Source organism: Rana temporaria, chromosome 1 (genome assembly GCF_905171775.1).
Source record: "Rana temporaria chromosome 1, aRanTem1.1, whole genome shotgun sequence".
Taxonomy (NCBI): Eukaryota; Metazoa; Chordata; class Amphibia; order Anura; family Ranidae; genus Rana; species Rana temporaria.
In genome coordinates, this window is record NC_053489.1 from 246260145 (window position 1) to 246332233 (window position 72089).

A 72089-nucleotide genomic window follows, 5' to 3' on the forward strand; every position below is an offset into this window, starting at 1 on the left:
TGGATCCAGCGAAAGGTAAGCCCGTCCAGCCCGAGCGTGACTCGGGTTTGCCGATCCTAACATGTAAAACCAACCCCGAGTCGCGCTCGGGTTTACCGTCAGGGGGGTTAAACTTTAGTTTCACTTTTTGAACTCGGCTGCACCATAATCTCACAATATCTCACGAGATTACAGGCAGCCCACCCACTTTTACACAGATCTCGGCTGTTTTCAGAGAAAAAACTTCATCTCTGTTCACCATCTGAAAACTGAAGTTCTCAGTTTATTAAACCGGCTGCAGAGGAGATAATTTTCCTCCTGAGAACTGCCGTGAACTGAACTGAGAAAAAACTTTACAGTTTATTAAACGGACACCTATGAGAGTGAATCTCCCTAAAAGGGACACAGACAGCAATAAAAACCTGACAAATGTGATAATCCCTCCCCTCTCCATCCAAAACTAACAAAAAAGATTTGCCTTTAGTTACACTTTAAGCTGTATGATAGGTAGATGTCAGCCTTATTTCAATTTTTTTTAATCTACATTCAGTGATAGGAATACAGTATTTTTTCTCAATGAAGGAGGTGCACAACAAGTGACCTGCTATGATCATTGTACTACAGCTAGAACTACAAGTCCCAGAACTGGATATTATAATATTGACAGTGACGACTGAATGAAAGTGACCAACTTTCCAACTTTAATTATTTTTACACAAGACTATAAATCAAAGGAATTAATAAAATATATACAATACAGCATTCACATATTAGCCTTAACAAAAGCGAGAAAGAAGTATAACTATGGTAAGCAGGGGGAGGAATTATTCTGTAGCCAATTAGAGTTAATATGGGGTTAATTAGAAGGTTAATTACCCAAAAGAGTATTTATTTAAAAGCAAAAAATGAAAAGCAAATAAATATTTCTTTTACTTTACAGGTTTGCTGCAGCCCAGGTTAAGATTATATCAGAGAACAAGCCTGTGATCTGCACTAAAAGGGCTGCATATTTGTAACAAAGTTAGGCCTCAGTCACACGGACATACTATAGCAGAACACCTGTGCATACTCGTGCATACAGTCCCATTCATGTCAATTGGAATGCAGCAGCTGCATAGATACAGCAATTTCTCCCAATTTTACAGCTGTGCGGGCAAACACAGCTCTTCGCTCATTCGCTAAAATACTACCATGTGAATGAGTCCTCACTCTAATGATCACTGCACAAGGCTTATGCAAGGACCATGGAGGCCCCATCTGCTCTGACTGGCTCCTTAAGGACTTGTTTACATGTGCGATGACTTGCATTTCTCCACAATGGATAAATGCAGGTCATCCCTAGAAGACATAGAAAACAATTGTTTTTTTATGTGCCTCATTCAAGCCATGATGCTGATTTGATGTGCAGTGAGGTGCACTGTGGAGAAATACAACATGTCACTGCACTGCAGCACAACACATATGACACTGGGGGGTTTATTTACTAAAGGCAAATCCACTTTGCACTGCAAGTGCACTTGGAAGTGCTGTCGCTGTAGACCTGAGGGGGACATTCAAGTAAAATAATAAACAGCATCTTTGCTTGTACATGATTGGATGATAAAATCAGCAGTTTCCTCTCATTTCAAATCTTCCCTCAGATCTAAAGTGACTGCACATCCAAGTGCACTTGCAGTGCACTTGTAGTGCAAAGTGAATTTGCCTTTAGTAAATCAACCCCTATGTGACATCTCAAATAAAGTTAAAAAGAAAAAAAGTAAGTGTGATGTGCGAAATGCCTACTAGAGCTCATATTGACAGCTGTCAGCATGGTAAAATATTGCGTTTTACCGTGAGGGGTGTTGTGAACCAAGCGTTACAGATTAGGAATCCAGTTGTCATTTACAGATGTTCTGGAGTTTTAAGTGAAATTATTCAGGATCATTGTGTAACATGCAAGGTTTATATGTGGTTACAATGTAATAAATGTACCCAATAAAATGCTTCAATATAAACCTATTATAAACAAAAAGTCCATATGTCCATATTTTAAAAGAAAGGCTCCTTTATTCACTGTATTAAATTAGGATATTGGACATTGACTGCCTTTCAAGTCTCGTAGACATAACGGGGGACATTTACTAAAACTGGAGCACTCATATTCTGGTGCAGCTGTACATGGTAGCCAATCGGCTTCTAACTTCAGCTTATTTAATTCAGCTTTGACAATAGAACCTGGAAGCTGATTGGTTTATATGCAGAGCCGCACCAGATTTTGCACGCTCCAGTTTTAGTAAATCTCCCCCAATGTATATTTTAAAAGCGTACATGCTAATTGATTGTTGACCATAAAAATAATCACAATAATACATATAAAAAAACATATATATAAACTAGAACTAGAACTATGTAAAAACATTGCTATGAAGCATAAATATAAAATAGTTTTTGCTTGAACAGCTTATACAGCTTATTTGATTTGCATGACACAACTATACTATTTCCTTACCTGTCAATATTACTTGAAATGTTTTTAAACAAAATACCAATGTATTTGAGATATTGCTTGTGTGAACAGTTAATAAAAGGTAATTATCTAGTGTTTTTCCTACCACACTGAAGTAATAAAAAGGATATATGTAGAAATTATGAGATATAACTGTTTATTTAAAAACAGAATTAACGAATTTCTGCCTTAAGTTATATAGCAACTATAGACTCCCATTGTGGAGAACGTGTCATCTAGATTATCTCCAACAATTGAGTCATGCAAGGTCTTACAATGTACCTTTATAATCACACAAACCATCTCTTTCTGAAGTTATGTGCTGATTTTTCCCAGTTGACCAATTCTCAGCTGAATAACTTAGCCTTTTAAACGTTATTCTCATAATGCATTAAAAATAAATTTGAAACTTTAGTGTTCACAAATATGGCCATGTATTGGCACAGGTATAATTTTTAGGACATTCTTAGAAAGTTTAACTTCACTACTTAAAATTTACATGCATCCAAAAAACATAATGGTAGCTTCAAATTAAAGCTTCTCAAACAGGTATTTTTTTCTGAGACAAGATCCTTTGTTGTGATTATACCATTTTTTTCTTAGTATGATGTTCAATTGTTCATTGTAGTTTAAAATTATATCTATAGCAATGCCTTTCCTATAAGGTTTTTTATAATTGTTGGTATTCCACTGCCTCAGGAATTTTAGGAAATTAGTAACATGTTGTACAATTCCTACACCAGCCACTAATGGCCCATACACATGATCGGAAAATCGGACGACAGATCGTCCGACTTTTTTCACTTAATGGGCCCAAGTAGAAATTTAATAGGTTACTAAAGTCATAAAGACATAAAAAAAAATCAGAAGTGATGTCATGTGTTGTAATGTATTTGTATTGTATTTTCGGACGACAACTGTACTGACTAAATGAAAATCATACGATCTGTTATCATACAAGGAAAATGTTTGTGCTTGTCTGATTGAATAATATCTGATGAATTGTCATGATCGGCTCTCGAAAGCTCTGTACTAACGATCTGATTATCGTACGATTTTTCCTCGGACAACAGTTTTCGGACGATATTCGGATCATGTGTACGGGCCATAAGTTCTGTGAATTTTACTCTATGTAGTGAATAAAATATTTTTGCTGGAAAACTTTCTCCTAAAAGAAATTTGGTATTCTGATGTCACACAAATATTACCAGATAAGAACTTAGAATTTAAAGTTTAACAAGGATCTCAAATCAGCCTATCATTTAAAGCGGGGGTTCTCCCTAAATTATTTATTTATTTTTTCTAGCATGTCATTCAGCATAGTAGCGTGAGCTACAGTATGCCTTTATATATTTTTTTAGCGCCGTACTCACTGTTTAATCGGGTTGTAAAGTTTCAGGGGAATGGGCGTTCCTATGCAAAGGGCTCGTGATTGACGGCCGGCTATGGCACGTCACGCTTCACGGAAATAGCCGAAATAGGTGTTTGCCCTTCACGGCGCCTGCGCAGTCAGCTCCGATGTCTGTGCGCAGGCGCCGTATAGCACCGGGAAGAGCCGAGACCTACTCCGGCTATCTTCTGGGAGCGTGACGCGCCATAGCCGGGCGTCAATCAACTTCCCTCTGGATAGGAACGCCCATTCCCCGCAGGGAGTCTGAATCTTCACTGTAGGATTAAACAGTGAGTACGGGGCAAAATAAATAAATAAAGGCATACTGTAGCTCGCTCTACTATGCTGAATGACATGGTAGAATGTTGTTACTGAGGGTGAACCACCGCTTTAATGAACAGCCATAGGTGCATGCCATTCCTAAATCATGAAAAAAATAAAAAAGCTGGGAAATCCAGTGCTCTTAATTTTGGGAAGTCTAAAGTGTATGTATACAATGTAGCATTATGTCTAATACACCATGACACAGACTGAAGTCCACCAGAAATGTATTATTAAATACCTAGAACAGGGTGATATACAATCCTTGTCAACTTAAGTTGAGATCTCTGAGGATGAGCTTCTCCAGGTGTCTTTTCCAATTCTGTCATGGAGGAATATGAGATCTGACCAGAAGCCTTCAGGGCACACATAACGGTACTGTCTAAACTGGATTCCAAATGCTGTGGAAGTCATAGACCAATCTCCTTACTCAACCTAGATATAAAACTTTACGTCAAGGTACATTATGCTAAATGCCTAACCTTTCTCCCATGATGGATCTCTCCTGATCAGGGTTTCATCCCTGGTAGGACACCTACTACCTAGTAAAACATTCCTTTTCACACTCTCCCCTAGCTTCTGCAAATAAACAACTTTAGCCTACATTACTCTTCACCACTGCTGCGGAGAAGGCACTTGATTGGATAGACTAGGTCTACCTCAGGTCACTCTTGAACATCTTGGCCTCAGTCCCAAAATGCACCACTTAGCCTTAAATGAATCATTTACAGCCCATGTCTGGATTAATGATACAGTGAGTGAACTTGTTACACTATGCAATGGCACTCGTTAAGATTTCCCCCCCGCCGCCTCTGCTGATTGCCATTTCTCTAGAACCACTCCTCTCTATTTACAAGATTCAGATACGTGAACAAACACATAAATATGCTATGTTTGCAAACAACATTTCATTTTATATATACCAGCCGCTAGTATTTCTCCCTAATCTTCTATAACGTATACTCCCTAGATAAAGTCTGGAGGCATATTTTCCCCTTCCCTTAAAAAATAAATAAATAAAACAAAAACACAAAACTTGAAGTATTTAAGGATTTACCTCACCCTTCCCTTTCCCACATAATGAATCTATGCCAAGCTAACTACCTACCTTTACTGAATTTATTCCAAGGATCTCTTTAAAAATGCTCTCAAAGCACCTTGTCCTCATGTTGATGGGGACAAGGGCCTCATCCCTACAACCCTTGTCTGGTGGTTGTGGGGTCTGCGGGCAGAGGGCTTATGGGAATCTGGAAGCCCCCTTTAACAAAGGGGACCCCCAGATCCTGCCCCCCTATGTGAATTGATAAGGGGTACATTGTACCCCTATCATTTCACAAAAAAAAGAGTCAAAAACCACACAGACACAGCTTTATAAGTCCTTTATTAAAAATAAAAAACTTAAAATGAAAAAAAAAAGATTCCAGCGATGTCTCGATCTCCACTCCAGTGATGGAATCCATTCTTGGTATCCAGCGATGGGTGATCTCCATGCTCCAGCGATGATATCCAGCGAGGAACACGCACACGATCCTTACTCCACCGGAGACACCCCGGGAATGAACGCAGCCAGACAACTCTTATGTAGCTGAGGGCGGGGCTACCTGTCACGTGACCCCGCCCCCCTCTGACGCAAGGGGAAATGCAACCCCCCCTGAAGGGCCTGGTATGGATTTTTTGGGGGAACCCCGCGTCATTTATTTATTTTTTAAATTACGCGGGGTTCCCCTTAATATCCATACCAGACCTGAAGGGCCACACATTTTTTTTATTTTAATTGTGGTTCCCTGCACAAAATGTCAATTTTGAAGAAAAAAAAGTCATTTAAAACTACTTCTGCTATTAATGAATTGTCGGTTCCGGCAATACAGATAAAAGTAATTGAAAAAAATGGAAGGGGTTCCCCTTAATATTCATACCAGACCCAAAGGGCCCGGTAATGGACTGGGGGGGAACCCTGTCATTTTTTTCAATTACTTTTCTCTGTATTGCCGGGACCGACAATTCATGAATATCCGCTAGAAGTTTTAAATTACTGAAAGGATTTCCGCCGTAAGTTACGGCGGCGTAGCGTAACTTAGGGGGCATAAGGGCGCGCAATTCAAATGTATGTGATGGGGGCGTGTTTTATGTAAATACATCTTGACCCGACGTAAATTACGTTTTTTTTCAACTGCGCATGCGCCTTCCGTGGGGGTATCCCAGTGCGCATGCTCGAAATTAAACCGGAACAAGCCAATGCTTACGACGGTGACGTCATTCTAAGCAAATCCCTATTCGCGAACGACTTACGCAAACGACGTAAAAAAATCAAAATTGGACGTGGGAACGACGGTCATACTTAAAGCGGGGGTTCACCCAAAAATTAACTTTCTGCCATTAGATCCAGCATACTGCTGACATCTGCAGTATGCTGTTTTTTTTTTTTTTTGTACTTATCGTTTTATCAGCCTTTGTTATCCGGCTCCTATCGGGGATTCCTTCCGGGTATAGGCCTTCCTAAGCCAAGCGGAGTTGATTGACGGGCTGCTAAAGCGCATCACGCCTTCCAAAAATACTCGCAGGCGCCGTAAACACCCGAGTGTGACTTCGGGTATTTTTGGAAGGCGTGACGCGCTTTAGCAGCCCAGTCAATCAAATCCGCTTGGCTTAGGAACGCCTATTCCCCACAGAAATCCCCGCTCGAAGCTGGATAACAATGGCTGATAAACGATAAGTACAAAAAAAAACAGCATACTGCAGATGTCAGCAGTATGCTGGATCTAATGGCAGAAAGTTGATTTTTGGGTGAACCTCCGCTTTAACATTGAGTACGCCTCATATAGCAGCGGTAACTATACGCCGGAAAAAGCCGAACGCAAACAACGTAAAAAAAATGCACCGGCCGGACGTACGTTCGTGGATCGCCGTATCTAGCTAATTTTCATACTCGACGCGGAATTCGACGGAGACGCCACCTAGCGGCCACCAAAAAAATGCACCTAAGATCCGACGGCGTACTAAGACATACGCCTGTCAGATCGAGCCCAGATGCAGTCGTATCTTGTTTTGTAGATACAAAACAAAGATACGACGCAGGAACTTTGAAATTATGTGGCGTAATTCTTCTGTGGATCTGCTCCTATTTGTCTTATAGATTTACCCTCCTGAAGAAGCAGTCAATTGATCGCGAAACTAGTAGAAGAATTTAATAATCTGTGAGCCATTTCCATAATTAGTAAACCACTTGAAAGTCTACAAGTACCTTTATACTTCTGCTACCCCCCCCCTTCATATCCCCCTTTCCCCAACCCTTAGGCCCCGTACACACGACCGGATCGATCTGCTGAAACTGGTCCGCCTGACCAGTTCTAGCGGACAGATCCGGTCGTGTGTAGGCCCGAGCGGACAATTGTCCCGCGGATCGGACAGTTTCCAGCGGATAAAAATTTCTTAGCATGCTAAGAAATCTGTCCGCTGGAAACCTGCCCTGTCCGCCTCACTGTGCCCATCATTGCAGCCTCGGTGTGTCCATCATTGCAGCCTCACTGTGCCCATCAAATGCAGCTTTACTCTGCCCATGAATGCAGTCTCACTGTGCCCACAAATGCAGCCTCACTGTGCCCATCATTGCAGCCCCTCTTATGCCCCATGTCCCAGTCTGCAGTCCCTGTCTGTGGGAAGGTGTGTTGTTGATGCTCGGTACGGTACCTTCCATGCCAGCAGGATATCCATGATTGCCATCAGCAGGCAGGGTCTTTTTCTCATTTTGGATGGGGACAGTGCTCCTTCCAGAGGATCTGTTGGCTGTGAGATGGCCACCTGCACCTTCAGCCGTCCTCATTTTCTGCCCCCAGTCAGCCGGTCCTCTGGTCCTGGGGAAGTGAGAGCACTGGGTGGGAGCTGGAGATAATGGAGAGAAAAGAGCCCCCACCCATGGAGAGCACATGGGTGGGGGCAAAGAGCAAGGGGGAGTGGAGATCACAGGGGTGGGGAGCGGAGAGCACTGGGGGGGGCTTGAGAGCACTGGGGGAGCCAAAAATAACAGGGGTGGAGATCATGGGAGGCTGAGGGGGGCTGGAGAGCACTAAGGGGGCTAAGAGTGTGGGGGTAAAGAGCACTGAGGGGGATATTGAGAGCACTGGGGGGGCAGAAAGAACAGGGGTGGAGAGCACAGGGGCTAGAGAGCACTGGGGGGTACAAAGAGCAGGGGGGAGTGGAGAGCACTGGGGAGTAGAGAGCAATGGGTGGAGCTTGAGAGCACCAGTGAGGGCCAAAAAAAACAGGGGTGGAAAGTACGGGGGCTGGAGCGCACTATGGGGGGCGGAGAGCACTGGCGGGGTTGGAGAGCACATGGATGGGGCAAAATGCAGGGGGAGCGGAGTCCACTGATGGGGTTGGAGAGCACATGGGTGGGGACAAAATTCAGGGGGGTGGAGAGAGCACTTGCGGGGTTGGAGAGCTTGTGGGTGGGGGCAAAATGCAGGAGGGAGTGGAGAGTACAGGGGTGGGGAGCCAAAAAGAACAGGGGTGGAGAGCACTGGGGGGGCTGAAGAGTGATGGATGGAGCTTGAGAGCACTGGGGGGGGGGCAGAAAGAACAGGGGTGGGGAGCACAGGGGGGGACAGGGGTGGAGAGCACTGGGGGAAAAGGGGTGGAGAGCATGGGGGGAACTGGGATGGAGAGTACTGGGGGGGGTGGAGATCACTGGGGGGGAGAACAGGGGTGGAGAGCACTGGGAGGGAGAACAGGGGTGGAGAGCACTGGGGGAGAACAGGGGTGGAGAGCACTGGGGGGAGAGAACAGGGGTGGAGAGCATGGGGGGGAACAGGGATGGAGAGCACTGGGGGGGAACAGGGGGGGAGCATGGGGGGAACAGGGGTGGGGAGCACTGGGGGGGACAGGGGTGGATGGCACTGGGGCGAACAGGGGTGGAGGGCACTGGGGGGGTGGAGAGCACTGGGGGGGTGGAGAGCACTGGGGTGGTGAAGAGCACTGGGGTGGGGAGAAAAAGTGGTGGAGAGGACTAGGGGGGAGAACAGGGGTGGAGAGCACTGGGGGGAAGAACAGGGGTGGAGAGCACTGGGGGGGAGAGCACTGGGATGGTGGCTGAAGGATGGGGAGAGCTGGAGAGCAGGGGCAGAAATAACAGGTGGAGAGAACTGTGTGGGGGTGGGCTGGAGAGTGTGGTGGGGGAGGAGAACACTGGGGGGGTAGAACTGGATAGGGGGAGAAGCAGGGGGGGCGCATTTAGAGGAAATTAGCTTTCTATATTCCTCCATACAGCCGCTAAATGCTTGCAGGAGCGAGAGGAGAATCAAGCATTCCGCGGCTTCATGGAGGAATAAATATAGAAAGCTCATTTCCTCTATATTCAGCCACCCTGCCTCATTTCCTCCTTTTCAGGCACATAGGGCGGACTGTACGGCGGGCATCTCCTGTGTATCATCACTGAGCTCGCTGGCCTGCCTGGGTCTGTGTTTGGCGGTGATGCTGTAACACAGTCCGGCCCCCAGACCGGGTCGTGTGATAGGCATGAGCCGGTCTAGGGGGGCGGGACCGTGTTACAGCGTCACCTCCGAACACAGACCAAGGCAGCCAGCTCCGTAATGATACGCAGGAGCAGGGGAGAGGTGACATGGAGCATTGCATCTCCCCGCAGCTGAAACCGGCCACCGGACAGGCAGCCTACCAGGAATTCTCGCGATATCCCGGTAGGCCAGTCTGGCCCTGGCCGTGTCCAAAAGTTTTGAGAATTACACAAATATAAATTTTTACAAAGTCTGCTGCTTCAGTGTTTTTAGATCTTTTTGTCAGCTTTTACTATGGTATACTGAAGTAAGCATTTCATAAGTGTCAAAGACTTTTATTGACAAATACATTAAGTTTGTGCAAAGAGTCAATATTTGCAGTGTTACGACCCTTCTTTTTCAAGACCTCTGCAATTCGCCCTGACTGATGGCAGTTCATTCTTGCATAATCAATGCACACGACATTTTTTTTTTACGTGATTATTTTCAAGCCTGCCTTGCATACACACGATCGTGGAAAAAAAATGCTCGAGCAAAGCGCAGTGACGTACAACACGTACGACGACACTATAAAGGGGAAGTTCCATTCGCATGGCGCCACCCTTTGGGCTGCTTTTGCTGATTTCATGTTAGTAAAAGTTTGGTGAGAGACGATTCGCGGTAATGCTTTTCAGTCTGTTACAGCGTGACGAATGTGCTATCTCCATTACATATGCTAGTTTTACCAGAACGAGTGCTCCCATCTCATAACTTGCTTCTGAGCATGCGCATTTTTTTCACGTCGTTAAAGCCTAGACAACACTGTTTTTCACGACGTTAAAAACGACAACGTGAAAAACAATGAGAAAAATTAGAGCATGTTCTAAATTTTTAATGCCCATTTTTAACGTCGAGAAAAATGCTCTGGAGTCTACACACGATCGTTTTTAATGACCATTTAAAAAAATACCATTTTTCACATCATGAAAAACGGTCATGTGTACGCGGCATTAGAGTTTGTCAGAATTTGTGGGCTTTTTTTGTTTACCTGCTTCTTGAGGATTGACCACAAGTTCTCAATGGGATTAGGGTCTGGGGAGTTTCCTGGCCATTGACCCCAAATTCTGATGCTTTGTTCCCCAAGCAACTTAGTTATCACTTTTGCCTTAGGGCAAGGTGCTCCATCATGCTGGAAAAGGCATTGTTCATTACCAAACTGTTCTTGGATGGTTGGGAGAAGTTGGTCTAGAACAGTGGTCTCAAAGTACCGGCCCGCGGGCCATTTGCGGCCCGCGGACCAGTTATAAATGGCCCGCAGGCAGGGTGGAAGTGGGGGGAGCAAAGAGTAAAAAAAAAAAAATTGTTTTTTTTTTTTTTTGAGCTGGTGCTATCTGGTGGTGAGCCGTTGGTATTAAAAGTTATTACCACCAGATGTGAGCTGGCGCCATCTGGTGGTGGCCGTTGGTATTACAAGTTAAGCATTACAAGTTAAACAGCAATTCTAATGTCATTTTACACTATTTTCACTGCCATCTTCTTCCCTCTAATTAGAACCCCCAAACATTATATATATTTTTTATCCTAACACCCCAGAGAATAAAATGGCGATCGTTGCAATACTTTCTGTTACGCCGTATTTGCGCAGCGGTCTTACAAGCGCACTTTTTGGGGAAAAAATTACACTTTTTTTAATTAAAAAATAAGACAACAGTAAAGTTATCCCCATTTTTTTTTAATATTATGAAAGATAATGTTACCCTGAGTAAATTCATACCCAACATGTCACGCTTCAAAATTGCGTCCGCTTGTGGAATGACGACAAACTTTTTTACCCTTTAAAATCTTCATAGGTGACGTTTAAAAAAATCTACAGGTTGCATGTTTTAAGTTACAGAGGAGGTCTAGTGCTAGAATTATTGCTCTCGCTCTACCAATCGCAGCGATACCTCACATGTGTGGTTTGAACACTGTTTACATATGCGGGCGCTGCTCGCGTATGTGTTCGCTTCGGGACGGGGTGCGTTTGCTGGCTCCTAGATTCCAAGCAAATTTGTCAAACCCTGCCTTACACCAGTGCTGGTGGTAATAATGCGCTCGCTGACACCAGTGCTGGGGGTTAATAATGTGTTCGCTGACACCAGTACTGTTGTTTTTGAAGTTTGAAAGTTTGCATGCGGCCCCCCATGGCATATGAAAACTTGTCTTGTGGCCCTCAGGTAATTTGAGTTTGAGACCCCTGGTCTAGAAGGATGTTTTTGTACAATTTGTTATTCATGGCTGTGTTCATAGGCAAAATCGTGAATGAGCCCACTCCCTTGGCTGAGAAGCAACCCCACACATAAATGGACTCTCGATGCTTAACTGTTGGCATGACACAGGACTGATGGTAGTGCTCACCTTTTCTTCTCCGGACAAGGTTTTTCCTGGATGCCCCAAACAATTGGAAAGGGGATTCATCAGAGAAACTTACTATACCACAGTCCTCAGCAATCCAATCCCTATACCTTTTGCAGAATATTAGTCAGTCTGTCCCTGATGTTTTTCATGGCAACAAGTGGCTTCTTTGCTGCCCTTGACATTAGGCCATCCTCCAAAAGTCTTTGCCTCGCTGTGTGTGCAGATGCACTCACACCTGCCTGCTGCCATTCCTGAGCTAGCTCTGCACTGGTGGTGCCCCTATCCTGCAGCTGAATCAACTGTAGGAGATGCACATATATATATAGATACATATATGTATAGAGCAGATGATGGACTTTGAAGGCGTAATAAGTTAAAAAATTGGATATTTATTGGATATTTATTAAGAAAATACATAAATTGATTGAAAAACATAAATTACATAAATAAGGCCATTGCTAGGAAGGCCTAAGAATACAGAAACATTAGCATGACAGACCATGTAGTAACATATGGGTACAGTACAAAGAATCAACAAGAGTGGGAGACTAGCAACCACTTCTCATTTAGAGTTGAGAAAAAAAAACTTGAAGTTTTCAGAAGGTGAAATGTCATACGATGCTCAGCCTGACATGTTGCGTGTTGAAAAAACACTTCTTCAGGAGCTTAATTCTTTTTCAATTCTAGTTATCGGGACGTGGCATTGTATAATTTCTCTCATATCCACAGCCCCACTCTGTGATGATCTGATTTATTATTCTAACTGTAGGAGATGGTCCTGACACTTGCAAAGCCTTCTTCAGAAATGCAGTGAAATTTTTTTTTTTTTATGAGATTATGTTAATTTTCATGGCAAAGAGGGACTTGCAATTAATTGTAATGCATCTGATCACTCTTCATTACACTCTGGAGTATATGCAAATTGCCATTATGAACACTGAGGCAGCGGTCATTGTGAAAATTAATATTTGGGTCATTCTCAAATCTTTTGGCAATGGCTGTACACTCGCAAAAGGTATATGACTCAACTAAGTTTTCTGGTCAAAAGTGCTTATGTTGATAAACCCATTACATTGAGGATTTATCAAGCTAAGCACTTTTAACCTGAGAACCTAGTAGGGTTATTTACCACCATAAGCAACTAAGGTCTGCCGGCCATAAAAATTATTTTTTGGCAAGTTCTTCAGTGTTCTCCAGAGATAAAAGTGGTACTTGAGTGCCTACAGTGCACCAAGAGGCACAGAGTCATAGAATGCCAACATTAAGGTGTCTGTATAAAAAAAAAAGAAGCCCATTACCAATCCACCATCTGCTTTCAACACTCAATTTTTAAGCAAGTTAGAAATGCCTGATGTATCATGTGTTTTTGAAACTGATACCAATTGTCATTTAGTAATATAAGATGTTGTATTCCTCTCTGATAACTTTATGCTCATGACCTTCTTTATTGCTTTTTTTACATCTTTGTTTCGCAGGCAATAAATAATAGGATTTAGTAGTGGGGTTACCACTGTGTTAAAAACACCCAAGACCTTATTTATATCCATTGGATAGGACACACTAGGTCGAACATAAATGAATATGACTGTTCCATAAAGAATAGATACAACAGTGAAGTGTGAGGCACACGTTGAAAAAGCTTTTTGTCTCCCTTTGGTGGATGGGATTTTTATTATTGAAAATACGATCAGCACATAGGATACAACAGTAAGCATCAATGATGTAAGAATTATAGTGCAGGCAAAAAGGAAGACCACAATTTCTTCTAGTAAAGTGTTTTGGCACGACAGGTTCAGAACAGGTGGGATGTCACAAAAGAAATGGTTAATAACTGTAGGTGCGCAAAATGTCAAGTGAGATATCAAAAGAACAAGGAAGAACACAGAGATGAAAGCTACTGACCAACATGTTATAGTAGCTTGAAGACATACTTGACCATTCATGATGGATGGATAACGCAGTGGATTACAGATAGCTAGGTAGCGATCAAAGGCCATTACTCCCAGAAGAAAAAACTCTGTAGAACCCAAAGAGAAGTAAAAATACATTTGAGTAAAACATCCAGAAAATGAAATGTATTTCCAGCCAACCAGATTCATCAAGAGCTCAGGGGCAATGGATGATGTATACCATATCTCTAGAAAAGAGAGCTGGCTAAGCAGGAAATACATAGGAGTGTGAAGTCTTGTGTCTATGCGAACCAAACAAATGATGGCAACATTAGCAGTCAAAGTCAATAGGTAAATAGCTAAGAAAACCACAAAGAGAAATAGCTGCAACTCTACAGAGATAGTGAACCCGACTAAAAAGAAGAAGTGCGCTGCACTGCTTTGATTTTCCATTACAATCTTCTCCCTGTGAGCATAACGGAGTAAACATGGATCATATTTTAAAAGGAATATATTATTGCTACAGCAAAAAAAGTACTTGAACCCTGAAAACTTCAGTGGCAGATAACATCAGGACACAACCAATCTGATTTGATAAGGCAGGTCGTTTAATACAGTTCAGAGCCACCAATCAGGGTAAAATTTCACTACAGTTTACCTCAATGGGGTTGTTTGCTATGCGCTATACATTATATACATTCTTTACACTGCTTTAATAAATAAGTTCATGCTTAGTGTATAACTAGTTGAGTAAAGGAATATAAAAGTATTATAACAATATTTTTTTTTTCAAATATAAATGTTATTGTTTTTCTTCAAGAAAAAGAACAGAAATACAAGACAACACAGAGAAAATACATTGCAGGACCAGGTAAAGTAACTGGTGATCCCAGGTGCATAAATGACATAGTAACAACAATAGTATCAGCATCAATAGTAATAGTAATGATGGTACAATCTGCAGCTGTAGAGACCGTCTACTAATGAGGGCTAAATCTGATGGGTGCGGGAAGGCACCACAACTTCGTAGTCTCAGACCTGGTTGCATTCTCCAAACCTTGAGTACCACTGCATCAGATAAAAATCACAAACAAATTGACAATAGAGAACATATGAATACAGTGAAAATACAGAGAGAAGGGAAAGGAAAGCCTAGGGAAACAGAGAAGGGGAAAAGAAATGGGAAAAAGGGGGGGGTAGGAAGAATTTGGCCCAGGTGTGTAGGTTGTAACGGCCTTTGGTCTGTTATGGTTCGCTACTCAAGTGGCTAGCATAGCCAATCCTTTATCGGAGTATATGAACATGGTCCAAAGCATCCATGCCTGGGAATGTTGCTCTTGTTTATTTTGAGCTGTTCAGACTAAATCCTCCAGTCTCCTGATCTCCTCCACTCTGCGCAGCGACTTGCCCACAGTCGGGGGGTAATTTTTCTTCCACAAAAGTGGGATGCAAGCCTTGGCTGCATTCAGTAGGTGTCTCACGATCAACTTTTCGTAGCTCCGTGCCGGAACTGCCGTGGCATGGAGCAGGATGAAGGCTGGATCATCACTTATCGTGTAGTCCGTGAATTTTTGAGTAAGCATGCGGAATATCGTCCAGAAGTGCTGCAGCCGAGGGCAGGACCAGAAAAGATGGAAGAGCATCCCCTTTTCTGCCTGACATCTCCAGCATTTGTCTGCAGTGGCCGGGAAGAACTTATGCAGCCGGATGGGTGTGTAGTACCATCTTGTCAGGATCTTATAATTAAGTTCCTGAATCTTTGTGCAGATAGAATTTTTTAAGGAGAATCGGATAATCGATTGTTTTTGGTTGCTGGCAAACGACTGTTGTAAAGCGGTCTCCCATTTTTGGAGAAATTGCAGATCAGGTTGTTCCGCAGGCGAGTTGAGCAGATCGTAGGTTTTAGACAATACATTGGGTAGAACCCCCTCATCCCTACAGTAGTCTTCGAAGGTCGTCAGGTCACGATTGCGTTGTGACGGGTTGGGGATCGAGTGGAGGAAATGATGCAGTCGTATTGCTTTCCAAAAGGGAAGTCAGAATCGACCACTATCATCAGTTAGTGAGAGCACTGAGGGCCAGCGGTTGTCCGTCAAGAAGTGTAGGGCCCGGTCTCTGTCAGCTCCTGTGAGCATCTCATATTCTGATCGGTCTAATCCTGGAGGGAAGGAGGGATTGCCTAATATCGGGTACAGAGGGGAATCACTAGAGTAAAGAGAGTGTGCGAATATTGTAGAAGTGCCTACCTGGAGGGTGGTGCCTATTACCGGGTGAGATTTCAGTGCTAGGGGTAGCTGATCATAACACCAGACTGCTCCTTTTAGTGTGGCCGCAGACTGCTCCTGCTCTAACTGTATCCACAGTTTTTTCCGGCTATGCCGGTTCCAATCTATTATTCTCCCTAGATGAACTGCCGAATAGTAATGCCGTATATCTGGGAGAGCCTGTCCTCCATAGTGTTTGGGTAGTGTTAGATAGCGCCTACGCAGCCTAGGCTTTGAATTTGCCCAAATAAACTTGAGAAATAGGGAATGTACTTGTTTAAAATAATGGGGTGGGATCCTTATCGGAAGCGTTTGAAATAAATATAAGAACTTCGGAAGGATACACATTTTAAGGAGGTTGCATCTGCCGAACCAGGAGTGCAATCCTTTGGTCCATTTCTCCAGGAGCAATCTGGTCCTAGTCAGGAGGGGCGGGAAGTTTAGTTCAAAAGTGTGTTTTAAGTCATTGGGGATCAAGGTTCCCAAGTAATTGAGGGAGGTATTTGACCATTTAAATCTGAATTGTGATTTTAGGGATTGCAATCTACTGGATGATATATTAATCCCCATAGCAGCCGACTTATCAAAATTAATTTTAAGATTAGAGAGACGTCCGTATCTGTCAAATTCCCTAAAGGGAAATTCGGCAAGGACACTATTGGGTTAGTTAGCGAGAACATGAGGTCATCTGCGTAAGCAGAAATTTTGTTTATTGGGTTCCTCCAACTGTCACCCCTGTCTGGGTTGGATCTTACCATGCAAAGAAAGGGTTCCAAGGCCAAGGCAAAGAGGAGGGGTGAGAGGGGGCAACCACTTTCTAGTTCCGTTCATTATATAGAACAACTCTGAAAGGATTCCGTTGGCTTTGACCTGGGCTGTGGGTGTGGAGTAAATGCTGAGAATCCACTGTAGCATTTTATGTCCTAGGCCGTATAACAATATTTCATTCATGGTAGATGTAATGGGCCAGTCATCTATAGGAAAATTTACTGTGTTAAAAAAAAACAAGATTTTGCCCTAATACGTTTCTAAGAAAATCTGTCTGCCTACTGTATGTGGGCTTGTTGGTTTTATCAAAACCTAATGCCGCGTACACACGGTCGTTTTTCGGCATAAAATAAACAAGATTTTTTAAAACGTCATTTCAAAATGATCGTGTGTGGGCTTCACATCGTTTTTCGGCTTCTGAAACATGACAAATAAAACAAATTCGAACATGCTGCATTTTTTCATGTCATTTTTCAAAATGTCGTTTTTCGTGTTGTAAAAAATCATCGTGTGTGGGCAAAAACAAAGTTTTATACCCGCGCATGCCCAGAAGCAAGTTATGAGACGGGAGCGCTCGTTATGGTAAAACTACCATTCATAGTGGAGTAAGCACATTCATCACGCTGTAACAGACAAAAAAGCGCAAATCGTCTTTTTCTAACAAGGAATCAGCTAAAAGCAGCCCAAAGGCAAATAGAACTTCCCCTTTAGAGTGCCGTCGTACGTGTTGTACGTCACCGCGCTTTGTTCATCATTTTTCAAAAACGATGGTGTGTGGGCAACGTCGTTTTTAATGATGAAGTTGGAAAAACTTTGTTTTTTGGACATGCTGAAAAATGACATTTTTTTTCATGCCGAAAAACGACCGTGTGTACGCGGCATCAGACTTTTTCTACTCCAGTATGGAAAGATTTTTTTTAGCTTACACTCGTAATAATATCTTTTAAAAGACAATTATAGTATAAAATAAAAACAGTTCCTCTGCTCAGTACTAAAATAGTGCCAACTCATTTTTGACACTTATGTATTTTCTTGAATTATTTCAAAGCAGAACCCAATTTATCAGTGAACAACAGATTTTTACTCTAGTCTTTTTACTTCAACTTTCACTTTCACCTAATGGGTGGTCAAATGTGTAGCCCTGACCTCCATCAAGTGCCACCGTCTACCAAGGGTTCAAAAAACTCCTCAGCTCAGCCAAGTGTCAGTGTTTATGCTTTAAACTGGACCTTTCAGTAACTTTAGAAGTCTTTGCTGAAAATTTGCTTTAGATTTGTCTGTTACCAGTCTTATAATGCTACATGACATATGGCTGCTTTCCTGTTTTTATTGGAAAAACAACAGGAACACAGAGACAGGAAATTAAATCATAATCATAAACATCTATCAGTAGATTACAGTAAATAAGCATTTCAACTTTTATAAACTTGGTACGGAAAAAAAATGATCCAAAGTATAATACAGTGGAACCTCGGATTACGAGCATAATCTGTTCCAACAGAATGCTTGTAATCCAAAGAACTCACATATCAAAGCGAGTTTCCCCATTGAAGTCAATGGATATGAAAATAATTTGTTCCGCATTGACTTCAATAGGATGCAATACCGCATGCGGCCAGAGGCGAGAGCCTCAGAAACGTCCGAAAAGGCCAGAGGACACGTCGGCTGACCTCGGCAAACCTCGGAAAGACTTCCCACCCAAGATCTGCCAAGGTCAGCCGTGCTGTCCTCGGGCCTCTCCATGCATTTCCAAACGGTGCTGATCGGCTGCAATCAGCGACGTTCGTCTCTGCTCTGCTCCGGTGCCCCCCCACCTCAGGCCAAAAGTGTTACTGCACACCGCTTTGGCCTGAATCGTGCTCATTTTGCAAGACAACACCCGCAAGCCGATTTTTTAAAATACAGTGCTCGTACTGCGGAACGCTCGTTAACCGCTTTACTCGCAATCTGAGGTTCCACTATTTATAAGAAATGTTGTTGTAACTATATCTGTGTAGCGCTCACCCTCGGAGGGGACGCTAAAAATGTGCCCCGGTCTGCCTTGCTAGTACAGAGCCTGCCAGTCACAAGCACAATTCTATACACACTGACAACACAGGCTCAGTCTAGAGCAGGGGTGCCCAACCAGTGGCCCGGGGGCCACATGTGGCCCGTGGAGCCCTCTGATGTGGCCCTCGACCTCCTGCTCTGGGATGGCAGGTTGGCAAGCTCAGATCACGAGTTGCCGACCCGCCATCCCAGAGCAGCAGTTTTGTGAATGAAGCCGCTGGTAGAGGAAACATCCACAGGTGCACTGCGCTGCACCCACGGTTTGGGCAAATTGCAGTGCATCAGTGTGAAAGCAGCCTTAGGTCCCTTTCACAGGATCAGTCTGACCCAATCGGACTTAATATTCACCTCTATGGAGCAGCAGATGTAAACAGACTTGTGTCTGTTTACACCCGCCTACCTAAAAAAAAAAATAGAAAGGGATCTGCCCCCTTCCATCTGGGCGAATCGTATTGGATCAGAGGGCCCATAGAGTACAGTGGGCTGTGTCTGTAGACACGGACCTGTCATCCTCCCGCTCTGCTCATTGTGGCCCGCGACCAGCTACCAATTCGCTTTAGTGGCCCTCGCTCTTCAAAATGTTGGACACCCCTGGTCTAGAGGATGTCTTTTTAGAGTTTACGTCTGAATAACTTGAACAGGAGAGGAGTTTTGGGTCACAGTATACTCCAAACTATAGCAAACATAACAGGAGGACAACTTCTCACTAATCTTCTCTAAACTGCAGTCATACATGATAGTCCCAAACCAGGTCCTGCTCACACTGTCCAAGACACCACTCAGGCCCCATACACACGGTCGGACAAAACCGACCGCGTGTATAGCCCATCGGTCCAAACCGATGGTTAGTACAGAAAAGCATTGGTTCAAAACCCGCGCATGCTCAGAATCAAGTCGACGCATGCTTGGAAGCATTGAACTTCATTTTATTCAGCACGTCGTGTGTTTGACGTCACCGCGTTCTGACCTGATCGGTTTTTGGAAGGATAGTGTGTACGCACATCAGACCATCAGGCCACTTCAGTGGTGAACCGATGAAAACGGTCCGTCGGACCATTCTCATCGGTTTTGTCCGACCGTGTGTACAAGGCCTCAGCCTTCCCCCGGGAGAGATAAGAGATCCTTGTCCAGACCAGGACTTCTGGCAGTGCTTTCAGCACTGATCCTTGACCAGTCTTCCCCAGGCCCCCAGTCAGGTCGTGGGGAGACTGCAATTACTTGTCTCACAAGCTATCTCCCAAGAGAAGTAGCACTAGGAGAACTGGAACATTCTCTGGCATCTTCTGAATGCCTCTATCCAGGGCTTGGCTAGGGCATGATAAATATTCATACTAGTCTTTTGACTCTCCATGCCCTATATTCTGGAAGCTGCTTCTAGAAGCAAATAGGAGAAATTAAACTCCCAGCTAGAAACCCTGACCAGACAAAAGCAATCAATTACTGCTTCACCAGTGGTGGCCCGTTCATTAGGGGTGCACAGGCATAGCCCCCCTATCCATGCGTCCGGCTCCCTAATCTACATTTAGGGCCCCAAATGGGGTGGGGTTTAAGCACATGATTAAATCCAGAGGCCCTAATAGGCTTCAAAAAAGGGTGGGGTTGGGGCGCAGAACACTGCGCTCTGATCCCACCCTGTTGTGTGACAATAGCAAATGAATATTCGCTATTGTCACACTGATCCTCCTCCCGGCCAGTCAGAAAGCGTGTCCTGAGACCCGTCACCCAATTGGCTGAAAGGACAGGAGATCCTATTGGATGCCTAGTAGGAGGAGGGAGGAAACACATGGTGAAAGCGCTGTGATGCAGAGGAGGAGGAGACACAATGGAGGCTGCCGCCCGTCACCCATAGGAGCACTGCCCACCCGCAACCTAGTTGACATTGGGGTTGCGTGGGGGACCCAACTGACTGACATCAGGGGGTGCCTCCGGCCGACCGGGGAGGTGGTTGTTTGCCACCCCCCCCCCAAAAAAAACACACCAACCGCCACTGACTTCAGTAAAGCCAAAAACTAAATTTAGCCTAGCATCCTAGCTAAATCAGGGCACTACATCTGCAGTGCTAACACCCGCATTCAACAACTACTTCTCATATAAGTCCATACAAGCCACCATTTGCAGATAATGTCAGATCTGGAGCCTGCTTCAGGTACTGCATAACCCTTTAAATAGCATTGCAGTCCCTATGCCAGAGTCTATTTCATGTCTGCAGAGCAGTGACATGATGGTAAGTACTGTATTTATTGGCGTATAACACTCACTTTTTTACCCTGAAAATAAAGGGTAAACTGTGCCTGCATGTTATACGCAGGGGGCTGTGAAGAGTTTTTTTTCCTGAAACTTCCCCCTTAAAGTAAGGGTGCGTGTTATACGCCTGTGCGTGTTATATGCCGATAAATACGGTAACTAAGTAAGTAGCAGCAATTCTGTAATTTCCCAAGCTTTACCTTATGTCTTGATACAGAATTCTGTAACCCATTTGGGGCCCACAGTGACTCACTGTAGCCTCCAAATATACCCTACTTAGCACAAAATTCCCATTGTGTACACTTTTTATAAACATGTACATATGTACAAAAAAATCAGCTTAATCTCTCTACAAAACCATGTTGTTCTAGATTGAGTGGTACAGTACTCAAGCATAATACCATATTTCCTTAGAAAAGCTTTTTTCTTTACTCAGTGCCATTACCTGTTCTGAGTATTTTGGACATTTTGCTGATTTGATTACTTGGGCAAGATATTATTCTGGTTTATCTGAAACATCATCCTTACCACGTGACAGGTAGAACACAGTATATACAGTACTGTGAGTAGTCAAAAATAAATGTGAGAAAAATACTTTTTCTTTCTTGTCAGCTCTGTTGGTGCTACATTTCAAAAAATATTTCCTGGTCATTTTCCCCTTTATATAAATGGTACAGTTCATTATGTGATTGAATGATTCCATTTTTATGACAATGGCGTACTGAACTTTAGCTAGTTTCTTAAGACCCCTTTCACACTGGGTCGCTTTGCAGGCGCTATAATGATAAAAATAGCGCCTGCAAAGCGACCCGAAACAGCCGCTGCTGTCTCTCCAGTGTGAAAGCCCTTTCACACTGGAGCGGTGCTCTAACAGAACGGTAAAAAAAGTCCTGCTAGCAGCATCTTTGGAGCAGTGAAGGAGTGGTGTGTATACCGCTCCTCCACCGCTCCTGCCCATTGAAATCAATGGGCACCGCGGCTATATACTGCCGGCAAAGTGCCTCCGCAGAGGCGCTTTGCGGTGGTTTTAACCCTTTCTCGCCTTCTAGCAGGGGGGTAAAAGTGCCCCAATAGCGGGCGAATAGCGCTGCGAAATTGACGTAAAGCGCCGCTAAAAATAGCAGCACTTTACCGCCGCCCCAGTTCCAGTGTGAAAGGGGCCTTATAGTTTCAGGATTCCTGTGATCAAGGGGATAGTACCAGGTTTGAATACAGTTTAATTGTTTAAATGATTTTTCCCTTTGCCAATGTTAGCCACATCACTGCACTTCACCTGATAGAGTTCAGTTGATGTGGCATTTAGCTAAGTCATTACATTAGATGTCAATACATTTGCCTGCATGGTGAGCTTCTTCACTGACAATAGGTTACTTTCAAGAATAGGGATATGAAATACATCTCTCATGGGTCTTCGTGCAGACTGTTGAGGAAAGTGTTGATAAGCTTTCCCTATTCCTTCTGAGATCATATACTGTCCATTAGTTGTTGTAATTATCTCCATACAATATATACTGATTGATTTTAATCTAACAGATTACTCCATACTCCAATGCTTTACAGTGCAGCTAGATAAATCTGCATTGTTGGCTATTGTATTCTGACACTGACGGCCAGTGCCAGTGACTGTAAGAATATATGAACAGTGGCTGCAGAAAATTTTGACCAGATCCTTAGGAACTGGGCAGAATTGATTTAATGTATGACCAGCTTTCTATTTGATCCAGCTGAAGGAAGACATTTTGACTTGTATTTAATGAAAAATGATAAGGCCCTGTCTTTGGAGGGAAAGAAATATTCAGTATCTTAAGCGTCTTCCATTCACTTCTTTTTAGCGTTTTTGTTTTTAAAGCTGGAGTCTGGGTATGTATTACATTGTTACTTTGGTCCAGCTTGGACAATTGTAAGTATGCCTAAAGCCAGTCATAGATCGTGCAATTTTCTTTCCTGCAATGACAGGTTGCAGGAAAGAAAATCACTTGATTCCCCCATAAACACAGTCAGTGCTGATGGGGAATCCCTCCCAAGGAGCTATTGTGTTCTCTTAGAGGGGGGTGAACATGCAGTGATTATTGCTAGCGGCTATAGCCGCTGGCGATAATTGCATTAAAAATCAGACAGGCCGGTTGTACCCAAGTTGATAGATCAATTCATTTGGGTACAATCAGCCTGCCTATACATGGTTCGAATCTCAGCAGGTCCCTGCTGAACTGGCCAAGATTCAAACTGTCTATGGCCAACTTTACTCATACCTAAGGGACTGCAATGGAAAGTGACTGTAATAGTCACAGCTAAACCAAGCTTGACCAATGTAACTTTGCAATAAAGACTATACCTAGACATTGGCCTTAAAGCGGTGGTTCACCCTGCAGAACAACATTTTACCATACAATTCGGCATTGTAGCGCGAGCTACAGTATGCCGGTCTTAATTTTTTTATCGCCGTACTCACAGTGTAATCGTACATAGTAGATTCTGACTGCCCGCGGGGAATGGGCGTTCCTTTCAAGAGGGAGGGTGATTGACGGCCGGCTCTGGCACGTCACGCTCCCCGAAGACAGCCGGAGTAGGTCTCGGCTCTTCACGGCGCCTGCGCACAGACTATGCGCAGGCGCCGTGAAGAGCCAAGCCTATTTCGGCTATTTCCGGAGAAGCGTGACGCGCCAGAGCCGGCCGTCAATCACCTTCCGTCTGGATTGGAACGCCCATTCCCCGGAATCTACTATGTACGATTACACTGTGAGTACGGCGATAAAAAAATTAAGACCGGCATACTGTAGCTCGCGCTACAATGCCGAATTTTAGGCTAGAAGAAAAAAAAATGTTTTTTTATTTTATAGGGTGAACCCCCACTTTAACTTATCTAATTTTGTGATTCAATATAGCTTCTCAAATTCTACCGTTTGCATTTAAAGGCTAAAGTTAATCTTTTCCAAATATATAGTCAAAGGACATCCATAGGTATTAAAAAAGTACATCTTTGCAGAGATGTCTCTTACCAGTTTTATGATGCTGCTTGACATATGACTACCCTTCTAGTTTTTATTGCAAAAACAACAAGTATATCATAATCCTATACTTCCACAAGAGAGAACATTACAAAAACAACCACTACACTCTGTGCCGCTATCACCTAATAATAATCATATTATAATATACATTGTATGAGAATATTGCTGTTGTAACTATGTCTGTGTAAAACAGCATGATAAAAGTGTGCATTAATACATTCCTGACCTGTCACAAAATACAGCAAAAATATAATTAAAAGAAAAGTATGAGATTTTTATTTTTTATTTTAGAATCATACCTACCTAGCTGGATGCAGCATCTGTCTCATGTTGCATCTGTGCCCTGTTTGCCCTAAGACTGAGAACCAAGCATTCAAACACTGCCAATCGCTTGGTTCTCAGTTCTCCATGACTGCTCTGCCCCTCCAGCGCTCACTGGAGTGCTGAGCTATGCAGGGGGCAGGAGCGGTCACCTTAGGCTCTCAGCGGTTCGCTGAGAGGCTGAGCCAAATGCCAGTCCAGGCATATGAGCGGATCCTAAACATATGGTCACAATCTTTCCCGAGCCTGGACCATCCTTCTCAAGAGAAAAGCAGAGGAAGACCTTAGAAAATAAAATAGGCCTTTTGACTATGTAATACTGACAAGAAACACAAACTCCTGCGCACAAGTGGGATCCTTGATAATTAGTCAGATATCTACATACACGGCTGGGCTCTGAGGAAGAGGTCTCTGTCACCTCGAAACGCGTCAGCCAGCAGCAACGCACCTCGCCACCCCCCCTACATTCTGGAGTGTGGTTCGAGGGGTATTTTAATTATCGTTTGACAAGCCTTTTATCATTCTTTGTTTATGAGTAGTTTTCATTATTTTGTTATTTCATTAAAATTTGTCAAACGGTAGTACACGAGGCTGGTGCGCCTTTCTTTCTCCCTTTTTGTCTCTTGACTATGTACCATGGTATAAAAAGCATCAAGGGAGACTGCTGTATTGTGTGCTGCAAATCATGAAAAAAAACCTCTTAACTTCTTTAAGCTGGAAGTGTGCTTCATGAAACTTCAAATTTCATTTAGCGCAGCAAGGCTGTGGTGTCAGAGGTGCCAGCAGATTTTTCAATACTAAACTCAAAATAAATATTATTTTTTTGTCCTCATTTCTTAAACTGGATGGCCTGCCAATAACCTTGTATACACATGTTCCCCACTAATCCATATTTTTTTGCCTGCATTGTAAATGCGCTTGCTTACCCCAAAGCTTACTACTAGAATAGGAGGGAAGGGGAATAAATAATTACTACCTATAAAAAATATTTAATCCAAAACCACATACTATAATGCATTTAAAAACTCTACAACAATAGTATTTGTTACAAAGCAAATAGCAAAATAAAGTTAAATTGTCCTTTACATAAAGGCCCAAAATCCTTGGGCCTGTAATATTATTTTGCAATAAATAAAAGCATAAAAAACTGTGCTCTAGGTTATTTCAGCAACAAGATACCCCTAATTAAATGGACATAAAAAAAACACAGCATAGAAATGCATACCGGTAATTACATACTATGAAGCATTTGAAGTTCTGCCAAAAAATCATCCTTGTTTAAAATCCACAAAGCAAAACAAAAATGCTTGATTGAAATTTGCCTAAAGGCCTAAAGAAATTATGGTTCTAAAGGTATTAAATGTACATTTGCCTATAAAATTAGTTTGTGAAACATGATAAAAAAGAAAGAAATTAAGCCCAACTTTATGAAGCCTAACTTAAAAAAGTTTTGGACAAAGTGTGAGAGATTTATAGCCTTGTAACTTTTCCCTACTATGCATAAAAATAAAAATAAATGACTGGAGTTGGGCTTTAATGGTCGTCTGGTAAAATATTTGAAAGGTGAACATTTCATTCACTTTTTTCTCCAACCTGTATTTTAGGAGTCTCTGCTATGGTAAGGTGTTACAGGATTCCACATTATGTGAAAGTAATGCTTCAGGTCTGTGTTGGCTAAGAAGCACTGACTGTCAGAGGGATACAGTTATATAACGTAAAATCTGGTCCGAGAGGATTAAATAATGACTTCTGAGACCATAAATACATCTGAGAGCAGATAAATAAACACAAAGATATTAGTCTGCTGTGACATCATATGTACATTTACTGTATGTTTCTTTTTCATATTTTAAAGGAGGTAATAGAAAGTAAATTATTTGTATTGTTATTGGGGATCTTCAAAAAGTTAACTCTTCGCTACAGCAGCTGCAGTGAACTTGTTTTAAGTAAATCAGCGGCTTCTTACAATGTCTGTAGAATTTACCTGGACTGTCCAATCACTTCAGCAAAGTACAAGTACAGGCAGACCCCCCTTTCACTGTATCCAACAGGCTCATACCCCGGCAATTATATTAGAGTGACACTAAAATCACATTGACCATTACACTGACCTACCTGACCCACACAAACCTACCTGACATACACTGATCTACATACACTAACCTACCTGACATACACTAACCTACCTGTGACATACACTGACCTACCTGACACATACACTGACCTACCTGATATACACTGACCTACCTGATATACACTGATCTACATACACTGACATACACTGACCTACCTGTGACATATACAGACCTACCTGACACATACACTACTGACCTACATGACATACACTTACCTACCTGGTGCATACACTGATCTACATACACTGACCTACCTGACATACATACACTGACCTACCTGACATACACTGACCTACCTGACATATATACACTGACCTATCTGACCAGGAGATAGACTTTTTGTGTCCTGCAGCTCAGCCGTAGTGTGCGGTGTGCGGCGCTCCCATCCATCATCATCATCACCACAGCAGGCACTGCCAGGCAGCCAGAGACAGAGGAGGAGAGGAGAGCCCCCCCCCCAAACGGGGAGCAGGGATCTCATAGTGTAATTCCCGCCTTCTGGAGCCTGCAGCGCCTATGATGGACGTCATACATCCCGTTGTCCCAGCAATGGAGCACTGGGACGTCCATGATAGGCGCTACAGGCTCCAGAAGGCGGGTCCTGCTATGGCACTCGGCTGTGCTCCGAGTCAGATCGGTCCCCGCTTGGGCTCGGGGCTGATAGTAGAACTGTTAATTCCAGGGCTTTTTGGGGGCCCACTTGTGGCTCAAGGCCCCCCTCAGCCCTCCTCCAGATGCTACTCCTGTCAATGAAGAAGAAAACAAAGAAAATAAAATGTTAAAATCTGTATTTTTTTATATGTTTAGCAAAAAATAAAAAACCCAGTGGTGATTAAATACCACCAAAAGAAAGCACTATTTGTGAGAAAAAACTTTCAAACGTTTCATATGATTACAGTGTTGCATGACCGCCCAATTATCATTCAAAATACGACAGCACTGAAAGCTGAAAATTGGCCTGGGCAGGAAAGGGGGTGAAAATTCCCTGTATTGAAGTAGTTAAAATACCAGTTTGTTACTCAACAACCATAGAACTCAATAGAGTGTATATAATGCTCCTCACTGGGCTGTAATAAATTCACATGTTAGTAATCAAACTTACTAGCAAAGGTAAATAACTGCAAATTGGAACTATGGAGGAAAAAATTCAATGCATTGTGATGCAAAAAGGAAACAAGCCAATAGCCAACCAGTGATAATGTCCTTGTGCAAAGTGATGAGAAGTGTCAATACTCAAGGTGCCAGGTGGAGAAATGGGCGGAGAAACATGGATCTCTGGTTAGCTCATATTTTGAGAGCTCCCATATTTGTAAAGGGAGAGAAAAATTTGCGTGGTCCAGAGGAGGTAAATGTTTACCAAATAAGCAAAGTCAGCATATAGCTGCATGGTCCTATGGTTAGACCAGAGTAGATTTTTGGATATAGCCTCCCTCACACGCCAGTGCACATTCAGGTAAACCATTCCATCTACTGCCCTGGAAGTAAGTCAACGATATTGAATAAGACCAGAGGGTTACAAAGCCAATGGCTGTTCCTATAGAAGCATGAATGCATGTTTTGTACACTTATCTATCCAGTGGTTTGTGGAAATTTAAACCCATAGTTCTCATGCAGGGGAACATGTTCCCTGGATACGCATGACTGTGCATCAATGGATCACCAATGGAGCGGAGAGAGAAGGTGGACGCCAGATACGCCTAACTGTTTTCGCTGGGCACAGGCTAGTTGCTTCAGAGGCACCCCTTTAAGAGTAAATCCTCCTGTAGTAATGTAGTGGGTGGAGCTAGTACCTATATACATGCCAGGGTGGGAGGGGCCTAGTGAGATGGGGCATGGGAGCCAAACATCCCAGAGCTATTCGGATGTAGTCAGCTGCTGCCAAGGGCCCTTCACAGGGCTGAAGCACCAGGTGATATATTTCAACACCCGGAATAACCAGATGTAGTTGCCCTGACTCTTTTATGGTCTGACATGGACTGTAAGGGTGATGCAAAAGGCCTTTTAGGCTGGGTTGAGTGTCCTCTGACATCAGTGCTAGTACATCTGGAAACAAGAGTAACATCTGGGAGCGTGCTTGGCTGGGCAGAGCTATAGAATGGGACATAGAGAGAAAGACTGGCGTACAAAAGAAAAGCAGAAGAAGATGATGCGCAACTTCATACATGCTCTTAAATATCTTCAAATATATTAATGCTCCATAAAATAAACTTGTGGTACAGCAGATGTTAACACATTTCAGTATTGTTGGCCTTGTTCACAGCTCACAAGTGTCTTTTATGGAGCATTATAAATTTTGAAGATATTTGGGATCATGCATGGCGATGCGCATCATCTTCTTCTATTAATTGTGTTGTCAGTTGTGTGACTGCTCATCCTGCACCTGACAGCTCTGGAGGATTATTGTATATTTCATAGTAGCACCTTTATTTATTTTGATATACAAAAGAAAAGCACCTTGATTAGTCACAGTGACAAAAGCTGTAGGCTGTGGGCTTAGTATACATGGAGAAGTGATCACAACACTCTGGTGCTCCCAAGGGAAGAGAAGAAGTGTATGGAAGATGGCTTATAAGTTATGTGCTGCTACAGAATGTCTGCCCCTGTGTATGGCATTCCGCCTGAAGTATTTAGGGAGTATGTCAATGTGATGTCAGATGTAACAGTGATATTTGAAAAGCTTTGTCCATCATAATGTTATACAGTACTGTATAACATTATGATTAGGGTACCACAGATGTCTCCAAACCTGTACCTCATTACCATATGCACCTTCCCCACTTATGAATAAGAACAAATGACTAACGACATCGATCTGGAGTAAATTTTGGCCAGGTTGGCCATTTATTAACAAAGAAACAAATGTAATATTCCCTAAAACAGAACCAATAACATAAAGATTGCCGGTCTTGGGAGGCACCAAAGAATCAAATTCAGGTTATGTATCTGCGTTACTACTTAATGATCCCCAGCTGCGCAACTGCCAGCTTGGGGACAGACACACTTCTCCGCAGATACCTCACTGTTACCACTTCCCAGTTAATCTACCATTAAATGGTATCCACCAGAGGACGACATACCTTAGATGGGTCACACTATGAACAGATACAAAATTGGTAACGTCTCCAAAGACCCCAACCGCCAAGACTTTAACCACTTCAGTACCAGGCACTTACACCACCTTCCTGCCCAAGCCAATTTTCAGTTTTCAGTGCTGTCGTTGTTTAAATGACAATTGCGCGATCATGCTACACTGTACCCAAACAGAATTTTTATAATTTTGTTCCCACAAATAGAGCTTTCATTTGGTGGCATTTGATCACCTCTGCGGGTTTTTCTTTTTGCTAAACAAATTAAAAAAGACAGGAAATTTTGAAAAAAAATGTTTTCTTTTGTATCTGTTATAAAATGTTGTAAATAAGTAAGTTTTCTCCTTCACTGATGCACATTCCTAAGGCGGCACTGACGGCACTGATAAGGTGGCACTGATAAGGTGGCACTGATGAGGTGGCACCAATGAGATGGCACTGATGGGCACTGACGATGGGCACTGATAGGTGGCACTGATGGGCACTGGTAGACGGCACTGATATGCAGCACTGATGGGCATTGATAGGTGGCACTGATGGGCATGCATGGGTGGCACTGATAGACGACACTGATGGGCCCTGTAAGGTTGTGCTGATGGGTACATTTGGGTGACACTGATGGGCACTGATAGGCAGCACTGATAAATGGCACTGATAGGCATCACTGATGGCACTGGCAGGCATTGGGGATGGGCACTGATTGGCAGCTGCCTGGGTACTGATTGGCAGCTGCCTGGGCACTGATTGGCATTTCCCTGGTGATCTAGGGTAGCATACCTGGTGGTCCAGTGTGGTGGCCATCCATGGTGGTCCTGGCGGCATCTTGGTGGTGCCAATCTGGGCAGGCATCTGAGGGGGGCTGCACTGATAAACAATCAGCACAGACCACCCCCCCCCATCAGGAGAGCAGCCAATCAGCTCTCCTCTACACACGTCTGTCAGACATAAACCATACAAAAACATACATATTACATACGTATTAAAAACATACACAGTTCTTTAATTTTTTAAGACGTACAGTAAAACACAAAAGTTAGTACACCCCTCACATTTGTATAATTGTTTTATTATATCTTTTCATCTGACAACACTGAAGAAATTACACTTTGCTACAATGTAAAGTAGTGTGTGTACAGCTTGTATAACCGTGTACCCCTAAGTTACTGTTGTTTTAAAAAGTTACCCTTAATGAGGTGTATCCCATGTGTAGGACTGCTGCCCATTCTTATAAATTTACACTTTCATTCATGTCGGAAAGAGTATGCTTGGGTTATACTTCCAGCCTTCTATGTATATTAGCCCCGCTCTCATACACAAAGTTGTTATATCATTTTTTCCCCCTTCTCCCCATCCACAGACCAGGGTCAACGCTCCCACTAGGCAAACTAGGCAGGGTGCACTGCTGCCTCAGGGGCGCAGCCACAGCTGCTGACTTCCCCTCTAGCCTGGCAGGGGGACCCGAGGGGCTGAAGAATGTCCAGCGAGCACAGCTGGGGAGGCGGAGAAGGACAGCGGGGAGGGGACACTGGGAAGCCGGAGTGTGTCAGTCACTACTGGGAAGGCGAGGAAGATCGTGGGGAGGGGACACTGGGGAGCCAGACGAGGCGGCACAGCTGGGGAGGCAGTGGAGGACAGTGGGGAGAGGACACTGGGGAGCCGGACGTGGCGGGCTAAGTTTGGGAATCGGAGAAGGACAGTGGGGAGGGGACACTGGGGAGTCGGACGTGGCGGGCTTAGCTGAGGAGGTGGAGGAGGACAGTGGAGAGGGGACACTTGGGAGCTGAATGAGGTGGGCACAGCTGGGGAGGCAGAGGAGGACAGTGGGGATGGGACACTGGGGAGCCGGACGAGACGTGCACGAGGACAACTGGGGAGGCAGGCATCATCAGCTCTCCGGTCATACACGAAACTATCCTGCCTGATGAGTCTGCTCTGACTCTGTTCCTTATTGTAATCACCTGCGCCCTAGGCAAGGGCGGTGGCATTGGGGGGTGTTAGTCTTGCCTAGGGCACGAAATAGTCAAGCACCAGCCCTACCACAGACACCTTGTATTCTGTTAATTGTTCGCTTGCCACAGTGTGACAAAAATACAGAATGAGCTATTCTATCCCAGGTAAACAAAAGTGTAAATTTACAAGAAACAGCATCAATCCTGGGTGAGGGATAAATCGCACTAAAGGTAACTTTTTAATACAGTAATGACTAAAAAACATTTGTCTAAAGTTCTGCTTTAATCCTTCACATGGTCCATATAAAACTGTTTAACAATATAGAAACATTTGTATTAACATATAAAGATCTATAGGAAGATAGCACCATGTGATGCACAGTTGTTATATAGGATTGTGCACATGGGGCTTAAAAAATATGAAGACAAAGAATAGGCTTAAACACAAGGAAAAAAAAAATTATTTAAGCCACCCGACTGTAATTTCATTGGATGCTAAAAATAAATGTCACTTTTTTATCATGTTAACCAGGGGTACAGAGTATAAAGCATGGGTGCTCAACCAGTGCCCTTCCTGTGATGGAAGTTACTAAAATGTATATTTTTGTGTTATGTTACTTTTCTCCTGAGCTACTCAAATGTTGCCTTTCTTTCATTGTATTATTTTATTTCTTGATCTATATAAGATATGTATATATATGTATGTATGGGTATATGTTACAATACTGTTATTATCCTTAAAAGAAGCTATGACAGATTTTAATGTTTTAAAGTTACAAGTATGTCTCAGCTTGAAGTGAAGACAGAGAGAACTATTAATAACAAACAGCTGTCATCCTCCCCCTTCTTTCACCAAAGAAGCAAATATGGCTCTGAGTGAAGAAAGCCCCTGTGAACTTGAGTGTGAGGACCCTGTGCTCTAAAAGTGCCTTGTGGCAAGAAGAACATGTAACAGGAGGAACCACCATATATGGACTGACCTATCAAATGTGCTCATGTGAATGATGTCATGTTGTCTTTAAAAAGCCAATAAAGGTACCGCCTCCTTCTCTTGGACGCTGGAACACCGAAAGAAGCAGGTCTCCCTCCCAGTTTCCTGCAGGCTTTCATAATTTGGGTCAACGGCAGAATGGGTTTTGCCCTGAAGTTGAGTCAGGGGTTAATCAAATCTTATCAATTGGTGCGTCCAACGTGGACTTTGTTTTCTTGGTGGCACACCGAGATGTCGATGGAGTGCGACTGTGCGGACGGGGAGAGGCTGATGACCTTTACACATTCGGTAAGAGACGTTTGTTTTATGTTTCTTGCCGGTAAACTTCCGCACGGACGCCCTCCATTCTCTTGGTCCGTTTCAGTCAAGCAAAGATGGGTAATTTCTTGAACAAAGTCTTTCTTTTTAAAGAGAACCCGTCATCCCTAATCTGCCGGCTGACGTTTATGTTTTATGTTGATTTGAATGTGGCTGTTTCAGGTGTATGTCTGTAGGAGACGGGTGGACAGTATCTTCTCTTCAGGGTTCCTGAGCCGGTGACGCATTGGCGTGTCTCAGGGTAGATATGTATATATATGAATGCACATATTGATATGTCTAGTCTGAAGAGAGAGGTCTCGGGAAATGGATAGACACAGAATTTCATTAGCCTGGTTATTTTAGTAAAGTTTTGGGCTACACGAGGTGTCAAATAGGCTGATGTGTAGGACGAAGTGTATGGTAATGATGTAAACACAGTAATTGCCTTATCAGATTACTTGTATATTATGTGCATATTGACGGAGGGTTCTGTAAACACGTAATATATCTTTTTTTTTTGTTATATATATATATTTATATATATTCGGGGTTAGGGGTTAAGAATTAACGCCCTGTAGACAGAGGGACTGAAATAGTCATATTCTATCTGTGTGTGTGTGTGTGTTTGCTGTTTGTTCGTGTCATAGACTGCTGTGCTTCTTTTCATGCATTTTTTTTGGGAGACATGCACAAGCTGCAGCCTGTTTTTTTCTTTTTTTCTTTTTTACTCCCATCCCTCCCTCCCTTCTGCCTTGGACAGGCTTGGGAGTTTCCCTCCCACGCTCTCCCCCCTCCTGCTGTGTGTCTTATTGACCATGTGTCTGCTGGCTGTTAGAGGCCAAGGGGAAAAAAAACATAGGGGACAGGTTTTTAAAAGACAGACTGGTGAATTGCAACTGTTACTTTGTTAGATAATATATGAGTTTTATCTGTTTTACGTTCACAGCAACTGTTAATGTTGATACATGAGAAGGAGTTTTTAGTAACTCACAATGCTTATCTTAGAAGCTTATTTTTTAACGCTGAGCTTAATACAGATATTGATGGATGTCTAGCCTTCACTGATTTTTTTATCGTTTTATCAGTCAGATTGTGTGATCTGTGGGGCCTTGCCTGTATTTATCACTGAGTTCCAGACCTGCCACTCCCCTTATGCCCTGCCACCTCAGCTGAGACAGCCTCACATGACCTACCTACTCTGGTGGTGAAAGGTGACCCACGACCTGATACATATATGGCTTGTTGCCTGTTATACTGTGATAATGTGGTGCCCAAGGGCTGTTACTGCGGTTATGGACCCTTCAAGACCATGCCTGATGTCCAGTTTATGGACTGGTGCCCCTGCTGCTTTCCCTGTTGGTATTACCTACCAGGTGGTGATCTGCCCAAGGTTTAAGCTGCTGTATGTATGCTGAGCAACACCACTGCTATTGTGGAAGCATGGGCTCTGCCCGAATACTGTTCTGTGCTGGAGGTCCACCCCCCTGCAAACAGGCCTTGCTCCAACCTGCCCCATCCTGCCCCAACCCCATGTGCTCAGTATTGCACTACCCCCTCAATCCCCTGTGAACGCAGATGGAATCCTCTCCTGCCCACCGCCCATTGCCCATCCCGGATTCTGTGCTCTGTAACCCACCAACCCTTCTTCTGTCCTTCGTTTTGTCTGGGGGGGTATCATGACATGTCTTTGGACAAACACAGAAAGAAGAGAATGATGAAGACCTACCTGCTCCTACCCTGGATGAACATGATTGCTCTGAACTCATGAAGGTGGAATCCGCTCATCTACCCTCTGTCCTGTGTGCCCCAACCCCAATGCCTTAACTCACCTTGTATGTTGATGGCTCCAGGTGATAGAGAGTGATCAAGGCCCTGCGTTCACTGCCACAGTTACAAAATAAATATGGAAGGCCCTAGGTACCACATTAGCATTTTACACACCTTACCACCCTCAGCGTAGTGGGAAAGTGGCCCTGAGGGGGAAGCATTCGTTATCCCCTTTTGAAATATTGTTTGAAACAGTCTCTAGATTAGGTTGTTAGTTACCCATGACAGTTGCAATTACAGTCTGATACTTTGAGAAATTATGTGACCGCTCTTGAAAAATAATTAACTAATATCTGTGTACGAGTATTTTCTCGCATTTCAGATTCTAATTTAGGTACCGATATTCACTTTATACTCCCTAGTGATTGGATGATGGTTAAGAAGTTCCTTTGAAAACATTCTCTGGAGATGAGATATGATGGACTGTGCCACCCGCATCAGAATGAAACTATATATATTTTTTCATATATTTGATTACTGTACTTTAATCTCCTTCCCTCCATTAGACTGGCAGGGTAATATGTTCAGGAACCATATATACTGTATATGTGTGATATAGGCTTTGATATAGATGCCAGAGGGGTCCCAAGGGGGGTCTCGAATAAGTTTAAAGCAAGAGACCAAGTAACTGCAGGTTTTGAGTACCATAATCACTGTGATATATTCCATAGGGTAATTAGTTAATTAATGTCAGAGTGTAAAGAAGTTATTTAATGAGGAAATTAAGTTTAATACTGCCTGTAAATGTTTATGAATATGTTAGCCTAAACAACTGAAAATGTGTTATTATATGTCATTCAAAGCATAAACATGGGATCAGAACAAAGTTTTAAGAGAAAATTATTGATTAAGATTGTGTAAAGAACTGTATAAAATTCAGATAATGGTAAACAGCATGGTATTTAGTATTTAACAGAAAATCCTACAGATTTGGTTGCAAGAATTAATAATAAGTTGAGGATTGAGCAATTTTTTACAAAAGATTCTAAACTAGGATTTGGTTGTTAAATTAAGGTAGTAGATTGTTCTAATTTACTTAAGGTTCTCCAGGGAAAATATTAAAATATGAAAGTTATGTTCAATCTAAAAACATTATAAAAATTGTAAAAAAAACAAAACAAAAACAAACAAGTGTTAAAAGTCTTTGTAATCTGATGTTTCAGAGTGAGGACTTTGGTTGGGAGGAGGAGTTTCTCGTGAAATGGCCAATTCACAGTTCATTAGGCTAGAGCTAGTCTGTGAATTTCACGAGTTTGTGTTCTAAACAATCTTTTGTCACTGCTGTAGTCAAAAAACATCATATTATAATGTAATGTACATGATTTTTGGCAGATGTACAAACCAAATATGTTTAAAATGTTCTAAAAAAGGTTAAAAATTAGAAAAATTATAAAATTTGATTGTTAGCAGATCTTACCGTGTATGGCTATACATATTTGAAAGATCTCTTCTGGCAGTAGCTAGCAGATGTTTTCCTTTAGAGGTCATTAACCGCTTAACGACTGCCGCATGTAAATATACGTCCACAGAATGGCACGTACAGGCATATGGGCGTACATGTACGTCCCTGCCTTTCTGCGGTCCGGGGGTCTGATCGGGATCCCCCCGCTACATGCGGTGGTCGGAAATCCTCGGGGAGCAATCCGGGATGAGGGCGTGGCTATTCGTTTCTAGCCGCCCCCTCGCGATCGCTCCCCGGAGCTGAAGAACGGGGAGAGCCGTATTCCCCGTGCTTCACTGTGGCAGCTGCATCGATCGTGTGATCCCTTTTATAGGGATACACGATCGATGATGTCAGACCTACAGCCACACCCCCCTACAGTTGTAAACACACGCTAGGTGAAACATAACTCCTTCAGCGCCCCCTGTGGTTAACTCCCAAACTGCAACTGTCATTGTCACAATAAACAATGCAATTTAAATGCATTTTTTGCTGTGAAAATGACAATGGTCCCAAAAATGTGTCAAAATTGTCCGAAGTGTCCACCATAATGTCGCAGTCATGAAAAAAATCGCTGATCACCGCCATTAGTAGTAAAAAAAAAAAATATAATAAAAATGCAATAAAACTATCCCCTATTTTGTAAACGCTATAAATTTTGCGCAAAACAATCGATAAACGCTTATTGTGATTTTTTTTTCTCCAAAAATAGGTAGAAGAATACGTATCGGCCTAAACTGAGGAAAACATTTTTTTATATATGTTTTTGGGGGATGTTTATTATAGCAAAAAGTAAAAAATATTGCATTTCTTTCAAAATTGTCGCTCTATTTTTGTTTATAGCGCAAAAAATAAAAACCGCAGAGGTGATCAAATACCACCAAAAGAAAGCTCTATTTGTAGGGAAAAAAGGACGCCAATTTTGTTTGGAAGCCACGTTTCATGACCGCGCAATTGTCTGTTAAAGCGACGCAGTGCCGAATCGCAAAACCTGGCCTGGGCATTTAGCTGCCTAAAGGTCCGGGGCTTAAGTGGTTAAGGAAATGCTCTCTCTTAGCAGAGAGATCAGGTTACACAGCCTGACATGCTGAATGTTAGTGTAGAAACCGGAGAACATGTGGCTTTCTAGAGTAATGGTTTTAAAACATTTTTGAGCCTAAATAACTTTTCTTGAGAGTTCATTGAGATTTTTGAAGACAAAAATATCTGTCTGAGTAAATGTTAGTGGACTATAGAGACTTGTTATAGGGCAAATATGTATTTAATAATATAGAGATCTCTTTCTCTCTTTCTCTCTTGCTCTCTTTCTCTCTCTCTCCTTTCTCTCTCTCATTGGTATTTTAGTAAAATGTGTGGGGTTTTGCACCATTTTGTTATTATTGAGGAAAACATGAGGTGTCAATTTGCACGGCTTTGACTGAGCTTTGTCTAGTGACAACCGGATGTTAAAAAGAAAGGTCGGTTAAAATAGTGTAATTATAGATACATTGGGCCAGATCCTCAAAAGAGATACGCAGACTTAACTGCTGTTCAGTCTGTGTCTAACTTTGGAAACGATCCTCAAAAGGCTTTTTCCAAAGTTAGGCAGAAGATCAGGCATGTGTAATTGAATTACACTACCGAATCTTAGGATGCAGTACCGCATCCGCCGCTGGGGGCATTTCGAGTCGAAATGCCGTTGCTAGTATGCAAATTAGCACTTAAGGCGATCCACAAAGCTTTCCAGCTTCGTTTTTTCGCCGTAAGTGTTATTTTGCAAGTGTAAAACTAGGGCTGATGTTACAAAGTGTAAACTAGTCACATCATGTAAAAGCCCATTCCAGCGACGGCATTTGGTATGCATTCCCGAGGGAGAACTCCACGGCAATTTGTAAAAACAAAACCGGCATGGGTTCCCCCCCAGGAGCATACCAGGCCCTTAGGTCTGGTATGGGTTGTAAGGGGACCCACCTACGCCGAAAAATCGACGTAGGGGGTCCCCCTACAATTCATACCAGACCCGTATCCAAAGCACGCTACCCGGCCGGTCAGGAAGGGAGTGGGGACGAGCGAGCGCCCCCCCCCTCCTGAGCCGTGCCAGGCCGCATGCCCTCAACATGGGGGGGTTGGGTGCTCTGGGGCAGGGGGGCGCACTACGGGCCCCCCCACCTCAGAGCACCCTGTCCCCATGTTGATGAGGACAGGGCCCCTTCCCGACAACCCTTGCCATTGGTTGTCGGGGTCTGCGGGCGGGGGCTTATCGGAATCTGGGAGTCCCCTCAAATAAGGGGGCCCCCAGATACCGGCCCCCCACCCTAAGTGAATGGATATGGGGTACATCGTACCCCTATCCATTCACCTGTAGGCAAAAAGTTAGTTAGTAAACACACAAAACAAGGCCTTTTAAAATAATTTATTATTCTGCTCCGGATGCCCCCCCTGTCTTCTTTATTAGCTCTATTAGCAGGGGGGGCTTCTTCTTCCACTCTCCGGGGGTCTTCCGCTCTCCGGGGGTCTTCTCCGCTCTCCGGGGGTCTTCTCCGCTCTCCGGGGGGGGCTTCTCCGGACTCCGGGGGGCTTCTTCCATCTTCTCCCCTCTTCCGCTGTTGACTCGGCGAACCCCGGTTCTTCTGCAGATGTCCGGTGCCTTCTTCTTCAGCGCTGGCTGCCTGCTATCTTTGTGTGTTAGCTCGATTTCAAACAGGCAGCCGGCGCGGTCTTCTGTGACGTCAGGGTCTTCTGTTCTTCTCCCCTCTTCCGATGTTGCCTCGTCGCCTGTTGTCGCTGTAATGATGGAAGCGCGCCTTGCATCCCATTTATATAGGCATCACCGTCCCATCATGCTCCGGCAGGTACCCACGTGGTGGGTGCCTACCCACGTGCACCCACCACGTGGGTACCTGCCGGAGCATGATGGGACGGTGATGCCTATATAAATGGGATGCAAGGCGCGCTTCCATCATTACAGCAAAAACAGGCGACGAGGCAACATCGGAAGAGGGGAGAAGAACAGAAGACCCTGACGTCACAGAAGACCGCGCCGGCTGCCTGTTTGAAATCGAGCTAACACACAAAGATAGCAGGCAGCCAGCGCTGAAGAAGAAGGCACCGGACATCTGCAGAAGAACCGGGGTTTCGCCGAGTCAACAGCGGAAGAGGGGAGAAGATGGAAGAAGCCCCCCGGAGTCCGGAGAAGCCCCCCCCGGAGAGCGGAGAAGACCCCCGGAGAGTGGAAGACCCCCGGAGAGCGGAAGAAGAAGCCCCCCTGCTAATAGAGCTAATAAAGAAGACAGGGGGGGCATCCGGAGCAGAATAATAAATTATTTTAAAAAGCCTTGTGTTGTGTGTTTACTAACTAACTTTTTGCCTACAGGTGAATGGATAGGGGTACGATGTACCCCATATCCATTCACTTAGGGTGGGGGGCCGGTATCTGGGGGCCCCCTTATTTGAGGGGACTCCCAGATTCCGATAAGCCCCCGCCCGCAGACCCCGACAACCAATGGCAAGGGTTGTCGGGAAGGGGCCCTGTCCTCATCAACATGGGGACAGGGTGCTCTGAGGTGGGGGGGCCCGTAGTGCGCCCCCCTGCCCCAGAGCACCCAACCCCCCCATGTTGAGGGCATGCGGCCTGGCACGGCTCAGGAGGGGGGGGGGCGCTCGCTCGTCCCCACTCCCTTCCTGACCGGCCGGGTAGCGTGCTTTGGATACGGGTCTGGTATGGATTGTAGGGGGACCCCCTACGTCGATTTTTCGGCGTGGGGGGGTCTCCTTACAACCCATACCAGACCTAAGGGCCTGGTATGCTCCTGGGGGGTGAACCCATGCCGGTTTTTTCTTTGAAAATTGGCATGGAGTTCTCCCTCAGGAATGCATGCCGAGCGACGCTGTCATTTTTTTTTTTTTCCCGACGCAACTTTTTTAAGCCGTCGCGATCCTCAAAACTCGGCGTAACGTAAATTCGCGCATGCACAGTACGGCCGGCGCGGGAGCGCGCCTCATTTAAATGGGACTCGCCCCATTTGAATAGGAACGCCTTGCGCCGGCGGAATTTTAGTTACACTGCCTGAAATTTCTAGATAAGTGCTTTGTGGATCGGGCACTTAGGTAGAAACTTTAAGGCAGTGTAACTTAAATGGGATTTTTTAAGTTACGCCAGGTTTTTGTGGATCTGGCCCATTATGAATAAATGATGCAGTGTGATAGAGCCACAATGGTGAATCATAAGGTCACTTTTCAGGCTTTGGGTTGACGAATGTATTTATTGGGGAGGAATATTGTGCTTTTATAAATGGATCCATATATGGGCACAGTGGAACTTGCTGTATGTTTGTCTACACTGAAGAATGAACTAAAGACTGCCTTGTGTTTGTTTAAACAGTCATAATGTGACAAGAGCACATGTGGTTCAGTCAATCATACTGTATGATTGGTTCTGAAAAATAGTGTAAATCAACATGAATAAGTTTCTTTCAGAAATGAAATATTTAGGAATGCCCAATATAAATTAATGTTCTTTGAAAATTAAAATGGTTATGATTGAAAGTATAGTTAGAAGAAAAATACAGTAATTTGGTGAGGTTGTTGCTTTTACGAAATTTAATTTAGTAATGGGATAAAGAGGGTTCAAATAAGAATGTAGATTGGATTAATTATATATACTATAACCAACAGAGGTTCGTTAACTATAAACAGGGATGCACTCCAAGGTATAGCTGAACAACTAGAGGCCACTTCACAAATGACTTTGTAAAATTATATGGCCTTAGACATGATTTTAGCTAACAAGGGGGGTGTATTTAGAATGTTACCTGGGAAAAGTATTTTGGGTGATAACACATTTGTACTCAGGTATAGCGATTTTGTTTCTGCTTATATCGGTTACGATAAAGTTTTGTTGTACTGACCGTGTCCTCCATTACCGCCCTTACCTGTTAAGAAAAACACATATCACATTTTCAAGTGAGTGAAAGAATAGTGTTTGAATGCTTCCTGAAGTTTCGTTGAAGAAGGACTACGGATTAGCCCTGTCTGGGAGCTATGCGAAAAATAAAAGAGTTGACAGTAGGGAGGCCAAACCAGGAACAATGAGAACATAGGGACAGTACTGTTAAAATAGTCATTTTAAGGGGGGACTGTGATGGAAGTTACTAAAATGTATATTTTTGTGTTATGTTACTTTTCTCCTGAGCTACTCAAATGTTGCCTTTATTTCATTGTATTCTTTTATTTCTTGATCTATATAAGATATGTATACATATGTATGTATAGGTATATGTTACAATACTGTTATTATCCTTAAAAAAAGCTATGACAAATTATAATGTTTTAAGGTTACAAGTACGTCTCAGCTTGAAGTGAAGACAGAGAGAACTATTAATAACAAACAGCTGTCATCCTACCCCTTCTTTCACCGAAGAAGCAAATATGGCTCTGAGTGAAGAAAGCCCCTGTGAACTTGAGTGTGGGGACCATGGGCCAAATCCACAAAGAGCCGGCGTAACGTAAATTTTTCCATTTAAGTTACACTGCCTTAAAATTTCTACCTAAGTGCCCGATCCACAAAGCACTTACCTATAAATTTTGGGCTGTGTAACTTAAATTCCGCCGGCGCAAGGCGTTCCTCTTCAAATGGGGGCAATTCCCATTTAAATTAGGCGCGCTCCCGCGCCGGCCGTACTGCGCATGCTCGTGACGTCATTTTCCCGACGTGCATAGCGCGAAATTACGTTACGCCGAGCTTTGTGGATTGCGTTGGGTCAATAAAGTTGCGTCGGGGAAAACAAAAGATACGGCGGGAAAAAAAAATTCAAAACAAAAAAAAAATTGCATCGCTGGACAGAAGGGTCTGTTTTTACAAGGTGTAAACAGTTTACACTTTGTAAAAGCAGCCCTAATTTTGCGTTTGCAAACTAAAACTTACAGAGAAAAAACGAAGCGTAAAAGCTTTGTGGATCTCCGTAAGTGCTAATTTGCATACCCAAGGCGGCATTTCGACACGAAATGCCCCCAGCGGCGGATGCGGTACTGCATCCTAAGATCCGGCAGTGTAAGTCCCTTACACATGTCGGATCTTCTGCCTAACTATGGGAAACTGATTCTGTGGATCAGTTCCATAGTTAGAAACAGGGATACGACGGCGTAACAGCAGTTACGCCGACGTATCCCTTTTGAGGATCAGGCTCCATGTGCTCTGAGAGTGCCTTGTGGCAAGAAGAACATGTAACAGGAGAAACCACCATATATGGACTGAGCTATCAAATGTGCTCATGTGAATGATGTCATGTTGTCTTTAAAAAGCCAATAAAGGTACCGCCTCCTTCTCTTGGACGCTGGAACACAGAAAGAAGCAGGTCTCCCTCCCAGTTTCCTGCAGGCTTTCATAATTTGGGTCAACGGCAGAATGGGTTTTGCCCTGAAGTTGAGTCAGGGGTTAATCAATCCTTATCATTCCGCTGTTGCAGGACTGCAAGTTTTTTTATGCCTCTGCCTGTGTGAGTCATGCTTGTAACTGTCAGCAGCTTGCAATGCCTCATGGGACTTGTAGTTCTGCAACACCTGGAGGGTCACAGGTTGAGCACCCATGATCTAAAGTCTTCCACTCTGTGCCCCTGGTTACCATAATCCTCATGACATTTGTGGATGGAATAAGATGCAAAAAAGTCTATAAGAATTATCTGGTACACTACATAAGCTAAAAGATAATCCTGCCAAGAAGCGTATTACATAGGTCTTTAGAATGACTGCAAGATTAGTCATATTTTTCAAACAGATTCACCCCAATCCTACCCAATACTTCTGCATTAAATAAGAATGTAAATCAACATAGGCCTTAATCGGTCAGTCATGCATTTATCATAGAGCCTTTAAGTTTTTTTGTTTTTATGTTTTGTTTTGCCAGCGATTAGTTAGAGTTGGGAGGGGCTATGAGGGGGAGCGGCTGCCTGGAAAAGCTTTAACTGCTATTAGAATTTACTTTTTTGAAAAAGATGATTCTGTATGGATGTAATTACATACAGTTACAGTTGTTTTTTTATTGTGTTTTGTATTGCTAACTTAATATTTGAATTTCTTAGGCTGTAGATGATAGGATTGAGCAATGGAGTCACAACAGAATAAAATACAGATATGATTTTGTCTATGTAAGATGAATTTTCATTTGAAGGTCTTACATATGTAAAAATAATGGTTCCATAGAATATAGTTACAACTGTAAGGTGTGATGCACAAGTAGAGAAAGCTTTCCGACGACTTCTAGTTGAAGACATTGTAAGAATGGTGATCACAATGAATATATATGACACTAAGATTACAAGGCAACAGCTTAATATTAGTATAAAAGCCTGTCCAAAGAACGTCTTGACTGCTATTGAGGTATCAGAACAGGATAACTTCACCAATGGTCCAAAATCACAAAAGTAATGGTCAATTTTTCTGTAATTACAAAAAAATAACTTTGACACCCAAACTGTTGGCATTAAGGGAATAAGACATCCACCTATCCAGGATGCAAAGGCCAATTGATAGCAAACTGTGTGGGTCATTATTGATGAGTAACGTAAAGGATTACAAATAGCCAGGTACCGGTCATATCCCATAATAGCCAGAAGAATATTTTCTAGAGAACCGGAAAAAAATATAAAGTAAAACTGGGTCAGACACCCTTGTATGGATATAGTTACAGTCTCATACAAGAGACCATGCAACATTTTTGGGATGATAACAGTTGTGTAGCCCACTTCCATTAGAGAGAAGTGACTGAGAAAAATATACATGGGTATATGAAGCTGCGAGTTCAGACGAACAATTGTAATAATTAGCATGTTGGCCAACAAGGTAATAGAATAAGAAGCCAGTGTTAAGGTGAAGAGAACTTTTTTTAAATCCGGAGACAAGGCAAAGCCAAGCAAAATAAAGTCTGTCAATTTTGTGTTATTCTGCAATGCCATACTTTCATTCTATATGTTTAATGAAGAACGTAAACAATGAGATAAGATCTATTAAATATTAAGAGGTATCCACAAAGCAAAGTAAAAAAAAAAAGTAGCAATAGCTTATAAGCAAAAATAATATTGCAGTCAATAGAATTTATCAATATAATTCTGTAAGTCTTTCAAACATATTAAGCATCACAATGATATTTATAGCTCATTCCTTATGTTACCTGAGTTTTATACTGTAGATAGGAAATAATTAGTTTAAATGTGTATACAGGTTTAAAAGTGTTCTTAATGAGTAGTTGATACAGAAAAAAAGTTCCTATACAATATTTTTTTTCTAGGTATACATAATCTAATTAATACAGTTATTGTTATAACTGTGATCCTTTAGGCGAATATCTACCATGAATATTTAAAGCTCTTTTCTTTTTTACAATTCATCTCAGTTAGAGAATAAGACAACTGTGTTCTATCTGTTTGTAGTCTCCTCTGAAGAAGTGAAGATATGGTTGGATTCATGTTTGATGTACTCATCAGTTAGTGAAAAGAAGTGGCAGATACTAACTTATTTATAGTCAACCTGGTAGGTAATTAGTAGGTTTCTGTGCACAGTGGCATAAAGAACACAGGTTTTAATAAAGTCTCCAAAGAATTCTTTCAAATTGCTAGTAAGCCCTTTGTGCTCATTACGTTTTTACTACATTAACCATTAATTGATCTATATCATAAATACATATTTTCCTTATCTTTCCTAAATTCTTGGTTTTGTCTTTCTCCGTTTCCAGCTTTAACTACCTGGTTTTAATTGCAAGCTTGTCAGTTTTCTGTTGAAGTTCCAAAACAATATGAACCAGAACCACAAAGGACTTCATTGTTCATCATCGTTGAAGGAGGTTTTACAGTATATAACTTGTTTTTTACCTGGGATTTATAAACAAAAAACTCTACAGAACGTAGTTTAAAGAAGTGTATGGACACCTTGAAATCACATCATTAAAACAACAGTTTGCATCTAAACTGACTAAATAATCCTAACACAAATTTGAGAAAAAAAAATCCTCTTGTAAACACCAATGTGTCTTTTCATCAGCATTTACTCACGTGTGTGCCTTCGAAGGATTTTCGGAATGTGAAACTTCTGCGTTCGGAGAATATGTCAGAAGTGCATGTGTGGGCAAACACCAATGGAAGGAAGCATTGTTTTTTTTACAAAAGTATGGGCATGTACAGTTATTCATTTGTATGGCAGGCTGTATGCGGCACCAGTGGCTCTCCAGTCTTGGGAAAACCCTGGGAAATTGCACTAGACATAAAATTCCTATAAAATCTTCATGTGCATGAACCCTAAAAAGACACCAACTATGTTGATTGTCTGATTTTATAGATGCTTATTGCATATTGACAGTCTACACAGATTGAGAAACCAAGACACAAATATTACTAGACATTTTTGTGGATTATTTGGATAAAAATACCATTATGTTATAAAGAAGACCTCAAACTTTTGCCAAAAATAGTAAACATTGGCTTAAATATGCTGTAAATATATCCAAATATATTGTTGTAAAATTGTTATACCTTCGCAATATACAAATATGCCCTCTGGAAAACCCGATTTCCAGAATAAATAGATTTTGACAGTTAAGTTATGGCTTACTTCTGGGCAGCTGAAGAAAGGTATGGAAAATGCAATTTCAGCATCTTTAAAATGTCCTTGTTTCAGTTATTTTCTAGTGGCAAAGGAAAGTAACTTCACATTTTATAAGGCACCAAAGCATACCAGCCACACAAACATGATACATTTCTTAACATCTCTGTATCTCAGAAGCTGGGATTGCTTTGCAGATCCCAAAAATGGGACAATAAATCACAGTTAAGATTTTAAGAAGATTGTACAGATATAAACATTTACCAGGAGCCCTTACTTAAAGGTGTGTACGAAATTCAGCTATAAATGTTAAAAATTAGGGCTGTTACTGATTAAAATTTCAGTGTTCGATTAATCGTTTTTTTTAATCGATTAATCGACTCATTTTGATTAATTACAATGCACAGTTTTTACAATTTTTTTTATAAAACAATCCCCCATACTGTAATATCCACATCTCCCCCCATATTGTAATATCCACATCCCCCCCCCCATACTGTAATATCCACATCTCCCCCCATATTGTAATATCCACATCCCCCCCCCCCCCCATACTGTAATATTCACATCTCCCCCCCATACTGTAATATCCACATCTCCCCCCCATACTGTAATGTCCACATCTCCCCTCATACTGTAATATCCACATCTCCCACCATACTGTAATATCAACATCTCCCCCATACTGTAATGTCCACATCTGCCTCCCCAAAAACATTTAGAAGAGAAATCGAAGGAAAGGGTAAGTGAACCAACAATGCACTAGCCTAAAGGCCTTCAGAAAATAAAAAACAAACCTTTACAACCCCTTTAAACTGAATGGATTGCTTTACTTGTTTTACAAGGTGATCATTTACAATGACTTTAGGAAGTTGGAAAACAGTTAAAAAAAAGATTTAGCTTTCAACCAGTTAGCAGCTTAGTGTGAATAAACAGTAACAATTATAGGTACACCCAGTAGTGTTATAATTTGTCTCACCCCTATCACAATCACACTTACCAACAATTTGACTGAACAGCTTTACATTTAATTATGGAAAAATATTAAGACAATATTAAAGCTAAATTCAAGCTTAATAACACCCCCCAACATTCTCCATGTTCTCACATTTCTCCCCTGAAACTGAGCATTTTGCTGTAGTCACTCCTGCACCTGTTAGGTTGTACTCATATCTCATTCATATGCAAGTGGCTGCTGGATTAGTATACGAGTGGCATGAAGGGGGATGGAGGAGGAGGAGGAGGCACAATAGTGCTTCCTTAGGGAGGAACCAGGAACGGGTCTGGAACTGGGGCAGAGGTAGCAGCAAAGGAGCTGGTGAGGGGGAGAGAGATGAGATGCTTCTCACAAATAGTGTGCACCAACACTTTCCACAATGAGTACCCATACTATGCTCACTATGTACCCACACTGTGCACCCACACTATCCACACTATGCACCCTCACCCTGTGTATAAAATGTTTCTCATTTTTACAACTGTTTAGATTACAGTATATCCCCTGAAGTCCTCCTGAAGAATGGGCCTATCCTGTGAAACACGTAGAGGCACACATAAGAGATGTATGAGGACACCCCATTTACTCTCGGGGAAATTATACCATATGTGATATTGGTAACTATCAGTGGGGTCCAGTAAAATAAACCCTTATTTTATTTCTATATATATGTTTCTAAACAAACAACTTTTTATTTTTTTAGACTGTTTATCTTGTCTTTTTGTTTCTCTAATATTCTTATTTTGGATCTAGTGCTTTCAATACTGATATAATATTTACTAGAATGCTAGATAGATACTGTAGCCTAATACATATATGCCCATAAATACATGTACTTGTGGGCAGCACAGTGGCCAAGTGGTTAGCACTTCCGCCGAGCAGCACTAGGGTCATTGGTATGAATCCCAACCACGACAATCGCTGTGGCTGTGTGGTTTTTCTTCAGGTACTTTGGTTTTTTCCCACACTCCAAACACATGCTGGAAGGTTAATTTGCTCCTGTCTAAATTGTGCTTGAATGCATGAATGTGAGTTAGGGATTTTAGATTGTAAGCTCCTCGAGGGCAGAGACTGAAGTGATTGTGCACTATATGTGAAGAGCTGTGTAAATTGATGGCGCTATATAAGTACCTGAAATAAATATTTGCCAGCGTATAAGACGACCCCCTTATTTTCCAGCTAAAATCTTGGTTTTGGGATATACTCACCGTATAAGATGACCCCCTTGCTTCACTGTGCCATTACATGCCTCACTATACCATGCCATTACATGCCTCACTGTTCCCGTGCCATTACATGCCTCACTGTTCCCGTGCCATTACATGCCTCACTGTTCCCGTGCCATTACATGCCTCACTGTTCCTGTGCCATTACATGCCTCACTGTTCCCGTGCCATTACATGCCTCACCTGGACGATCCCTTACCTTATTCCTGACATGCAGTCTCATTCAGATTGCGGGTGTCCATTGTTTAAAATCCGCGCCTCCTCCTCGTGCTGTTCCGTGATAGGCGGAACACTCAGTTTCCCAGCAGTGCTTGTGTTCAGTGTTCCGCCTATCACGGATGTCCTCTTGTCCGAGGCCGAAGATGAGAAGACTGAACACTGAACAGAGGCGCTGCTGGGAAACAGTGTTCCGCCTATCATGAGAAGGCGAGGCTTTTGAACAATGGAGGCCCAGCGCGCATACAGGTACCGGCGTATAAGACAACCCCCGACTTTTGAGGGAAAATTTGAAGTACAAAAGGTTGTCTTATACGCCAGAAAATACGGTAGTAAGGGCTTCTAGGCAGATGAGTGAAGGACAAAAGGTTTAGCAGCACATGTACTGGTATTGAAGGTGAAGTGCAGGCAACTTAAACACCCTTTGTCCTCAACTCCCTGAGTTACTGAACATGACCATGGAAGATAAGTTTCTCTGCTTCCCTCCTTCAGCAGCATGGAAATGCCACACCTGATGAAGCAGATGTAACTGGGCAGGTGATCTACATCCAGGCAAGCGGCCCTTCACTGACAGGACCAGTTTGCAGGCAGCTGGACAGGAGCCCACTGGCATGTAACTTTTCCAAAAGACCCAGCTTCTGTGGGAATCCCCTCCCCAAATGCTCCTCTAGTTCCAGTGAGGTAGACCCATGTCCTTGTGCCTTGGACCTCTCCAGCAGTTTACCAGCACTATCATGCACTTCACTGAGAGGAATGCTGTTTATGAGTATAATTGCAAGTAGCTGTTTGTGTTCTGAAAAGTTTTACTAAAGCAGTTATTCTCAACTAGAAACTCTGAGAAGAATTTATAAAAACTGGAGCAGCCAGAATCTGGAGCAGCTGTGCATGGCAATCAATCAGATTCTATATTTCATTTTCAAAGCTTAAAGTAGTTGTAAAGGCAGACCTGTGTGTAGCAGCCTCCCCAGCACCCCCCTTGCCTGAGCCCCATCTCTCTCCAGCGATGTCCACGAGTGTCTAAGCCATCTGGTGGGACTCCTCTCCTGATTGGCTGAGACACAGCAGCGGCACCATTGGCTCCAGTGGCTGTCAATCAAAGTCAGTCAGCCAATCAGGGGGAGAGGGGGTGGGACAGTTTGGGGGTCCGTGTCTGAATGTATACATGGAAGTCTGACTCGGCTCGGGTGCCCCCATAGAGAGCAGCTGGCTTTGGGGGCACGCGATAGAAGAGAGGGGCTAGGAGCAGCAGGAGAGGAGGATCCAGACTGCTCTGTGCAAAAGATTCTGTTGGCTCCAGCTTTTATAAACTCCTCCCTCTTGTTATAGAGTCGTATAGAGACTATGCTATGCAGCTACAGTATACTGTATGTTACCCTGATTTATTTACAGATACATTGCTGTGAAGACGCTATGTTTATGCAGCTTTCATATGTTTGTGCAGCATTCATTATTGTCAGAGAATCTTGTGGGTCAGACTGTGTGACTGCAAAGAGGAGACCCAAAACGTATATAGGTAAAAATATAGTAATTTATTAAGAAAAGGGAATAACACACAACCACCTCCAACAGAACACAGTGCAAAAATAAACCAATAAACAGTGACCCAAAGATAACTAAAGACAATATTACAGTGATGGGAAATACCGTAATCGTAAACAGGCCAGGCCGAGGTCATACACAGGGAGATCAGAAGATGGACGAGGACGGGGAATGAACAGGAACAGGGAGATGACGGATGGATGCAAAGCAGGGATCCAGGTAACAAGGGGACAGGGATCCAAGGCAATGGGGAAGCAGGAAGGGCAAGTCAGGATGGGTACGGGATAGGGATCAGGTCGGATCGGGTCAGGAAGATGCAGGCTCACAGGCTCAAGGTCAGGGAGAGAGATACCAAAGCAAGGTGTGCTTGCACTCGCCGGGTATAAATAGGGATCCAGTAATTGGCTTCAAGTTACACCTGAGCGCAGAAAAAGTCGTACGCTCCACACTGCCAGCATCCATCCGCTGGTGGAGACCAGTACTGCGTCCCAAAGATGATATAACACCAGCAGGGAGAAGTTCTCCTGACAGTTCCAGACTGCCAGGAGACACCTGCTGGTGAACCACAGTACTGCAAGCCATATACTAATAAATATTACCAGCGGATGGAACCTTTCCTGACAGTACCCCCCCTCTCGAAGGAGCGGCCTCCGGACGTTCCAACTAACTGTTGCGGGGAAAGTCCATGGTGACAAACTGGGCAACAGGTAAAGTCACATCAGGTTGGGTATGAGGAAAGTCCATGGCTTTAAACTGAATGAAAAGCAGCTTGAGCTGAGCAGCGGATACAGACACATCTGGTCAGGCAGCGGGCACATACGGGCAGACAGTGGGCACATCCGGGCAGACAGCGGGCACATCAGGCTGGGAAGTGGGCACATCAGACTGGAAGGCAGGTACATCAGGCTGGAAGGCAGGTACATCAGGCTGGAAGGCAGGCACATCGGGCTGGAAGGCAAGCACATCGGGCTGGAAGGCAGGAACCAGGATACCAGGCTGGAAGGCCGGAACCGGGGACACCAGGCTGGAAGACAGGCACCGGGACACCAGGTTTAAAGACAGGCACCGGGACACCAGGCTGGGCAGCAGACAGAAACACCTCAGGCTGGGCAGCAGACAGGAACACCTCAGGCTGGGCAGCAGACAGTGTCTCATCAGGCTGGGCAGCAGACAGGAACACCTCAGGCCGGGCAGCAGACAGGAACACCTCAGGCTGGGCAGCAGACGGTGGCTCATCAGGCTAGGCAGCAGATGGTGGCTCATCAGGCTGGGCAGCAGAAGGTGGCTCATCAGGCTGGGCAGCAGACAGTGGCTCATCAGGCTGGGCAGCAGACGGTGGCTCATCAGGCTGGGCAGTAGACAGTGGCTCATCAGGCTGGGCAGCAGACAGTGGCTCATCAGGCTGGGCAGCAGACAGTGGCTCATGAGACTGGGAAACGGACACCTTGGGCTGCAACACTAGGACCTCAGGCTGGGCAGCTGGCACTGAGACGTCAGGCTGGGCAGCTGGCACTGGGACGTCAGGCTGGGCAGCTGGCACTGGGACGTCAGGCTGGGTAGCTGACACTGGGATTTCAGGCTGGGTAGCTGGCACTGGGACGTTAGGCTGGGTTACAGGCACTGGGACATCAGGCTGGGTAACAGGCAAAGAGTTGGTAGACTTAAGTGGGTCATCAGGTTCAACTGGCATGAACACAGGCTGGAGCAGGTTGGTCGGTGTGGAGGCAGGTTGGGTTACTGGCAAGATGGTGTGGGTCGGGAAGTACTTCCGCTTCTTTTTAGGCTTAGTCACTGCAGATTTGTAAATAATGGGAGGGATGTATGAAAAGGATGGAATTGAGTAAGAGGAAACACTGGAATGCGCCAGAGACACGGGAACAGTAGCCGGAGGAGGTTTTTGTGGAATTGTTACAGGTGGAAGAGAAGAAGCAGATGGATTGAAGACGGGGTAGGTGCAACCAGTAGAGACTGGGTAATAATATTTGGTAGGAAGCTGGGTAAACTGGGCTGTAGTTGGGGTTGCCATAGGCCAGGGATATGCAATTAGCAGACCTCCAGCTGTTGCAAAACTGCAAGTCCCATCATGCCTTTGCCTCTGGGTGTCATGCTTGTGGCTGTCAGAGTCTAGCTATGTCTCATGGGACTTGTAGTTCTGCAACAGCTGGAGGTCCGCTAATTGCATATGCCCGCCATAGGCGATGGGCGGATAGATTCTTGAGAAGGCAGGTTATTAATAGTAGGGCTGGAATGTAGTGACTTGGCTAAATTCAAGAGATCTGACTATGCCTGCAGCACAGGTTGAACAAAAGCTGGTTCACACACACCCTGTCTAATCAGAGACTGCACTGATCTAATTCAATCAGATAACTTCTGCTGGGGACAAGAGAAATAATGTTCATCGAAGAAGCCGCATCATCCTCTATTAACCATACCAGGGATTCAACTTGGTCACGACTGAAGGAGGAGAGAAATAATCACTTCCATCGGAAATGAACGACAGGGCCGTCTTTACACATAACCGGATTAATGGCTGAATATCCTCAAAAGATATATAGCCCTAATCCACCAAGGAATGAGCTGATCGGATGGTTTCCATCAGCTGGTCACTAGTCCACCCTTCTAAAACCTGTCGACAATATTCATCATCCTCTGCTGCGAGCAGAGAAAAATAAACGACTTCAGTGTCCTTGGTATACTGTCAGAGAAGCTAGTGGACCAGACTGTGTGACTGCAAAGAGGAGACCCAAAACATATATAGGTAAAAATATAGTAATTTATTAAGAAAAGGGAATAACACACAACCACCTCCAACAAAACACAGTGCAATAAATAAACCAATAAACAGTGACCCAAAGATAACTAAAGACCTTGGCCCGGATTAACGTAGCACTTATTGCCACGTATCTCGAGATACGGTGCGTAAGTGCACATATGCGCCGTCGTATCTATGCGCCTGACTCTGATAGCAAGATACGCCTGAAAATAGGCTTCATCCAACCGACGTAAGTTTCCTACGCCGTCGTATCGTGGGTGCATATTTACGCTGGCTGCAAGGGGCGCTCCCATTGATTTACGATTCGAATATGCAAATGAGTGAGATACGCCGATTCATGAACGTACTTGCGCCCAGCGCAATAATATACGCGGTTTACGTAAATCGTACGCCCAACGTAAAGTTATTCCCCATCTATGAGGCGCAACTCATGCAAAGGTATGGACCAGGGAACAGCCGTCGTATTTTACGTTGTTTACATAGTAGTACGTGAATGGGGCTGGGCGTAGGTTACGTTCAAGTCGTAGGCAGTGATTCGACGTAACTTAGGCAGTTGTTTCGACGTGATTCTGAGCATGCGCACTGGGATGCGTCCACAGGACAGCGCATGCGCCGTATGTTAATCGTATCTTTATGATGCTCAGTCCATCATTTACATGGGGTCACGCCTCATTAGCATGGTTCACGCCCACTGCCACTTACGACTAGTTACGCCGAGGGAACCCAGCGTAGATTAGGGAGCAAGTGCTTTGTAAATACTGTGCTCGCCGCTCTGCGCTACGTCGGCATAGCGTATATTAGATATGCTACGCCGGCATAACTATGCGCCAAGGTATGTGAATCCGGGCCAATATGTACAGTGATGGGAGATACCGTAATCAAAAACAGGCCAGGCCGAGGTCATACACAGGGAGATCAGAAAATAGACAAGGACGGGGAATGAACAGGAACAGGGAGATGACGGATGGATGTGCTGCAAAGCAGGGATCCAGGTAACAAGGGGACAGGGATCCAAGGCAATGGGGAAGCAGGAAGGGCAAGTCAGGATGGGTACGGGATAGGGATCAGGTCGGATCGGGTCAGGATCACAGGCTCAAGGTCAGGGAGAGCGATACCAAGGCGAGGTGTGCTTGCACTCGCCGGGTATAAATAGGGATCCAGTGATTGGCTTCAAGTTACACCTGAGCGAAGAAAGAGTCGTACACTCCACACTGCCAGGATCCATCCGCTGGTGGAGACCAGTACTGCGTCCCAAAGATGATATAACACCAGCAGGGAGAAGTTCTGACAGTTCCAGACTGCCAGGAGACACCTGCTGGTGAACCACAGTACTGCAAGCCAAATAATAATAAATATTACCAGCGGATGGAACCTTTTCTGACAATTATTTACAAGTGTATGCATGTTGTTTTGCCATTCTGAACCTGTTTTTCATTATATCTTCTAACTTTACCCCTGTTTAGTAAACTGCAAGTTACGATTACTCCCCATCTGATCATTCAGCCAATTACATATTCTGTTAACCCCTTCATACCATGAAGAAATGGGGTCTATCTGTATATGAGGTGCTGTGATATGCTACAGAGTTTGAACTTCATCAGATGACCATCTTAACGGCTCCCGATCGTTGGTAGCCGGCGTTGAGCTGTCGGAGACAGCTTGGTCACAATTCTAAGGGATTTTTAGAACGTTCATTTGATTTTCTAATCAATTATGGAGTAAAATTGACATTAATTTTTGACCACAGTGATGAAATAATTCGAAAAAGAGCAGGATGGAAATTTTTCCTCAAACAAATTGTGTATGTGTTTTTCATTTGGTAAGTCCATTTATTCCAAAATACAATGTTAAAAGACAACAATATTTTGAAGTACTTTTAGTACTTTTGAAAGACATTTGTCAAATCATTGAATGTACTGAGAATTTTCATAAAAATGTATGTATGAAAATATACTAGCGTTTGGCTGGTTGTAACTTCACTTTTGTTGAGAAAAAAAAAAACATCCCCTTCTGGGTGATCTATGTACATTGCAGGGATTTTAACACACTTTGTTGCAGATTCCTACCTTTTGTTATTCTGAAGAAATCACTGTTTGCTCCTCTGTGCCCCTGTGCTCAGTGAATATAATGGGAGTGGTTTCATAATTATCAACCAGCTGCTGCAGAATCAGGGCTCTAATGAGGAAAGTAGCAGGGTCTGCATCCCTTAAGATGTTATTTGCTATTGGGAGCATCTTACCAAAAATGACATTTTTGTTGCAGTGGATGCCAAATTTCTGGCTTGTATCCTAGTGCAGACTTCAGGGAAAATCGGTGAGCCAATCACACATGCAGGAAATTATGTTTCTGGGAGGCGTGCTGTACACATTCTGTGTACAGAACACCTCCAGGTAGCCATATTGCATTGCACTTTACAGAAAATTACAGAGCTGCAGATTGAAAATGAAAGGTATTTTTTAATAACATTCAATTGCAATATGACATGTGTTACAATTGAATATGCTATATTATTATTTTTTTATTTTTTATTTATTTTTTCGCATGGAAGTGGAGTTACCCTTTAAGGGCCACATTCTCGTAGAATGGAGTAAAACTACGGCGGCGTAACGTATCTCGTTTACGTTACGCGGCCGCAAGTTTTACGGGCAAGTGCTGGATTCACAAAGCACTTGCCTGTAAAGTTGCGGCCGCGTAGCGTAAATCCTCTGGTGCAAGCCCGCCTAATTCAAATGATCCAGGTAGGGGGCGTGGATCATTTAAATTAGGCGCGTTCCCACGCCGATCGTACTGCTCATGCGCCGTCCCTAAAATTTCCCAACGTGCATTGCGCTAAATAACGTCGCAAGGACGTCATTGGTTTCGACGTTAACTTAAATGGCGTCCAGCGCCATTCACGGACGACTTACGCAAACGACGTACATTTTCGACGCGGGAACAACGGCCATACTTAACATTGGTTGCCCCTCATATAGCAGGGGCAACTTTACATGTCGGAAACGTCGTAAATTCACTGCGTCGACCGCGCGTACGTTCGGGAATCTCGCGTAAATAGCTAATTTGCATAGACGACAGGGAAAACGACGTCGGCGACACCTAGCGGCGGGAAAAAAATTGCATCTAAGATCTGACAGCGTAAGAGCCTTACGCCTGTCAGATCTAATGGATATCTATGCGGAACTGATTCTAAGAATCAGTCGCATAGATACTCCGGGCCAGATTAGGACTTACGACGGCGCAAATGGCGTTGCGCCTTCGTAAGCCCTTTGGGAATCTGGCCCTAAGTCTCAAAAAAGAAAATATATTATATTTGCACGAATAACAGCTGAAAAATAGCTTTATATAATAAGAATTTACAAATAAATTGCCAGTTTTATTAACAGTGCACCTATTCTGAAAAACAGTAAGATCCAACAACCGTTACACCCGCAGCTCCCAATTCTCAGCAAATACTCCATATAGTAAGTAACCTTAGGACACAGCAATATCTCACAGAATTTTAACTGGACTCTGGTACCTAAACATACATATTCTTGTATTTTTTTATTAAATCCTACTGAATTTATTACAAAAAAATCTTATTGTAACCATCTTCAGATTATCGTCTACTGTGAAAATGACTGATGAAAGGCAAAATGCTGTGAATGCATATGTCATTATAAATCATTGAAATCTTGCAGGTGTTGTAGTTAGGTAATTCATGAATCATGTGACCGATAAACAACAGGTTATTTTATGGCACTTCTCCAAGGACAATTACTTCCACACATGTACAGCAAACAGTCTCCGAGATATCATTGTAAGACAACCACAAAGGTGGCCTTTGAATAAACAGCAGTTAGCATTATATCGTTTTTTCAGCTTAGAAGATCCTGGTTAAGAAATAAAATGTTATATAAATAATAGTATATACAGTGCCTTAAAAAGGTATTCATACACCTTGAAATTTCCAAATTTTGTCATGTTATAACCAAAGACGTAAATGTATTTTATTGGGATTGTATGTGATAGACCAACACAAAGTGGCACATAATTGTGAAGTGGAAGGAAAATGATAAATGGTTTTCAACTTTTTTTTAACGAATAAATATGTAAAAAGTGTGGTGTGTATTTGTATTCAGCCCCCTTTACTCTAATACCCCTACCTAAAATCTAGTGGAACCAATTGCCTTCAGAAGTCACTGAATTAGTAGAGTTCACCTGTGTGTAATTTAATCTCACTATAAATACAGCTGTTCTGTAAAGCCCTCAGAGGTTTGTTAGAGAACCTTAGTGAACAAACAGAATCATGATGGCCAAGGAACACACCAGACAGGTCAGGGATGAAGTTGAGGAGACGTTTAAAGCAGGGTTGAGTTATAAAAAAATCCAAGCTTTGAACATCTCACAGAGCATATGCATTAAGGTCAAAAACCTTCTGTGATGCAGCTGCCCCCCTTGTACTTACCTGAACCCGGTCTTTCCAGCGACTGGTAAGAGAACACCAGCTCCAGCCGGTGTTTTGGGTCCTGATTGGGTAGATTGATAGCAGCCCAGCCATTGGCTCCCTCTGCTGTCAATCAAATCCAAAGACGTGGGAGCATGACACAGGAGCGCGCCCGCACGAGTGCCCCGAGGGAGAGTGGCTCTCTAATGGGGCACTCAAGAAGAAAAGGAACCAGGAGCGCCGCTGAGGGACCCCAGAAAAGGACTAACTGCACAGAGGAGGTAAGTATGACATGTTTTTGTTTGTCTGATGTGGCCTGTAACCTCCTGCTCTGAGATGGCTGGTTGGCAAGCCCAGATTGCAGGTTGCTGACCTGCCATCCGAGAGCATCAGTGTTGTAAATGAAGCCGGCGGTAGAGGAAGCAAGCGGCTTTTCAGAAAGTGCACCACACCTGCAGGATATAATAGATGTATATGGCAAAGTGCAGTTAACCTGTGGGAAACCTCAGGTACACTGCACCGTAATAGACTGAAGACCATCATTGTAAAAGTAGCCTTAGGCCCCTTTCACACGATCGGTCCGACCCATTCGGAATCTCCAATCACCTCTTACGGAGAGGTGGATGTAAACAGACTTTTGTCCATTTACACCTGCCTACCTCCAATCCGATCTGCTAAAAAAAACGGAAGTGGATCCGTCCCCTTCTATTTGATTGGATCAGCGGGCCCATAGAATAGATTCAGCTGTGTCTGCTTTGCATATGCATTCTGAACACAGACCTGTCATCTCCCCACTCTGCTCATTGTGGCCCGCGACCAGTTACCAAGTCGCTTAAGTGGCCCCCAGCCTTCAAACGGTTGGGCACCCCTGCTTTAAGGGTTACATTTATGTTAGGAATACTGGAATCCTGGCGTTCCAGTGTAAAATAAAAGTTATTTTCACCAAAGTGAGATTTGAAATTTACCATCACCTGTCTGAAAATATCCTTATCCTTCTGTTAAATCTTAGTGAATCAAGCCTATTACTGTGTATAATGCTTATAGAGCAGATTACTTTTGTGTGTTCAAATGTGTCAATGTTAACCATTTCAATACAGGGCATTTTCAACCCCTTCCTGCCCAGGCCAATTTTCAGCTTTCAGCGCTGTCACACTGTAAATGATAATTGTGCGGTCATGCGACGTTGTACCCAAATTAAATTTTGATACTTTTTTTTCCCCACAAACAGAGCTTTCGTTTGGTCGTATTTGATCACCTCTGCGTTTTTTGTTTTTTTTTGGGCTATAAACACAAAATGACCAACAATTTAAAAAAAACACAATATTTATTACTTTTTGCTATAATAAAAATCCCAATTTTTGTTAGATATATATTTTTTCCCTCAGTTTAGGGTGATATGTATTCTTCTACATATTTTTGTTACAAAAACTACGCAATAAGCGTTTATTGATTGGTTTGCGCAAAAATTAGAGCATCTACAAAATAGGGGGGATAGGTTTACGTCATTTTTTTTTCTTTACTACGAATGGCGAGGATCTGCAATTTTTATCGTGACTGTGACATTGCGGCGGACATATCGGAGACTTTTGACACTATTTTGGGACCATTGACATTTATAAAGCGATCAGTGCTATAAAAATGCACTGATTACTGTATAGATGTCACAGGCAGGGAAGGGGTTAACACTAGGGGTGTTCAAGGGGTTAAATGTGCATCCTAGGGAGTGATTCTAACTGTGGGGGAGGGGACTGATGAGGGGAGGAGATCAATCATTGTTTCTATATACAAGGAACGTAAGATCAGTTCTCCTCTCCCCTGACAGGAAGTGGATCTGTGTGTTTACACACACAGATCTACATCCCTGCTCTGTGATGAGCAATCGCGGGTGCCCGGCGGACATCATGGCCGCCGGGCACGCGCATTGGGTCCCCAGTGATGCAGCGTGCACGCGCCACCGGCAGCACACGTGCGCTCTCCACAATGGCAGGAAGCCGAGGATGTAATATGATGGCCGCCCAGAGGGTCAAAGGGTCCCTGCGGCTGTCATATGACAATACGACAGTAGGCAAGTGGTTAAAGATTTCTTGAATCACTGCCATTAAAATATACTGAAACTGTCTGCTTGACACATTACCTAAGGTCAGGAATCATGTATTAAAGTCAACAATATAGAATTAGAGCACTTCGATAAAAAGTAGCTTCTTTACTATGCAAAAATAACAAAGGAAGTTTGAAAATAGTACTTCAAAAGTCTTTTTGTTCTTATCTGAAGATAATTACAAATTTCCTGCAAGGAAAAGTGTCTAAAGCTGGCCATAGATAGAGCAATTTTCTTTCCTGCAACCATGGGTTGATGGGAGAATAACTTCCGCACAGAATTTGTGTTCTCCCGGCAGGGGGGGCGGGGAAAGCGGCCTCCGTCAGGAGAACACAGTAATTACTGCTAGCGGCTATAATACCTGCTAACAACAATCGCATGTAAAATCCAACAGGCTGGTTGTACCCAAGTTAATCGATCAATCAACTTTGGTACATTCAGCCTGAGCATACATGGTTTGAATCTCGGTCGTTCCCTGCTGAACTGACCAAGTTTCGAATCATCTATGGCCTGCTTAAATGTGGGGGCTAATGCTAGGAAGTCACAAAAATGTTGGTTTCTCCTTGGCATATAATGGCTTTCTATACAATAAATTAAATGTGAAAGCTGCTATTGCTAACTTGGTTTTGAAGGTGCAAGCTTATATAATGATTTATAACAGTTATGTGAATCTTAGGTGTCCTAAAACATACTTTTTGCAGTCTGTGATTTATTAATTAATCATACTATCAACCAGCCAACAGTGAGCAATAACTTGAAATGGTTATGGCTAAAATATGTGCATCGTTTTGGTACCACATAGTAAAATAAATAATTTTGAATGTGACACGACGCAGATATGCAGTAGATACCTTTGCACTTGTACTAAAGTGCATAACATTGCACTTGCCATGTGTTGTAGTGTGCTAAATAGACAAAAATATTGTGGGTGCAACTTTGTATTAAAGCGGAGTTCTGGCCACAATTTCACTTTTTAAATATAAATACCCCTGTAATACACAAGCTTAATGTATTCTAGTAAAGTTAGTCTGTAAATTAAGGTCCGTTTTGTTAGGTTGTTACAGCATTTAGACACTTTATAAAATAGAAATTGACTGGGGCCATCTTAAGTGTGGGCATCATGAAGCCAGACTGTATGACTTCCTGGATTTCAGCCTTGCAGATCTCGCACATGCTCAGTGCTGCACAAGCAGTGTAATAGGTTTCAGATCAGGTTTCAGCACCTGTACTGTCCAAGTCACATGATTCTTCGAGACTGGGGAGTGCACAGACTCCTGGAAAGTTACACCCACTACATTCCCAGGAGTCTGTGCGGTGTAGGTTAGGAAGTTTAAGCACCTAGGTGCAGGAAGAGGGAAGATTAACTATTCTGCCTAGCAACAACACTTTGAAGGCATCTAAAAAAAAAATGTTTTTCTTAAAGGACTAATGAAATTTTTTTTAAAACTACTGATGTAATGTTATATTTATGGGTGGAACTCCACTTTAACTGAGGTGTCCTTTCAACAAGAACAATCTGCCCTAATATGAAAATACTTGTGCGATGGGGCCTAACTTCTTTAAAAACACACATAAATGTGATGGACCAATCTTTTCCAAAACAACATTGTATGAGCTACAATGTCCATTGGCACATCATTTTTAAATATCTTTGTAGAGCACAATGAATTCTCTAGTTAATGTTTTATCCCAGTGTTGGGGTAGAATGGAGGAACACAAAAGAGTAACGAAGGGATTTCCAGCTGTTGAAACATAAGTTCTTCGATTTATTAGTTCAGCCTTTTTTAACCAGGCAACCAGGATGCAATGGTATCCTGGTGTGCCTTTGGGGTTTTTCAGGGGTACTGTGGCAAAATACCCCAAAAATTCTTCAAATTTACGAAAATGTTCAGCAAGCTGCCAGATGGATCAAGTCTGATTTTTTTTTTTACACACATTTTTTGAATTGTGCAGCATTACATCCTGGGGCACTGTTCAAGCCAGCTGCCGACGTCATAGGTTGATAGGGAGAACATTCTTGTTTGCCCCTTTCCGTCAGCACTGGGGGTCACATTATCTGAATGAGTGTGAGAAACTGAGGAAGGGGAGAAACACTGGAATATCTGTATACAAAGCTTTGTAAAAATAAATAATCTGTTAGGTTGGGTGCCCTACTTGTGTCTATGCTGCTGCACTATGTAAGACTATTTATTTTTTAAAATTTTAGAATAGAATTCCTTGAGATTGTTCATAGTTGTAGCCACCCTGGCGGTATGGTTATGTCAGATTTTTGAGACTCAAAGCGGTACATTGTTTTGTATAGAAATTTGGCATTTATATTGTAGGCCTGTAATTCTTAGTAATAACACACTTAAATCTGTCCAAACAAGAGTCAAGTAGACATCTGGGTATGATAACGTTTGAAACACGAAATCATACATTAGAATATAATAAATAACTATAAATAATTATAAAAAATAATAACATGATAATAATAAAATGTATTTCCCCGCGATTCACTATCGCTCAATTCTGCAAGTGTTCTAATTTACTATCGCTGTTTTCTAGCTTTTTTCAAAACCACTTTTGACGTAAAGGGACACTTTTTGGTTGCCATGGACAATCTCAAGTTTCCAGGCTGAAAGAACAGTATATATAATATAAAAGTGCATGCAAGGCATTAGACAAAGCAGTAGGGACACAACTATGTGTAATGATTTCATACAATAATGTAATCTATAAGATTACAGTGTACTGTATGTGTTATGAATTTAGTACTTTTTGAATTTTCAACCAGGCTCCGCCCCGTGTGTTGTGACGCTCGCAGGGAATGAAGCCCGGCACACAGAGGCAACGGGAAGAGGACACAGCCCACGGACCCAACGGGGGGACATCGCAGGATCCTGGGGACAAAGAAAGTATACTGCACCAGGATCCTGCAATGCAATCCCGAGTGTGGCTCGGGGTTACCGCTAATAGTACTGAAATTTAACCCCAAGCCACACTCTGGGAAAATCGCCAGGGAGGTTAAAGGGTGCCTTGGCTTAAAATAGGTTGAGAAACATTGACCTAGTTAGTTGTCACTTTCTTTCGTACAGCTACTGTACTGATCATGTCATTTACAAGCACACCTTATTGACTTCCTCTAGAACTGAATTCCAATACACCTGCTTTAAAATAATGGGCATTGTCATTGATTGGGTGTATTTTAAGAACATTTAAGATGGCCATACATGGATCCAAATTCCCTGGTTCAATAAGAACCGGGCAAATTTCAATCCATGTATCATGATTATGAGAAGTCTATCTATTGATCGACTTTTCATAAACAGGCTTGTTGGATATTTTCCACTCAATCAGCACTTGCAGCCAATGGGCTGCAGCTCTGATCAGTGTATTCTGATGGTAGAGGAGTTCAGCTATCAGAATACAATGACATGAGAGATGAATTTCCCCATCCACATTGAATGTTTGAATGGGGAAATGGCTCTGTTTTTTTTTTTTTAACTAAGAAATGTATGACCAGCTTTAGTAAACTAGTGTTTAGTTATATGCTGTTGGTACTATACCTACTGTGCATGCCTCAGTTGTTCCCATATGCCTTTTAGGTATTTACAGCAAGCTGATAGTCTGGGGGTCTTTTTCTCTATCTATATATCTAGCTATCTATCTATCTAACTGGAGCTCTCAGAATCTGGTGCAGCTATGCATGCCAGCCTCTAACTTCAGCTTGTTACATTAAGGTTTGAAAATAAAACCTGGAAGCTAATTGGTTGGTTTCTTCTACCCCTTAGGCCCTGTACACACGGGCAAGAATCTCGTCAGGAAAAAAACGTTGTTTTCCCTGACAAGATTCATGGCAAGAAACTATTGCCGCCCGAGTGTACAGACTCTCGTTTCAAAAGAACCGCGGTTCTCTTGAAAGGAAAGAATGCGGTGACGTCATATCGCGTACGACGAGCATGCGCTAATCAAATTCGATGCTGTCGCCGCCATCTTGCTTCACCCTACCTATGCTGTGGAAGCTAGCGCCCATGCGTCAAAGTCATTTCGAGCATGCACGGGTTTCCACGGCGACAGGTAAGTATACACACTCTCTGGTTTCTCGTCGCAGGTTCTCTTTTTTTCTCGTCGAGAGTCTGGCCAGATTTCCTGCTGAGAAACCTGAAAGCCTTGTACACACGAGCGGTAATCTCGGCAAGAAGCAGTTTTCTTGCTGGTTTTTGCAGAGGAAACCGGTCGTGTGTACGAGGCCTTAGAAAATATCCCCATTTAAAATGTATACGTACTATACTGTATGTATATGGAATGTACATATGCTGGCCAGCTTTACTTTAAACATATTTGAAGCTAAAGTCTAGGTATAATTTTTCTTGCAGAGTTACATTGGTCCAGCGTAGTATGCACATCTCATACGTGAACGATTGCTGTATAAACTTCAAATCACCATAGTAGTTCCTGCTACTACAGTGACAGCAGCAGTCTTCCTGGTCCGGTACCAAGTTGCTGCACTTCTTTATAGTAACTATAGGGGGTTGCGCACTCCCCACTGCTGCATTCAGAAAAGGGCTTGTCTCAATGAAAAATAGGCATTCTCTGATTGGATGAGGGGGAGAGTTGGGAAGTGACATCATGACCCTCACCTCATCCAATCAGAGAACGCCTTGTATTCATTGAAAAAAATACAAGACATTCTCTGAATGGCAGCAGTACCAAGCAAGAGCCCCCTTGTGGTTACTATGCAGATAGGCAAACACTGGTCATGACAATTACTACAGTGATTTTATGCCCACCTGGACCAGCTCTGCAAGAAAAATCACACCAAAACTACCTCCATCAGAATTATTTTGCTGGAGCACATCCTTTGTGGATTAAGAAGTTCTCCGAGACTTTACATTGGTCTTGCATTTGATTGTCATATAAAACACAGGGAAGGGAAGCCTGGGAAGATAAACTCTAGCTCTAGCATTTATGATTAGCATTTAAATGAAAGACTCTCGTTAAGCATCTGGTATTACTATGATTCTGTAGGGACCTTCCAATAGTAGTTTCTGTTCTTTTTATTAGTTGAACTGGATAGAATTTGTGTCTTTTTCTAACTAGTACCGGGCCAGGGGCCGGGCCTACTGGCAGCATCTCTCTATTTTTTAAGAGTAGCAAAACAATAGAATCAAAGAGGTTCTTAAGAAAATGATTGTAAAACAAAATGATTGTATTATGTTTATTTGCTTCATTTACATTAAATCTTCCAGAGAAGGAAGGGAAAAAAGAGGTAGAGCAGGAGGACCTACAACAAGCAATACTAAAATGAAAAAAACACTAAGTAATGCATGATAAAATATTTCTAGGTCCCAAAAATTACATGCTTTAAAAAGTATACCAATATGCATCTACCAGTGAAACACATTTCCAAGGGGAGTCAATAGTTCTTATTTAAGAAAAAATAGGACAGCACTGCATTCTTAAAGTGGAGGTTCACCCAAAAATCCACCTTTTGACATTAGCTGTAGCATACTGCTAACATCTGCAGTATGCTGTTTTTTTTTTTTTTTTACTTGTACTTATCGTTATATGAGCCCTTGTTTTCCGGCTCTGAGCGGGGAATCCTGCGGGGAATGGGCGTTTCTAAGCGAAAAGGAGTTGATTGACGGCTGCTAAGGTACTTCTTGGCTTCTGTTTAATCTTCAACTGCCATGATGCTGCACATGTGATCAGTTATGACACCAGCCATTGGATGGTTTGACAGTTTGGTTGAGAGCACAACCAATGTGACAGTTAGCATTCCCGGCATGCCAGGAATGTAACTGCTTTTTAAAACTGTTAAATTGATGGGTTTACTTCCGCTTTAAGGATGCTGGAAAGTTTATTTTGAGGGTGAACCTCCTCTTTAAGTCATTTTAATCTTTAAAGCTGGCAAAGAGAATTTTGTTTGCAGATTGTAAATGTTATTCTTTTAATGGCTTGCTTCATTTCTTGATTCCTGAGACCATAAATTAGAGGGTTTAAGGTAGGAGTTATGACACAGTAGAATAGTGACACCACTTTATCAATATGGGAGGGAATGCTGTGGTCTGATCTGACATACATATAAATGATGGAGCCATAAAACAAGCAGACAACAGTCAGATGTGAACCACAGGTTGAAAGTGTCTTCCTCCTTCCTCTCGGAGAAGGTATATTAGCAATAATAGCCATAACTAGACCATAGGACATACTAATGAAAATAAAATTGCCTAGTATAACCAAACAAGCCAAAGAGAAGAAGGTTGTTTCAACAATGTAGACACCACCAGTTGCACAAGAGTGGTGAAGTAATGGAGAGAAGTCACAGTAGAAGTGATCAATTATATTAGAGCCACAGAAAAATGTAATTGAGAGGAATGTGGCTGGAATCAGGGGGGCCAGAAAGCCACATACCCACGATGCTGCTGCTAAGAATATGCATACCCTTGGCGTCATAATACTATTATACCTTAAGGGATTGGAAATAGCTGTGTATCTGTCATAAGCCATAGAAGATAACAAGAAATTTTCAGTTGAACCAAAGACAAAAAGAAAATAAAACTGGGCCACACACAATGGGATAGGAATGATTTTGTCATCTGAATTTAGATCAATCAGAAGTCTGGGCATAGTGACTGATGTATAACAGATTTCTAAAAATGAAAAGATGCAAATGAAAAAGTACATTGGGCTGTGAAGCTTATTATCACAGCAAACAACGGCCATTATAAGGAAGTTGCAAGCAAAGGAAACTAAATAGATGATCAAAAAAACAAGGAACAGAAATGGCTGCAGTTCTTTTGATGCCGGGAATCCCAAAAGTACAAAGCTTGATAAGATACTTTGATTCATAAATGCCATACCTGGGAGAGAAAAATACTTCATTATTATTTATTACAGGTGCTTATATAGCACAGTAGATTTACACAATGCTTTACATATATATTACACATTTACATCAGTCCCTGCCCTCAAGAACCCCTCACTCACATTAATACATACACATACTAGGGCCGATTTACACACCAACATGTCTTTGGAGTGTGGGAGAAAATCTGAGTACCCAGAGGAAACCCACAAAGGCAGAACTCCATGCAGATAGTCCTTTGGTTGACATTTGAACCAATGACCCTACTGCTTCTAGGCGGAAGTGCTAGCCACTTATCCACTGTGTTCTATCCAAGGCTTTTTGCTACGATACAAAAATTAATATGTGTATAACATGGATGGGTAACAAAAACACACAACTATAAGACCTGGTATGCACAGATTTCAGTGTGTAAAACAGTAACTGCATAGCAAGTACAAGCAAAGCTTTTATCCAGCTTTAAAGTATATCAAAAGGCAAAACTGTTTTCTTAGTTTTGGATAGAGTGGAGAGGTATTAGGACACCTGCCAGGTTTTCATTGCTATGTGTGCCCCCCTTAGGGATATTTACCCTATTTGTCAAAATTTGGGTGACACAAGGACAGAAAAAGAGGGCAGCACAGTGGTGCAGTGAGTAGCACTTTCGTCTAGCAGCAAAAGGTTCGCTGGTTCGAATCCCAACCACGACACCATCTGCCTGGAGTTTGCATGTTCTCCCTGTGTCTGCGTGGGTTTCCTCCGGGTACTCCGGTTTCCTCCCACACTCCAAAGACATGCTGGTAGGTAAATTGGATCTCGTCCAAATTGGCCCAGTATATATGTATATATGTGTGTATGACTGTGTGTCCCTAGTGTGTCATGATCCTACGGGGTAAAAATGACCGCACCAGCCAAGTAGATACTGGCTGGAAAAAGCGCCCAGAGGCGATTCAGTTCGCATGCGTTGCGCTATACAAGTCATTCATTCATTCATTCATTCATCTTTCAATAAGGTCACTAGTTCTGGTGACAATCTGGGATTCCCTCACTTTGAAGGGATTTCCTCTCACTTTTGGTTGTGGCTATGGGACAGGAAGAGAATGGAAATGTCTCCAGTGGGACACAAATGGCGAAAACCGGTAGGGGTTAGAACCCCCCCCCACCTCGCTCTATTTAAAATAAAATAAAAATGCTTTTAGTTCTATTTTGTAATGTACATAGCTTTATTATAGCTTTTAAAGCAAACTTCTGCTCCAGTATGGACCATACTGGAGCAGGAGTTTGCTTTAGAAGCTATAATAAAGCTATGGCGGATGTTCAACATTTTCAAGGGAGCGCTGATCAGTAGGATTCGGTAAGCTTCAACACTACTCAAATCTTATTAAGCTAGCTAGCTGCTTAATTGAAATTTCAATAGTCCCATTAAGAATCTATGTTTACCATTCCAATTTCAGACCAGAAGTTTGCATTAAAGGCTTAAAATCTTTAGTGAAGCATGTACATATAAGCATTTAAAGGAAACTACAGATTAAAGTATGGCTAAAGGAAACATTTATGACATTGATGTGACAAGCAGTGCAGTATGGCAGTTTTAATTTAGTAAGTAACTACAGACTAAAGTATACACATTGCAGCATATTCAGGGCTACCGTGTCAAATTTTCTCTCATCTGCCACATTCAATAGTAGTTGCAAGACGTAATCTATGGGAACCAATCAAAAATCACAGTTAATGCTCAATTTCAGTAAATGTGACATTATGTTCATATAGTTTTAAAATAACGTACATATTGTATTCATCAATTGATTTAGCAAAGAGTGTCCTCAAGATTTGACATTTCCACCCATTTAGTAAACATTTGAGTCAGACATGCTGTATTGTTCAGATGTAGATTGGGTCATTGTACTATAATTGGTATCTGTTGTTTATTGTGTCAATCTTTTCATTTAATTTCCTGTGAACTGATTATCATTTCATTCAAATGTAGCAGTGTCAGCTGATACCAATACAAATGTATGGTAACTCTGCACAAACATTCTTTTATTTTATTTTATAAATTTGTTAAACATTATTTTGGGAATTATTTTTAATTTTTCATATGCGGGTTGAATTTTACATTTGAGATGCAGGTTGCCTGGTTTAAGTTGGACACTGCATCCTTTCCTTCTCTATGTATATATAAGTAATATGATTCCTTTTTACTATATGAATTTATAGAATACTTTCATAATAAATAAATAAACAATTAAAAACATATATATATATATATATATATATAGATATATCTATAGATAGATAGATAGATAGATAGATAGATAGATAGATAGATAGATAGATAGATAGATAGATAGATAGATAGATAGATAGATAGATAGATAGATAGATAGATAGATAGAGTATCTCACAAAAGTGTGTACACCCCTCACATTTTTTTATATTTTATTATATCTTTTCATGTGACAACACTGAAGAAATGGCACTTTGCTACAAAGTAAAGTAGTGAGTGTACAGCTTGTATAACAGTGTAAATTTGCTGTCCACTCAAAATAACACAGCCATTAATGCCTAAACCACTGGCAACAAAAGTAAGTACACTGTGAAAATGTCCAAATTAGGCCCAATTAGTCATTTTCCCTCCCCGATGTCATGTGAATGGGGAGCAGGTATGTTAAATTTGGTGTTATCACTCTCATTCTCTCATACTGGTCACTGGAAGTTCAACATGGCACCTCATGGCAAAGAACTCTCTGAGGATCTGAAAAAAAAAAGAATTGTCGCTCTACATAAAGATGGCCTAGGCTATAAAAAGATTGCCAAGACCCTGAAACTGAGCTGCAGCGCAGTGGTCAAGACCATACAGCGGTTTAACAGGACAGGTTCCACTCAGAACAGGCCTCGCCATGGTCGACCAAAGGAGTTGAGTGCACGTGCTCAGTGTCATATCCAGAGGTTGTGTTTGGGAAATAGATGTATGAGTGCTGCCAGAATTGCTGCAGAGCTTGAAGGGGTGGGGGTCAGCCTGTCAGTTCTCAGACCATGCGCAGCACACTGCATCAAATTGGTCTGCATGGCTGTCGTTCTCTTCTAAGGAGGGTGCACAAGAAAGCCTGCAAACAGTTTGCTGAAAACAAGAAGACTAAGGACATGGATTACTGGAACCATGTCCTATAGTCTAATGAGACCAAGATAAACTTATTTGGTTCAGATGGTGTCAAGTGTGTGTGGTGGCAACCAGGTGAGGAGTACAAAGACAAGTGAGTCTTGCCTACAGTCAAGCATGGTGGTGGGAGTGTCATGGTCTAGGGCTGCATGAGTGCTGCCGGCACTGGGGAGCTACAGTTCATTGAGAGAACCATGAATGCCAAAATGTACTGTGACATACTGAAGCATGATCCCCTCCTTTCGGAGACTGGGCAGTATTTCAACATGATAACAACCCCAAACACACCTCCAAGATGACCACTGCCTTGCTAAATAAGCTGAGAGTAAAGGTGATGGACTGGCCAAGCATGTCTCCAGACCTAAACCCTGATACGGAAAAATATCCTGGATGGCCGCACACTATGAAAAAGGCACCTTTATTGTAGAAAATAAAATAAAATCCAGTGTACAGCAGTCAAATCATGGAGAAACATGGGAGAATAGCTAACATGTTTCACATCAATCGATGCTTAGTCATAGATGACTAAACATCGATTGATGTGAAATGCGTTAGTTATTCTCCCCTCTTTCTCCATGATTTGACTGCTGTACACTGGATATTATTACATTTTCTACAATAAAGATGTCTTTTTCACGATGTGCGGCCGTCCAGGATATTTTTCCTCATCAAACTTGTGCAGAGCCAGCACCTGTCAGCTGCTAGTAGGGCGGGTCACTTTCCTGTGAAGGTTCGAAAGCTTTGAGAGCGGCAATTCTTTTCTCCAGACTAAAACCCTATTGAGCATCTGTGGGGCAACCCCAAACAGAAGTTGGAGGAGTGCAGCTCCGTGATGTCATCGTGGAGGAGTGGAAGAGGACTCCAGTTGCAACCTGTGAAGCTCTGGTGAACTCCATGCCCAATAGGGTTAAGGCAGTGCTGGAAAATAATGGTGGTCACACAACGTATCGACACTTTTGGACATTTTCACTTACTCACTTTTGTTGCCAGTGGTTTAGACATTAATGGCTGTGTGTTGAGTTATTTTTAGGGGACAGCAAATTTACACTGTTATACAAGTTGTACACTCACTAATTTACATTGTAGCAAAGTGTCATTTACTCAGTGTTATCACATGAAAACATATATCAAAATATATACAAAAAAATTGAGAAGGGTGTACTCACTGTTGTGAGATACTGTATATACTGTATATATACTGTGTATATATATATATATATATATATATATATATATATATATATATATATATATATATATATACACACACAGTATATTCTGTAGAAAAAAAAACATATTTTCACAAATTATGAAATTATAAAATGTTAACAAATGGCAGTGGAAGAGTCATTACTCCAACAGCATTACATGTATACTTTTTAAGTTAAGAATCATTCAATTAAACACCATTGGGGACTGTTTATAAAGCAATAAATCTGACATTTACTAAACATTCACTTTAGATGTACATGCATACCCCACTTTTAAGTACACAATGGTTTTTATTTACTAAAACTGGAAAGTGCAAAATCAGACTCACCTCTGCATAAAAACCAATGCGCTTCCAGGTTTTATTACCAAAGATTAATTGAACAAGCTGGGGTTAGAAGCTCATTCTATGTAGAAGTGAGCCTGATTTTGCGCTTTCCAGCTTTAGTAAATAAACCCCATTGTGTACTTAAAAGTGGTGTATGCCTGTATCCTCTTGGTGCATGTGTTTTAAATTACAGTTATCAATTCAGTAGCAGTGAATGTTTGTTGAATACCACATTTACTGCTTTATAAATATGCCTATTGGATATGCTCGATAACAGCTTACAGTTTACTACTTCATATTAGGCCAACCCTGTTGCACAAAAGAAAAGCTGTATTAAGCAATTTTAAAATACAATATATACATACTACAGTTCTTTCACATCAAAAACATTTCTGTACACTATTTTTAGGTTACTAAGATGTTTCTGGAGTGAACCTCAAAGCAAGATATTGTCTAGTTTTGGATAAAGCACAGAAAGTTTTGAACCTGATCATGGTCCCATGGTGGAAACGTTCTCCAAACTTGTATTAGAGCTTGTAGGGAATTGGAATGTCTGTGTTTCTGGTTCTGGTTTTGGCTGGGGTAAATTTGTAAACATTGTTAGTGGCAGATGATAGAACACAATGTAAAGAAATTCCAGAACAAGATTTTACACTTTCCTTCATATAATGTTATGAATATAATTTTATCTGCGGAAAAAAAAGTGGAGTGGATTTTCCATTTTTTTGCAATCATGCTTCCAGAGGTCACAACTATGTCAGATGACAGTCATGATAACATTTTATTATAATATGACATTTTTAACTAATTGAAACAATGAACAATAAATAATGTATTCAATAGGGGGTCAGAATCATCCATGCTGTTCTGTAACACTAACAATGATGAACAAGAACTCTTACTGAGGTCTATTTAGTTAACCTGAGTTCCTCTGGGATTACCTTCACTTGAAACCGCTCTGCCAACTGGGGATTAATTTTTCAAAACATAAGTAGGATTGTCATATGTAATATATCCTTTATAACCTCACAATTAAAAACATTAAATAAAACTACAGTGGGTTTGGGCCAATAATTGTGTTATGTTTTTAAATGGAAATGTGATATTATTTTTACTGTTTATATAAAATATATTTTCGATTTACTAAAATAAATAAAATCCAGGTTTCACTCATGACTTTAGTATCAAAGAGTATTATGGGATTTGGTCTTCATCTGTCTTTGGTTTTAAGGGGTTTTAAACCTTCCTGTCTTTTTTTACCTTAATGCATCCTATGCATTAAGGTGAAAAAACATCTGATAATTACCGGCCCCCCGTTTTACTTACCTGAACCCTTGAAAGTCCCGCGTCGAGAACACGCTGGATCTCAGCCCGGGCTTTTCGGCTCTTCATTG

General features: G+C 42.5%; 3 protein-coding genes across 3 annotated transcripts; all 3 read right to left on the reverse strand.

Moving 5' to 3' along the window:
* Positions 1 to 12532: 12532 nt before the first annotated feature.
* LOC120924878 (olfactory receptor 6F1-like) lies at positions 12533 to 14542 on the reverse strand. Its single transcript, XM_040335857.1, has one exon. It carries the CDS (start codon positions 14398 to 14400, stop codon positions 13444 to 13446), a length of 957 nt encoding a protein of 318 aa, XP_040191791.1. The 5' UTR covers positions 14401 to 14542; the 3' UTR covers positions 12533 to 13443.
* Positions 14543 to 43224: 28682 nt separating this feature from the next.
* LOC120924880 (olfactory receptor 482-like) lies at positions 43225 to 44258 on the reverse strand. The gene has a single exon (XM_040335858.1). The coding sequence runs from the start codon at positions 44256 to 44258 to the stop codon at positions 43329 to 43331; it is 930 nt and encodes a 309-aa protein (XP_040191792.1). The 3' UTR covers positions 43225 to 43328.
* A 20730-nt stretch (positions 44259 to 64988) lies between these two features.
* LOC120924881 (olfactory receptor 11G2-like) lies at positions 64989 to 65993 on the reverse strand. Its single transcript, XM_040335859.1, has one exon. The coding sequence runs from the start codon at positions 65875 to 65877 to the stop codon at positions 65053 to 65055; it is 825 nt and encodes a 274-aa protein (XP_040191793.1). The 5' UTR covers positions 65878 to 65993; the 3' UTR covers positions 64989 to 65052.
* Between the last annotated feature and the right edge of the window lie 6096 nt (positions 65994 to 72089).

What these genes read in the sequence shown, in the direction of transcription:
- LOC120924878 (XM_040335857.1), bottom strand. Translation starts at nt 14,400, where the DNA reads ATGGAAAATCAAAGCAGTGCAGCGCACTTCTTCTTTTTAGTCGGGTTC.
- LOC120924881 (XM_040335859.1), bottom strand. Translation starts at nt 65,877, where the DNA reads ATGGCCGTTGTTTGCTGTGATAATAAGCTTCACAGCCCAATGTACTTT.
- LOC120924880 (XM_040335858.1), bottom strand. Translation starts at nt 44,258, where the DNA reads ATGGCATTGCAGAATAACACAAAATTGACAGACTTTATTTTGCTTGGC.